The following is a 72,089-nucleotide window of genomic DNA, read 5'->3' on the forward strand; positions in this document are numbered from 1 at the left end:
AGGGAGACCTGCCAGGTGAAGGAAAGGCACAATAGGAGTGACCAGTACAAAGGACAATGACGCTGGTCATAACCTTGTCCCCAGGCTAATGTGCACAGTGCATCTAAGCCTGGGATATGAACGATTCAAAGTTGTCCTTAGTGGGAGTGATCATAACATTCTAGAATAGTGACTTGCGTAAAGTATTTGTCATCATTTAATTTGAGCGAATCACACGACTGCGAGGTTATGGGGAAGTGTTTGTGGGAGATGATTGTTTGGTAGATTAAGCAGATTGAACCAATGCCTATGCACTGTGAGTTTCTCCCTGTCTTTCTGTATTGGCTAACAAAGGCCAAGTTTGACTTGCTGATCCACCAGACTCTGAGCATTTGGGCAGAAGTTTCTGGGAACAAGATCACGTTTGTCAGAGGCAATTTTATTTTCCCCCCAAAGACACCTCTGTCCTTGCTACATGATTCTGAACAAGTCTGATCTACTGAATTTCTTGTGTTCAATACTTGGGACACAGATTCATTTAAAAGTCTGAACCCGCCATGATGTTTCTTTATAGTTGAGAAACTACATCCCATCTTACATATAATTGATATAAACCATCATCCTATGGATCCCAGACATGGTGCTTCTATAAGTGTAGGAGGAATATTTCAGTGTAGGCAACACAAAGTACTGGCAGAAAAGGATCTAGCTGACCACGAGTTGGAAAGTCACAAAACTGACATTTCCACCTTATCACATTCATCATTAGTTGAAAACCATGACTGGATGGGTCATTTAAATAGGTCAATCATTTGATTTTTAGGAAAATATAAATTTCTTTCAACTTTAATGGCACAAAATTAACATAAAATCAGGGCCAATGCATGTGTTCTCGTTTGGTAGGCAATAAAGGAAGCAACAGTACCATTTGAAAATGTTAATTTACATCACAATGCTACGTGTGGCTTGCATTGGAATCACTGGACTTTGTCGTGCCTTATGGAAAAACATGCTGATCATGTGAACAGATCAGTGGCCACCCGGAGGACTGGCAGCAGAAAACATCTAGAGCAGTGGTTCCCAATCTTTTTCGGTTACTGTACCACCAACTGAATTTTGCTCTGCCCAGACAACCCCTGAAGTACCCCCCCATGTGCATTTTACCAGTAGACCTACCTATGGTCTCATGAGTCGTCAAGTACCCCCTGTGGATAGGCTAAGTACCCCTCATTGGGAACCACTAATCTAGATAACAGAACCATTAAGTGAATTGAGAGACAAGAACACAATATAGTGAAAAGATGATACATGAGAAAGCCTTTCAAAATGATAAATATTCCTGGTCTGGTAGTTTGGGAACATCTGACCTTCACAGGTTTTTTTGATCTTGAGAAAGACACCATGGTTGTAAAGACTTGGCAAATGCAAATAAATAACATCTTAAATTGTTTTAAAGCAAAATCCCAATGGAATTGCACTTGCAAAAAAACATTTCTAATTACTTTACAAAATGGACAGTCATTGTTACCTCAGACCATCTTAACGCTTTGCATGGGTCCAAATCTATCTGCAAAAACGTTATTTCCACTTGGTCTTTAGCAAATTGTGCTCGACTACTAGCTTCAATAATGCTCTCAGAGCATATTAAGGCATTATTCCCACACCATGGCCTTTCTAGGGGTAATGTCAAAGGTTTAACTGGAAGTAACCAAAACCATCTAAAACATTGATACAAAACAGACCTCAAATTCACATGATCGTAGAAAATACATTTAAAAAATCTCAGTAATTCCCAGTCACCATCTTGATCTATGCAGTGCTACATCAAAGTTCAGAATTAATGACCCACCCACCACAAGAACCATACTGGTTGTAGTTCCTCAATTCATAGCATAAAACACTTGTTAACTGCTCCATCATCAAGGAAACAATCCTAACTTGAGACATGTGCAAGTAACTCGGACTTCCGTAAATCATGAATTGAGGTCTGCATAACAGTGCAACAATTTGTGGTATGTGCATCGATCTCAAGTTAGGGTTCAGACCTCAGGATATAAATACCATGCATATAGTTTCCATTATCCAAGGTTATCGGACCCATGAGAACTCTGGTGCTTCAGAAACTTCTGCAAGGAAGAAAAAGTCTCTGTACACTCAGTGCATTCATACAGCACCTCTGCTGGACCAATGTTTTCACCATTCCCACCCTTGACATCGTCAATGTCCCCATGACCGACTAAATCCTTTGCATTGTCTTGGTCAGAGTCCAGGTCTGGATTGGAGTCAGCAGTGGGAGATGCCCGTCCTTCCATGGCCGTTTCCCCGCTTGACTGACTTGGGTGAATCTCAAGATGGCGCCCTAGAGCAGAAGAACTCCGGAAGCGACTTGGGCAGCGAGGGCACTTAACCATTTCACTACCCGGTTCCCTTTTGTGGTACCGCAAATGCCGTTGGTACACACACAGCAGCCCAAACTTTTTCCCACATTGGTCACACTTGTAGTTCCTCCGTGCCTTAGGAGCAGCGAACACTTCTCCAGTAGATGTGGTTTGTTGATCGTCACCATTGTCACTGTCCAATTCTGTTACAACACCGTCTAAAGATTTCTTGGGTTTTCCTTCAGATGACGCATTCTGTTCCAACACATCAGAATTCAATTGGGAACCACCATCTGGTTTAGAATGCAATGCCAAGTACTTAAGACTTGGCTTCTTCTCCAATTCAGGTTTGTGATACATGGCTATATGCCTCCGGACATCACAGCGTTGTGGAAAATGTTTCCCACAGAGAACACAAGTGTGAAGAGTCCCCTTGTGGGATCTATTGTGCCGAGAAAGACTACTAGAGTGACTGAATACACGGTGGCAGTGCTTGCATGGATGTAATTTTGTCCCAGAGCCTTTTTTATAAAGTGGGGGCCTTCCTCCCTTCCTTGCAGGTCCTTTTGTTACGATGCACTCAATGCCAGTATACCTTCGCCGCCTTTTTACAACTCTTTGTGACTCTGAATCCTTATTTAACTTGTCAATTTCTTCTTGTGTCTGATGGGTAAGATGATGCTCCTTCAAGTCTGTTAACTGTTGGAAGCGATCTCCACACAAACCACAGCGGTATGGTCTGAAAGAGGATGGTGTTTTGGAATCAGATTTGCCATTGTGGGTCTTCACATCAACAGTTGCGTCACTGCTATACTGTTTGGTCACATCGGTAGTAGGGGTGCCGCTGCTGTACTGTTTAGTCACATCGGTAGGGGTGCCGTCACTGTACTCGATGGTATGTGATAGCTCATCTTTCTGAGACTGTTGCTCGATTTTGGATGAAGAGTTCACAGATAATGGTTTGTCTTTGGAATGACTCAGTAAGTGGCTCTGCAAGTCGGAGAGCCAGAAAAAACACAGATTACACTTCTTACAGGGATATGTTTTCTGTATTATGTTCTCTTGACCATTGTCTGACTTCCCCATTTGTTTGAGCCCCAGCGATCCATGCTGCTCTTTTTGATGAGCATACAGGGTCTCTTGTTTCAGAAAGCGTTTTCCACACAGACCACAGCAGTAAAATATTTCATGGGCATGTTCTTGGAGATGTTCCCTTAGCCTCTCTTTATCTGTGAAGATCTTGCAACACAAGGTGCACTTATAACCTTGCTCTAAATTACGATACTGTTGATGTCGTTGTAAACTCAGCTGGTTGTTAAACAATTTTCCACATGTTTCACATCGGTACTGTTTTAGAGGAGAGACACTGCGGCACTGGGAGTGAGACACTGTGTTGACACGTAGATCAGTTTTTGCTGGCTTAGTTTTGAGTACAATGGTCTTTGAATTCTGATAAGGTGAAAGAGTTGAAGATGGGTTGTTTGATGGTCCAGATCTGTCAACCACTATGAAAGTTCCGTTTTCATGGAGAGCATATTCACGGGGAACTTGAAACCCATTGGGTAAACTGTCAAGGGAAAACAAATCTGTTTGTTCATGAGTCCTGAGTCGTTCATGAACAGTAATGTGTTTAACCAAGTCGAGGTAGCGCCTGAAGCCATCCCCACATTCTGTGCAGATGAAGGCATCAACATCTGGTTCAGCAGAGCTTACGTAATCCATTAGGGTGTGTTCAATGATCAAAGTTAAACATGGTTAGTTCCATTCTTCATGAGCACCTTGTTTTGTAGAACTCTTCCTTTGTCTGGTCAGAACTGTGAAAAAGAGAAAAAATAAGTTACTACTTTACCAAACATATGGCGCAGGTGCTGGTCCTGACTAACTATAACAGTTTAATTACAACACCATGAGTTGGAACAAATGATTGGATTCTACAAATTGCCAAGCCTCTCCTGCGCTGCCAAATCGCTACTATATCGGCTTTCAATTCTGTTAGAAAGGCTGACACTTTTTGAAACAAATGAATTAGGTCTCATTCAAATTAGATGGAGACAATTGACACACCTGTATTGTCCGGATACTAGCTCCTCCTATTATCAAAATGGCCTAAAAAAGAGCAGACAAACAGTAACCTTGATCGAAACCTTAGTTTGCTTCCAATACCCTCAGGTCAACCATTTTGATAAGGTTTCACCACACCTAGTAAGGATTGATGAGTGATCAAGTTTACAGTAACTATTAGAGGTTGACCGATTATGATTTTTCAACGCCAATAACGATACCGATTATTGGAGTACTTAAAAAGCCAATACAGATTAATCTGCCATGTTTTTTTTTATTTTATAATGACAATTACAACAATACTGAATGAACACTTATTTTAACTTAATATAATATATAAAACATTTCAATTTAGCCTCAAATATATAATGAAACATGTTCAATTTGGTTTAAATAATGCAAAAACAGTGTTGGAGAAGAAAGTAAAAGTGCAACATGTGCTATGTAAGAAAGCTAACGTTTAAGTTCCTTGCTCAGAACATGAGAACATATGAAAGCTGGTGGTTCCTTTTAACATGAGTCTTCAATATTCCCAGGAAAGAAGATTTAGGTTGTAGTTATTATAGGACTATTTCCCTCTATACCATTTGTATTTCATTAACCTTTGACTATTGGATGTTCTTATAGGCACTTTAGTATTGCCAGTGTAACAGTATAGCTTCCGTCCCTCTCCTCACTCCTCCCTGGGCTTGAACCAGGAACACAACACAGCAACAGCAACCCTCGAAGCAGCGTTACCCATGCAGAGCAAGGGAAACAACCACAGGCTCAGTGTGACATTTGAAACTCTATTAGCGCGCGCTAACTAGCTAGCAATTTCACTTCGGTTACACCAGCCTCATCTCGGGAGTTGATATGCTTGAAGTCATAAACAGAGCAATGCTTGACGCACAACGAAGAGCTGCTGGCAAAACGCCCGAAAGTGCTGTTTGAATTCATGTTTACGCGCCTGCTTCTGCCTACCACCGCTCAGTCAGATACTTGTATGCTCAGTCAGATTATAGGACACGCTAGATAATATCTAGTAATATCATCATGTGTAGTTAACTAGTGATTATGATTGATTGTTTTTTTATAAGATAAGTTTAATGCTAGCTAGCAACTTACCTTGGCTTACTGCATTCGCGTAACAAGCTAGGCTCCTTGTGGAGTGCAACGAGAGAGAGTCAGGTTGTTATTGCGTTGGACTAGTTAACTGTAAGGTTGGGTCCCCCGAGCTGACAAGGTGAAAATCTGTCGTTCTGCCCCTGAACGAGGCAGTTAACCCACCGTTCCTAGGCCGTCATTGAAAATAAGAATGTGTTCTTTACTGACTTGCCTAGTTAAATAAAGATTAAATAAGTGTAAAAAATCTAACACATTTCAGAGATTGGTAGAAAATGGACATGCTAATGATTAAAATTATGCATGTTTTTTGCTTCTTTTTAACCCAGTTTGACGCAAGTCCACTTTTTGCAGTAAAAAAAAGTTGTCGTTCAACAAGTTTCCCCACAACTAAAGTGAATAGTATGGGCACCCTCAAAATCTTCAAGGCATTTAGACTTGTGCTTTACAGCGCCTTCAAGGCGCAGTGAGGTAAATGGGACACTTATGGCGTACACCGAGTAAAGAAATTCAGCAGGTCCATGACAACATTTGTGTCCCTTGAGTGTGGCAAATGCACACATCCATTTTGGCTGCATGTCACGTTACTTCTATCGTTCACGTCGGGATATTTCCATGGACTTTCTCTCACACTACATAGCTAGCAGCTTGGTGGCTGGCTGTTTTTTACAAAAAACATGTTACATTGTTAAAGTTCCACAAATGACCTAGCTAGACTATTAGAGTGGAGTGCAGCAACATGCTGTTTCCAGACATTAGGCTACGTTAAAATTGTTGGGCTTCATTGCATCATTACAATCATTTAACATCAACCTTAGCTTAGTACCCGCTCTACGAATAATGCAGATGGAAGATGTTAGCAATGACAGATTACCAATGCATATACAGTAGCTACCCTGAGGAAAATGCAGCTTCCCATAGGCCTGTGTGTCTTACGAGACATATCCAAATTAGCTAGCCAACTAAATTTTGTAAAAATCACTTGACAAAAGTGAGGAGAACCATGGAGTACATTTACATGCACACTAATAATTAGGGCTGACACGATAACAATATCGCAATATTTTTTCTATGGCAGAAAAGAAAACAAAGCAGACCAAACTCTTTGGTCCTTTAAAAACCTGATGTATGTGAAATACAATGTGCTATAACTTGGAAAATAAATAAATGTGACTCAATGACAACATAATCATGCTTGTTTGCAACATTAGGGCTGTCTTCCTAAAGAAATTAAATCTGCTTCGTGTTTGTTTCCTTGCCATGATACCAATGAGTATTGCGAAAATGCATCGTCCCGGACCAACTAATAACAACATTAAACTGATTATGGCAATACTCAGAATTTTGCATTAGTGATGTAAACACTTTACTCTGATTATCTAAATCAGCGTAAGATCCTAAGCAAAGTAAGCACAAACCGTTAAAACACCTAGTTCTTCAGCTGTGCCACCAGAGACTCTGGGTTCACGCCCAGACTCTGTCGTAACCTGCCGCGACCGGGAGGTCCGTGGGGCAACGCACAATTGGCATAGCGTCGTCCGAGTTAGGGAGAGCTTGGCCGGTAGGGATATCCTTGTCTCATCGCGCACCAGCGACTCCTGTGGCGGGCCGGGCGCAGTGCGCGCTAACCAAGGTTGCCAGGTGCACGGTGTTTCCTCCGACACATTGGTGCGGCTGGCTTCCGGGTTGGATGCGCGCTGTGGTTGGGTATCGGAGAACGCATGACTTTCAACCTTCGTCTCTCCTGAGCCCGTACGGGAGTTGTAGCGATGAGACAAGATAGTAGCTACTAACAATTGGATACCACGAAATTGGGGAGAAAAAGGGGGTAAAATTCAACAACAAAAAAACTAAACTTAAAAACTAAAAAAAACAGTTCTTCATAAAATTACTTTTTTTGCATTTTATTATTTGTCCTGAAGAGGGAGCTCTTTACACAGGCTCATGGCGAGCGATAACTTGCTTTGGTGAATTACAGCAAGACTGGACAATATCACCCAACACAACTAAACCAGTCAGGGAGGACAGTGAACTACTGTGAACAAACTGTTACTGCGTCTACGGTTGAGTGCTGAATAGATAGAAGCTTGCCAGCTCAGTAAAGTGCCAAAATGCACACCGGCAATATACTGTTACGTGAAGTGCCATGGAAGGGTGTTGGGTGTCGTGACAAACAATGGATGTGAAGCAAATGCCGCTCTGAGAACGTTAAACTCAGTGGTAACCTTACAGCCCTTTAGTTAAGCCCATGAAAATATGTCTGTTATACCTTGCATTCGGAAAGTATTAAGCCCCCTTGACTTTTTCCACATTTTGTTAAGTTACAGCCTTATTCTAAAATGTCTTACATTATTTTCCCCCACTTAATCTACCCACAATACCGCCTAAATACAAAGCAAAAACAAATTTAGAATTGTTTGCAAATGTATTAAACTGAAATATCACATTTACATAAGTATTCAGACCCTTTATTCAGTACTTTGTTGAATCACCTTTGGCTGCGTTTACAGCCTCAAGTCTTCTTGGGTATGATGCCTAAAGCTTGGCCCACCGGTATTTGGGGATTTTTGCCTCAAATCCTGACTAGTCTCCTGCTGCTGAAAAACATCCCCACAGCCTGATGCTGCCACCATCATGCTTAACCATAGGGATGGTGCCAGGTTTCCTCCAGACGTGACACTTGGCATTCAGGGCAAAGAGTTCAATCTTGGTTTCATCAGACCAGAGAATCTTTTATCTCATGGTCAGTCCTTTAAGTTCCTTTTGGCAAACTCCAAGCGGGCTGTCATGTGCCTTTTACTGAGGAGTGGCTCCCGTCTGGCTACTCTACCACAAAGGCCTAATTGATGGAGTGCTGCAGAGATGGTTGTCTTCTGGATGGTTCTCCAATCTCCACAGAGGAACTCTGGAGCTCAGTCAGAGTGACTATCGGGTTCTTGGTCACCTCCCTGACCAAGGCCCTTCTCCCCCGATTTCTCAGTTTGGCCAGGAGGCCAGCTCTAGGAAGAGTCTTGGTGGTTCCAAAATTCTTCCATTTAAGAATGATGGAGGCCACTGTGTTCTTGGGGAAGGTCAATGCTGCTGGGTACCCTTCTCCAAATCTGTGCCTCAACACAATCCTGTCTCGGAGCTCTACATACAATTCCTTCGACCTCATGTCTTTGTTTTTGCTCTGACATGCACTGTCAACTGTGGGACCTTATATAGACGTGTGTGCCTTTAAATCATGTCCAATCAATTAAATTTACCACAGGTGGACTCCAATCAGGTTGTAGAAACATCAAGGATGATCAATGGAAACAGGATGCACCTGAGCTCAATTTCGAGTCTCATAGCAAAAGGTCTGAATACTTGTGTAAATAAGGTTTTCTATATCTCTAGAATATTTTATTATTTTGCTAACATTTCTAAAAACCTGTTTTCACTGTTATTATGGGGTATTGGGTGTAGATTTGTATTTTAATCCATTTAAGAACAAGGCCGTAACGTAAAAAAATATGGAAAAAGGGAAGGGGTCTGAATACTTCGCGAATGCACTGTATTTCATCTTTGCAAAGGGTATTCCTCATGCTCTGTCATCCAAATGTTTTCATAGGCACAAACGATATAGCATGTTACAAAGTAGCGCTTGGTAGCTATATTTTAATGTATGGGTTGTCACTTGTCAGGGACTGGTCCATATTCATGTTTCGCCACCCCCATTTCCCCAACGAGTGCTAGTCAGCTAACTAGCTGTGTCAGAGTACTTGACACCGTTCACTGAGGATTAGTGTTGCCTGGTATCCTTGGGACATCCCTACGCTAAACCCTACCCATAACCCTGACCAAACTCGAAACGTATCTGCTTATCTTAATTGGCGTATGGTCAAAATCAAAGTAAGCATTCACCAATTAAAACATCTGGTTTTCTGAGCAATCTTTCGATTTATTAGGACATGTAAACAAGCTTCAAATCGGCGTTCCAGATGTGTATTTGATCCGAAACAAATAGGCTTTGCAAAAATATCACTGTCACGGTGTTAGAACGTTTCTTTTTATTAGCAATTTTCTGCATTTATTTGAGTCCCATCAGGTAGCCTGATTTCAGTGTCCATGTAAACAGGATTTGAGAAATGTATTGTTTTAAAACAAACTATTATATTACTATGACTAGCCACAATAAATCATATTGTGTGCATGTAACCATGCTCATTTAAGCTTTTCCTTTCAAGTGACAACTATCAGAATTCAGTGTCTACAGCCCTACAATTGATGAAAACATAGCTAAATACCAAAACATAGAAAAATGTGTCCTACGTCCGTTGTTTTCCAACTGGCTAGCATGATGCAGCTGTTTTAAGAGGCACATTTTTACTGGAATCTCTGCAGTTTATCCCCCCCCCCAAAAAAATTGTCTTTCAGGTGCTCCTAAATGTTATTACATTGTTCTGTCCTCACAATTTATGAAATCAGCTTTATGAGTACCTTTGTAGAGCTGTTTTAAGCACAATCCCTACAGAATTTAATTACATGTTTTATTCCAGCTAACGTTATAATAATAGAAATGTTGGCAGATGTATTGGTTATTGTGAACTTTTCCATTCTAAAATCTGATCCAAAAATGCCATATCGGTTGGGTTCTATCAAATAGCTATTTTTACAGCTCATGAGGACTTTTATACAGTTAATAAAAATAAGTAATTAACATTTGAAAACGCTGGAGATGTTAAGAGATTTTTAAAATATGTAGCTACCTAAATCAGTTAGCTAGCTATCCATACACAAAAATACACTCGAAGTGTCCATTTTGAATAAATTGGCTAACTAGCGAGCGTATTATAATCTAAACGGGGTACATTTCACAACCCTGTATGACCAACTATATTTTTGGATATATAAAATAATTTCACTAGATTACCATTATGACAGTCTGGCCAATGGCCATACCATAGTCAGTTAACTCTGGCTCTACACACGCAGAGAATAGCTAAAGCATCGTGACAGCTGTCTTGATACCAACAAAATGTCGGGCTGCTGCTAGCCTCCAACTCTGCAAAAGCTATTTAGCTAGCTAGTTAGAAAGAAAAAAAGTATGTATTTAAATGAAATGCGGACATGTGTGCGTGAAATGCCTTGCAAGGAGACAACCGGCTGACAGCTGCAAGATAGCTAGCTCAATTATTCGCTTTTTTTGCGCAACAATGATGGCACCGCGACTACTACGTTAGCTAGCGTAGATTGCGCGAGGCCTATCGAACCGTTCATAAAGCTAGCTAGCAAGGTTAGGTACCACTTGTATCGGATCGAACTCTGGAATGTACTTACCACATTTCTAAAGTCCGATTAGTATAGACGTTCTCTGCCCATTCGTTATATCGCTCCACTTATGTTACATTGCGAATCGTGTTGTATCCACCGGTTCCCCGCTAGTTCTTCCCATTTTTTCTACATAGTAATTACAAGAATCCGGAGGCGAAAGGGGCGGAGACCATCAGCCATTCTTCTTCTTCTTCGGTATTATGGACGTTCGCAAACAAATATTATAGGTGAATGCCGCCACCTACTCTAATGGCTGTGTATCACCCTACTATTATGTAGGATGAATTTATACACTGGGAAAATTTGCACTACCAACAAACCCATTACAACCTCACCACTACTCCACTACATTGGACCTATCTGATCCTACATGGGGCCCAGCAGCCTGGGAGTAGAGGACATTATCGCTCAAAACATCTCTAATTCTTCTGCAATAAAATCTCGGACATCCAAGTGCTTCTCAGCAGCTGCCACCAGAACATCTATACTCTGTAATTCACGTTCCATTCTTGCAAAAATCAACCTTAACTCTGCATCAACACTCAGTAGTACAGACAGTGTCTTTTTTGTTTCAACGCGTTCTCCAACGGTTCTGCGTAGCACCAAACAAATCTTCAACTTCAGTTGATCCACTTAGTACTTAACGCCACTCCAGTTATCACTCCTTTTAACGGCGCCCTGCTCCAGAGAGGAAAACGTGTCACAGTTCTTGTCCCCAGTCGTGTGGTGCAGAGCGCACGCTCCCTCTGGAAGGCAGGAATGCAAAAGATTTGCACGATTCTACTTCGAGTCACTTTAACTGACCCAACATTCCCCAACCTCTTTACCACCCAACCTGACACCACATATGGATCTGCTAGAAGGCAAGGATCCATTCTCTCCAAAAATCTCACTCCACTGGGCAAGAATCTTCTTTGTCATAATCACGATGATGATCAAACTCTGTGTTCTTCACCGCACCTGCCACCGCGGTTAATTCATCCTCACACTGATCACATTCAATTTCCTTCTGGTAGCTCTTCCAAAAGTTCTGTGTGATCCACCTTTCCATGTTCATTCAAAACATGTTTCACTTTTCTCCTTTTTTTCCTGTCCGCCATATTCTCCTTCATCGATCTTCCAGATGGCTTGTGCTTGTCTCCATTCCAAATTTACTTACAATACACTATATATACAAAAGTCTGTGGACACCCCTTGAAATTAGTAGATTCGGCTATTTCAGCCACACCCGTTGCTAAAAGGTGTATTAAATCGAGCACACAGTCATGCAATCTCAATAGACAAACATTGGCAATAGAATGGCCTTACTGAAGAGCTCAGTGACTTTCAACATGGCACCGTTATAGGATACCACCTTTCCAACAAGTCAGTTTGTCAAATATCTGCCCTGTTAGAACTGTCCCGGTCAACTGTAAGTGCTGTTATTGTGAAGTGGAAACATCTAGGAGCAACAACAGCTTAGCCGCAAAGTGGTAGGCCACACAAGCTCACAGAACGGGACTGCTGAGTGCTTGGCGGATGCCAGGAGAACGCTACCTGCCCAAATACATAGTGCCAACTGTAAAGTTTGGTGGTGGAGAAATAATGGTCTGGGGCTGTTTTTTATGGTTCGGGCTAGGCCCCTTAGTTCCAATGAAGGGAAATCTTAATGCTACAGCATACAAAGACATTTTAGACGATTCTGTGCTTCCAACTTTGTGGCAACAGTTTGGGGAAGGCCCTTTTCTGTTTCAGCATAACAATATCTCAGTGCACAAAGCAAGATCCATACAGAAATGGTTTGTCTAGATCGGTGTGGAAGAACAAAGACTGGCCTGCACAGAACCCTGACCTCAGCCCCTTCGAACACTTTTGGGATGATTTGGAGCGCAGACTGCAAGCCAGGCCTATTCCCCAACATCAGTGCCCGATTTAACTAATGCTCTTGTGGCTGAATGGAAGAAAGTCCCTAAAGCAATGTTTCAACATCTAGTGGAACGCCTTCCCATAAGAGTGGAGGCTGTTTAAGCAGCAAAGGGGGAACCAACTCCATAATAATGCCCATGATTTTGGAATGAGATGTTTGACGAGCAGGTGTCCACATACACTACAAAAGTATGTTCCACTTTTCTCAATGTTTTCCTGTCCCCCATCTTACTCCCACCTCATGACCACTCCATAAGCTATTATTTCACCAGTCTGTCCTGTAGACTCATACACTGTGGCTGGGCTGACCATTATTCTTGTGATACATTGTGGCCAAAATATCAGTTATAGCCTTGACCCTACTGAAGCAGAAATATAGCTAGGTTGACTGAAGTTATAAAAACAGGCTACCTTGAAGGACACCATCATATCTTGCCTGTAGCAAGTTGAACTTCTACAAAATGTGAAAGGATTAAAGAGTTGATCAAGTCAAGTTATATTCAATTAGATTACGTTGTTGATGATGATGGTGGTGGTGATGATGATCATCATCATCATGAAAACATGTATTGTTCTAAAGCTGCAAATGCATGAAGTTCAATTGTAAGAGAAATGGTTGGGGGGAAAAAGGTTAAACTTGTTAATTGCTTCCTCCCTCATTGATCTAATAACATTGGACAGGTCAAAGCAATACAGTATGAATTGATATCCAATCTGTAATTTAAAAAACATGACACTGATAATCTTAAATCGATAGGGATGTATTTTTGACATGAGCCAAAGGTGATTTATTTTCAACATTACATTTCCATTTATTCTGTCTAACTGTGACAGAGCTTTGCTGCCACCATGTGGCAGAGACGGTTATGCGTTCTGGAGATTTCTGGAAAATAGAAATGAATAAGTAGTCGTCTATTCAAGCATTTAATAACATCATACAAACATAAAAAAGTATACAAATGCAAACATATACTTCAAAGTATTAAGGAAAAACAACATTCCTTCAATAAAACAATACACGTTTAAATCACAGAAAATAGTCTCTTTGTTAAATATTAGCCTCATTTTAACAAAAACAAGTATGTACAAAAAGTGGCTTTGAATGAAAAGACAGACAATTTATATCTTCAGCTTGAACAATGACATGTGTGTATCATACAAATTATTCTTATCTTATCCAGTATTCTCTATTATCAGTCTACCCCACTTTCAACATGTGTACATTAGTAACTGTATTGCCCATACAAAAACAGTGCTGAAATGTGTTCACAGACCCCATCATTTCTGAGTCACAAAAGGTTATTGAAATCAAACTTGTTGATTTGAATTCAGTCCTGGAGATGTACCTTGTTAAAACTGAGTACATGCTCAGCATTCAAATTCTGAAATCCTGCCTTAAACTTTCCCTTAAACTAAGTATCGAGCTGTTTGAAAACATTATTGAATTACCTTGATGATAAGGGGCTTCTAATGTTTGTATTTTCTTTGCTTCTAAGGATGTCAATCATGTTATCATAAAGCCAAAGTCAAATTTCCACATTGTGTGGTCAATAAAGTTTTTCTCATTATAATATAAGACCCTATACCTCAGCATCAGAATAGGACTTCTCCTTGCTATGGCTTGTGAGTCCAGAGTTTGTGTAGGTGTGGTTGGACTTTGACACTTCCTCGGTGAAGGCACTCTCCAGAACCGTCAGAATGGACTTGCGCAGCTTCTCCTTGAAGTCCTGGCCCATGAACACGTACAGCAGGGGGTTCAGACAGCTGTTGAGGAAGGCCAGGCTGGTGGCTATGGGGACCCCGATGGTGGTGACGTGGTCTAACGTGTGGCTGAACTCAGCGGCCGCGATGTTCACCATCTCGATCAGGGCCATGATGTGGTAGGGGGCCCAGCACAGGAAGAAAGCTGTGATGACGGCGACGATGATCTTGAATGGCCGCCCGGAGTGGCTGGCCAGGTTGCGGTTCCTCTTGAGCCGGTGGATGATGACGGCGTAGCAAGTGACGATGATGGCGAAGGGCACAACGAAGCCCAGCAGGAAGCGGGTGACGATCATGGCCTGATGGCGGAACACTCGCAGCTCTGCCACCTCCGTTGTGTCATAGTCATCCGAGAAAGCAAAGTTGTTGAAGCAGTTGATGATTTCTTTGTTCTTGTAGGACGCCCCGATGTCCCGGAAGACAAAGTAGGGGGAGCTGAGGACCAGGGCCCACAGCCAGACACCCAGACTGATATAGGATGCCTTGCGTATGTTCCGATGGTTCTGGGCCCAGACAGGGCACACCACGGACACACACCTGTCCATGCTGATGACCACCAGGATGTAGACGCTAGCGAACATGTTGAAGAAGCTGATCGTGGAGTTGAGCTTGCACATGAACTTGCCGAAAGGCCAGTGAAAGTCCATGGCTGTGTAGGTCACGCTTAGAGGCAGGAACACTGTGAAAAGGAAGTCGGCCACAGCCAGGTTGAGGAACCACACCGTGTTGACCGTCTTCTTCATCTTAAATCCCGTCACCCAGATGACAAGTCCATTTCCCAGAACCCCCAGCACAAAGGCCAGGCAGTAAACGATGAGGGACATGATGTTGAGGGACTGCCGGAGCTCTGCGTGCTCGTCAGGGTAGTCCTCATGGTCATCTGTCGAGTTTCCTGGCGATGAGTCGTTGTGAGACAGCTTTGTCCAGATCTCAGGATACAAAGGAGTTGTGGTTAAGGCCATCATTGTGTTTGAGAACCTGAGAGGGTAAATACATTTTTTTTGTTTATTTTCAGGGAAGATGACAGTTTGATAATATGCAGTAAATTAAGTATGTGCAAAGTTGTCTAATCTGCATAAACCATTTAATATTTTAATATTTAGTATGTTGTTCTATTGTTTGGATAAATGATCTTCACCACTCTTCAGGCATGCTGCCTTACACTTGATTCCCCCCACTACTTGCTGTTCTTATTTACATCCCCTAGAGTTCACTGACACACTTTAAATGTGCCGATAATGCATGAATTTAGCAAAAAAAAATATTGTGCAATAATGTGAAATTTTACTCAACATTAAAATATTGAGAGAATGTTGGAGGAGTTGATCTGATCAAAAATACCTATTATGTGCAAAGCTGGTTGCCCAATCCCCATATATACCGGTAAGTGAGATATGTATTTCACAGTGTAGCCTGTCCGCCTTTGTAGTGCAATCCATCACAGAACGAAGTACTTGTAGAATGAATGCAAGTTGTGCAACACTGGGGATTCTGACAAGTAGCCCAATGTGACGAAGCAGACAGACAGTCATAATTAAAGTATTTCTCTTTAACTTACCCTCACAAGCCACAAAGGTAGATTTTTTTGGAAACCCCAAGATCATTATAAAAGTCAAGAACGTGCACTCTATAATTCGTTTTTTTGGTGAGTAATTAAGGAGAGCAATTTGTTCAGAGTTTCACAGCCTATCTTCTATACTATGGAATAGAACTGTGGAATGAGGTAGGAATGTTTTTCATATAGAATGAAAAATAAAATGTAATTCAGTTGATATTTCTCATCTAGTTGGATAATGCGTAATATGCCTATTAAATGCACTGTTTAAGTTACCTATTTATCCTGTAAGAGTAATTTATTGATTTAGTATTGTTTATTCAAATTTGTTAGAAGGAATTATGGATTAATTCAGTATTTTTTTTTAATCACAGTTCATACTGTTATTATAGCATTTCTTTCCAATTATTTGTTATTAATAAGTTAATGTTACCCTCAACTGGTATATCATGATCATAAGACAAGCTACACATACAAATTATATGAATGTAACTTTTGCTCGTGTAGTCTTTAAAAGTTTTTAAAAGGGATGGTACAGAATTTCTATTGTTCTATTCGTTCATCAACTATTGACGTAGAAGCCTACAAATACCAATGTAATCTGATTACTCCAATGAATGGTGAAAATTTGTATAGACATACCTTGAATAACGTGTATATTCAAATCAGTACAGGCGAACGGCTTGAAGGACTTGAAGGACGCTGTCTGGCACGAAACGGCTTCGACTACACTGCTGTAGTCAGGAGGGCGCAGACTGTGAAGTATCTTGAAGTGTGTGACGTCAGTTCTTAATTTGTTCCGCTGGAAAACAAAGTTGTAAGATCCACTTCACATTAAATGATTTTCGAATGAAAATATCGACATTCTGTGCAAGAAACACATAATTCAACACGTAACAAATATACATTGCTGGCTTACCCACAATTACAAAATTAATTGAAATGTTGACACAGGCATCAAGCTATATATGCCGCGTTCACATGCTATTCGGAACCAGGGAACTGATTCGTTGAACACTGCACGTGTATAACTACAACTATATAGCAAGTCGTACGTTTAAAAGTGTCCTAGTTCCGACTATCACGTTAACGCAGCACAAAACCAAGGAACGCTTGCTTTTCCTTGCCGTGGAGGAGAAATAGGGAAATGTGGTTTGGAATCTGTAACCAAATAAAATGGGTGTTCCTATGGGTACATTCAAACTTGAATAGCCTATTGGAGTATCTATAGATTTGTTGGTGATTTTCAGCATAGTTTGTTGAGATGTTTTAGGTTGCAATTAGTCCTATCAACAATATACACAGAGTATAGAGGAGTGGGATGCCCCGGTGCACAACTGAGCAAGAGGACAAGTACATTAGAATGTCTAGTTTGAGAAACAGACACCTCACAAGTCCTCAACTGGCAGCGTCATTAAATAGTATCCGCAAAACACCAGTCTCAACGTCAACAGTGAAGAGGTGACTGGGATGTTAGCCTTTTAGGCACAGTTCCTCTGTCCAGTGTCTGTTATTTTGCCCATGTTATTTTTTCTTCTTTTTAATGGCCAGTCTGAGATATGGCTTTTTCTTTGCAACTCTGCCTAGAAGGCCATTATCCCGGAGTCGCCTCTTCACTGTTGACGTTGAGACCGGTATTTTGGGGGTACTATTTAACGAAGCTGCCAATTGAGGACTTGTGAGGTGTCTGTTTCTCAAACTAGACACTCAAATACAATAGTCATTTACAACATTAACAATTTCTACACTGTATTTCTGATACATTTTATGTTATTTTAATGGCCAAAAAATGTGCTTTTCTTTCAAAAACAAGCACATTTCTAAGTGAGCCCAAACTTTTGAACGGTAGTGTTTTTTATATTCCTCTCTGCACTGCCGAGCATGTGACAAGCAACTCACAGCGTCTGCCAGTCATTTGGTGCGGCCACCACAGCTCTCTCAAATGGCAGGTTACTCCCTCCATTGCTGTGTCCACTAAAGTCCTGAACAGGACATTATGGGCATAATGTTGCCTCTGCATTTTAGAAATGAAACCAGAAGCTCTGGTGACACAGACTAAGCCTGTTGTCTGGATCCAGCACAACATGGCCATACTTTATGTAGTCTTTGTTTTTAATGTGTATATTTGCTAAATATATAGTGCTACATTCAGGCACAATTACCAAGAAACTCCAGTATCAAGTTGACCCCAGTCTCAGCATTTACTCAGTAACTGTCAAGGGCCTGTTTTACTGTCAAGGGCCTGTTTTACTGTTTTACATTCTTCTAAAGAATCTATTGTGTCACATACAATAATACGGATGTGTGATATAAAATATAATGGGACTAAGAGTTTATGCAAACAGCAAAGGTCACTTTCTTATAAGCAACTTCCTCTTTTATAATTCCTTTGATTTTGAACACCCAGACCTACGTCATACACAGGTTATTTTATCTCCGATGTTTGGTGAGATGAGTGAATTACACAAGTGCACTAAAAGCTAAATGTTACTATCAAGTTACAATAGAAAAGCATATATTTTATCACCTTGTCTGCTCTGTGTGATTAAAATCTTAATATTTAGGCCAGCTGAAAATGTGTCATTTTGTCATTCACCTTTTCCTGATTAGTGTGGACTTTGTGGTGTTTATTAACGTTTGCAGAATATTGCTTCCGCTGACCTTTTGACACTTTCTTTAGTAGTTTTGCATATTGGATGTCTGCCCTTAAACACGTTGTAAAAGAATGTCCAAAATTGACCTACCAGCAGTCATTCATTGACAGGAACCTTCATGAACTACTACTTCTATGGTCAAATTTCATGTTTTCATTGACAATCACAGCATATTACACTCACTTACATCTTAAAGAAAGATGGTGCAGTATTGGATGGCCACTGTTTTACAAGCTCTGACCCAACTTAGCTATTTTGTGATTATTTTGTTGTTTTGAACATCAGATCGGCAGCGTAGCCTAGTGGTTAGAGTGTTGGACTAGTAACGAAAGGTTGCAAGTTCAAATCCCCAAGCTGACAAGGTACAAAGCCGTCGTTCTGCCCTTGAACAAGGCAGTTAACCCACTGTTCCTAGGCCGTCATTGAAAATAAGAATTTGTCTGACTTGCCTAGTTAAATAAAGGTAAAAAAAAAAAACTTATCCCAATTTTAGCTGTAACATCGATTCATCTCCCCTGGGCTCTCTCTGTAATTCCGACTCAATTTTCGGGCTACCCAAGAGGAAACGTCGGAGTTACAGAGGTGGGCGGGGGGTTAGGTCGAGGGGAAGGCGAAGGGAAAACCAGCAACCTCTTCCCTCCATTCTACTGGCCAACCTCTTCCCTCCATTCTACTGGCCAACCTCTTCCCTCCATTCTACTGGCCAAAGTACAGTCACTGGACAATAGGATAGATGACCTCCAATCGCCGATATGCTACCAACGGGACTCTCTAAACTACAACATTCTTTGCTTTTCCGAAACATGGCTCTCGGACAAGATACCCTCCATGGCTATCCAACTCGATGGATTCACCATTCACCGGGCGGACAAGACAGTGGAGTCGGGTAAATCAAATCAAATCGTATTGGTCACATACACATGGTTAGCAGATGTTAATGCGAGTGTAGTGAAATGCTTGTGTTCTAGTGCTGACAGTGCAGTAATATCCAACAAGAAAACCTACAAACAGAGGCTGCTTTTCTGGTTACTGGTGATTTTATTTCCACGTCACTAAAACACGTGATGCCCACTTCCATCAACACATCATCTTCAACTCCACGAGGGGTGATAATGACCACTGCTATTCTACCCACAAGCAAGCATACAGGGCCCTCCCTCGTCCGCCATTCGCCAAATCAGACGAGTCCATACAGACAAGTCCATACTCCTGCTTCCTGTTTACAAGCAGAAACTCAAACAGGAAGTACCCGTGACTTGCTCTGTTGAGAAATGTTCACCAGAATCAAAGATTATGCTATGGGACTGCTTTGCTATCGCTGACTGTAATATGTTTCAAGACTCCACCGATAACATTGACGAGCTAACCACCTCAAAAGCACTGGATTAACACGAAGTTGGCACTAAACTAAACACAGAGATGTTGTAGACAACCCTGAGTCTACGGCCAAAGACAGGAATAAGTACAAGAAGTCCCGCAGAGTCATAAAACGAGAACAACGACAACATAGGAATAATGTGAAATAATTTTGCACAGTCTCCAACGACGACATGTGGCAGCGGCTACAGTTCATTACGGATTATAAAGGAAGACCCAACCGTGATCTGCCCAATGATTCCTCTCTACCAGACGAACTCAATGTATTTTATGCACGCTTTGACAACAACATCGTGCCGGGCGTCACCAACCCAGAGGATTGAGTGATCTCGCTCAGCGAAGCCGACGCGAGAAAGGTTTTTAATCAGGTCAACACCTTCAAGGCCGCTAGGCCCAACGGTATTCCAGGGCGCATTCTCAGAGCATGCGCATAACAGCTGGCAAGCATATTCACAGTCATTTTCATCCTCACCTTGTCCCAGTCTGTAATCTCCACATGTTTTAAGATGACCACCCTCATTCCTGTCCCCAAGAACTCTAAGGCTTCATGTCACAATGATTACCGCCCTGTAGCACTCACTTCTGTAATCAAGTGCTTTGAGAGGCTGGCACACATTAACTCCACCATCCCAGACACTCTAGACCCACTCCAATTTGCATACCGCCCCAACAGATCCATAGGTGACGCGATCTCAATTGCTCTCCACACTGCCCTCACCCACCTAGATAAGAGGAATACCTATGTGAGAATGCTGTTCACTGACTACAGTTCAGTGTTTAACATCATTGTCCCCTCCAAGCTTGTCACCAAGCTTAGGACTCTGGGTTTGAACACCTCCCTCTGCAACTGGATCCTGGACTTCCTGATGGGCCAACCCCAGGTGGTGAGGGTAGGCAACATCACCTCCGCTACACTGACCCTCAACACAGAGGTGTGTACTTAGTCCCCTCCTGTACTCCCTGTTCTCCCATGACTGTGTGGCCACGCACGACTCCATCACCATCATCAAGTTTGCTGATGACACGACGGTGGTAGGCCTGATCACCCGGGTTAATGAGTCAGCCTACAGGGAGGAGGTCAGTGACCTGGCAGTGTGGTGCCAGAGCAACAACCTCTCTCTCAATGTCAGTAAAAAAATCCTCATCAATCTACATACAATAGCCCATAATGACAAAGCGAAAACAGGTTTTTTAAGAAATGTTTGCAAATGTATAAAAAAAAACAGGAGGTGGAGGTGACCAATAACCAAGTGGTCACTCTGACAGAGCTCCAAAGTTCCTCTGTGGAGATGGGAGAACCTTCCAGAAGGACAACCATCTCTGCAGCACTCCATAAATTAGGCCTTTATGGTAGAGTGGCCAGACGGAACCCACTCCTCGGTAAAAGGCACATGACAGCCCGATGGAGTTTGCCAAAAGGCACCTAAAGGACTCTCAGACCATGAGAAACAAGATTATCTGGTCTGATGAAACCAAGATTGAAGTCTTTAGTCTGAAAGCCAAGTGTCAAGTCTGGAAGAAACCTGGCACAATCCTATTGGTGAAGCATGGTGATAGCAGAATCATGCTGTGGGGATGTTTTTCAGAGGCAGGGACTGAAAGATTAGTCAGGATCGAGGGAAAGATGAATGGAGCAAAGTACAGAGAGATCCTTGATGAAAACCTGCTCCAGAGCTCTCCGGACCTCAGACTGGGGCAAAAGTTCACCTTTCAACAGGACAACATCCCTAAGCACACACCCAAGACCAGACAGGAGTGACTTTGGGACAAATCTCTGAATGTCCTTGAGTGGCCCAACCAGAGCCCGGACTTGAACCTGATTTAACATCTCTGGAGAGACCGGAAAATAGCTTTGCAGCGAATTTCCCCATCCGACCTGACAGAGCTTGAGAGGATCTGCAGAGAAGAATGGGAGAAACTCTCCAAATACAGGCGTAGCAAGCTGGTAGCGTCATACCCAAGAAGACTCGAGGCTGTGATCGCTGCCAAAGGTACTGAGTAAAGGGTCTGAATGCTTATGTAAATGTGATATTTCAGTTTTAAATTTGTAATAAATTTGCAAACATTTCTAAAAACCTGTTTTTGCTTTGTCATTATGGGGAATTGTGATGTGGATTGATGAGGGGGAAAAAACTGTTTAATCCATTTTAAAATAAGGCTGTAACGTAACGAATGTGGAAAAAGTCAAGGGATTTGAATACTTTCCGAGTGCACTGTACATGTCTACTGACTCTACACACGCACACCCACTCACATACAAGCTGCTGCTACTCTGTTTATCTTATATCCTGTTACCTCGTCTCCTTACCCATATACATACCTCCATCACTCCAGTGTCTCTGCACAAACATGGTATTGGAACTGACCCTGTATATAGTATGCGTATTTAGTTACTTATTGTGTTCTTCATATTTCATATTATTTCTAGTGTGTTTTTTCTAGTATTCAATTGTTATTGATTATTGCATTGTTGGGTATCGAATTTGCAAGAAAGGCATTTCACTGTAAAACAAACCCAGTGAAACTTGATTCATGTTAATGTTTGAGCCTTTACAACTGACTCGACATTTTTAGGTTTGAACATTACAGTGCAGAACAGCACAACATGAATTCTCATTGAGAATTAAGGCTAACCTTGACATGAACCCTAACTATTTGCATGCATATTATTTCTGAGGAAAGACGCAATTCTTTGACATAAAGTATGCTGACGTACTGTAGATAACATTATATAAAATAATAAATACTTTATTAATCCCAGAGGGGAAATTGAGACATGCCCACTGTGTTTATCCAATCTGTATGGATTGCTTGTGTAAATATATATATTTGTGCTGGTCAAGTGAGGGTGAAATTCAGCTGGTCACTCTCTAAATATTATGATCTCTCTCTTTCACAACCGCTTAGAATGATGAGACAGAAACCTCATGTTTTTCCCTTAAAACAACAGAAATGGGGTAAATCACACTTAAGATTTATCAGTGCACACATCCATAGACCCACCCACCCACACATAATCCAGACCAGGCCAGGGAGGAGAGATCAGCCCTGAAGTACTGTGTGTAGCTTACATGTGTCCTCTTCCGCTCAATAAACCACCTGAAATAAACCGTAGGGGAGAGGAACATGGGAATATCATAATCAGTCCAGGCTGTAGACAGGGAGGAGGGTGAGTGCTGACTGCTGAGATTACAGATTCCGCCTCCGTCGCTTCTTCCCAAGGAACTGTGAGCTGAGCCCTGCCACAAACACACACAGTCCAAAGGAGAGGAAGTACAGAACTTTGGATCAACATTCAATTCGTCTCATTTCCTCCCACTGTCCCCCCCCCCCCCCCCCCCCCCGTTCATTTTACACCCACACCACGCAGACAAGCATACATCTGTGGGGGAGGGCGGTTGTGAATTTTGGCCGATGCTTTGTGGACCTTTCTCCATCTCCACTGAAAGTTGTCCAAAGTGTTTAAACAAGTGCTGGCAGACAGTATGATGTTGGACTTGGATCATGACCTAGAGTTTGGGAACCAGAAGGAGTTTATGCTAATCCTTTAAGGGGGCTGAACTTCGGTTTCAATTCTCCTCATTAGGAAATGAGACTTGGGTCTTGGAGGTGTGCTTTGATGTGGGTGTCTCTTGTGTGTGTGTTTGAACGTGGGAAGAGTTTGGACTTTCACACTGCCAAAACAGTACACAGTTACAGTCTAACCAGGTTCTTGGACATTTTTCCATGGCACACACACACACTCTGACTCGGCACAAAACTGCTGGGTGTGTTTGAGAATTTCCAGTCATCTGATGATTCTCAGTACCTGTACTGTTCTTTTCGAAGTAGAAATAATAAGTTTAAATATTAGACATGTGTAAGCAGAGTGAAGGCTGAAGCCCATGTGAGTGCACAAAGCTGGACCAACATTGAATTGACCATTGGACATGTTGGACATTGGACATAAAAAACAGAACGTAAGCAGAATCTGTGTAGATGAGGTAGACTAAGAAGATGTGTCTGGTCTGGGCCATATCTGATCTTGTGAAGTCTACTGGACACGCACATCTTCATACATAAGACAAAGTCAGTCTGAACTTGTGAAAACCTTTGGACAGGAACATTAGCTAAGGGGTATGCATGTCATGCCACCAATAGAATCTATGCCCCAATGTCTGAGCTAATAAGAGGATGGAAACTAGGTAAGACAAGATTCTGAAAATGTGGTGATGACGTTATGTAAGGGTAAGACTGTATAAAAACCCAGCACTAAGAATGAAGATTCAGTTGTTTCATGAACTAACTCGGCTTTGTTGCTCTCTGTGATAAAGTCTAATTGAATTCACAAGCTCTGGTTTCTGATAAGTATTTAAGTCAATATTTTTCCACAACAGGTGCTTGTCGTCATTGACTATCCAAAGCATTTGCATTCCAGACACTTGTCTGCACATTGCTTGAACGCAATCAAACCCAAAAGCTAGCGTTTACCCAACCCAAACTGTATGCCCAGCCAGTGAACATATCACGCAGGAACTCTGCACACTACCAAAGAGCAGATGTGAAGGGGAAGATAATGAAGGCCCATTGTGTGTGTGTGTGTGTGTGTGTGTGTGTGTGTGTGTGTGTGTGTGTGTACGCGCGCATGTGCTGGTGTGGCTGTGTGCGTGTGTGCTGGTGTGGCTGTGTGCGTGTGTGCACGTGTGTGTCAACCTCTGCTTTGAGCCAGAGCAACATCCTCATTTGTGTGTGTGGGAGAACTCATGTTTCTTGTATCACTGTCTTTTTTCACTCATGCATAAGTATTCAGCGTCTGCACCTTTTGCCACAGGAGAGATTTCTGACACTGGGACATAAACAATTATTTCCGCCTTGCTGGGGACAGTTCAAAGCAATAAAGGAAATTATTCTCTGTTGATTTATCCTCAAGGAATGCACTGTTACATATGTGCCTATCTAATCTTGAGGTGGTCCATATGTTACACTTCTGGTAGATTTCTTTGTACTGATGTCCGGACCAGATGAAATACTGTATTTAAGTCATATATTTTGCCTTTAAAATAACAACTTATCTCTCTGGTTATTATTGTTGGAAGTGTTATTCTAATTGATTGCTATCTAGTCATTCTGTGCAGCTCTGTAGCAAGCGGTTCAAAACGACAGCGTCTGGAGTGGCTATTAATAGCTATACCTAAGCTATAGTTTGAGGGAAGCTTTCGCAGACCATGTTTCGCCATACTTCTTGATTCACCAACCAAACTTGTAATTAGGCCGGGCTGCACAAATACCAATTTGGGCGTGTAAAACAACCAGTGGGAGTTTGAGGGGAACTCAGAAATTGAGGAGAACTCAATTTTTTGGGGTGGAGGTTGGGGGAGGGTGGTGAAATGTGGGGGAGGGAGGTGGGACTGGGGTTGGGGTTTTTATTATTCACAACAGCTGTATTGAGAGGGTGTGGCATCAACAAGAGACAGCCAAGCTAAATTCACGGTGTTATTGCCTAGCCCAAGGGTAGTGAAAAACTAATGACATAGCTCACAGCCATGTTGTGATTCACCCTGTGTGTTCATAGCTGTCAAAAGGACGGAAATGTGAGCTCATTGCTTTTCTACATCTCCCAAATCTGTTTGTTGAGGGAGTGAAAGCCTTACGATGTCGCAGAGAGCTGCTGGAGCTCCCATAACATTCCAGTTGTCTTGAAGACATAAAGCCAACACACAATGTGAATATTCTGTCCTATAACCGCCAACGTTTGTTGATCTATTTGCGGTGCTGACTGGAAATCAGGCTGTAGTGTCGTATAAAGAGGTCAGGAATTTTGTTTTAGAGTCAAAATTACTACCAAACTTCCCCTCACCGCACAAACCCGTTACTTTTCTTCAAAACATTTCACCACACAAATGAAAGAGCTGATCGTCACTACCTCAAACCACTTCCTTATATACAGTGTGGCAAAAAAGTATTTAGTCAGCCACCAATTGTGCAAGTTCTCCCACTTAAAAAGATGAGAGAGGCCTGTAATTAAAATGAGAAAAAAAAATCCAGAAAATCACATTGTAGGATTTTTAATGAATTTATTTGCAAATTATGGTGGAAAATAAGTATTTGGTCACGAACAAAAGTTTATCTCAATACTTTGTTATATACCCTTTGTTGGCAATGACAGAGGTCAAACATTTTCTGTAAGTCTTCACAAGGTTCCTCCATGCAGATCTCCTCTAGAGCAGTGATGTTTTGGGGCTGTTGCTGGAAAACACGGACTTTCAACTCCCTCCAAAGATTTTCTATGGGGTTGAGATCTGGAGACTGGCTAGGCCACTCCAGCACCTTGAAATGCTTCTTATGAAGCCAATCCTTCGTTGCCCGGGTGGTGTGTTTGGGATCATTGTTATGCTGAAAGACCCAGCCATGTTTCATCTTCAATGCCCTTGCTGATGGAAGGAGGTTTTCACTCAAAATCTCACGATACATGGCCCCATTCATTCTCTCCTTTACACGGATCAGTCGTCCTGGTCCCTTTGCAGAAAAACAGCCCCGAAGCATGCCCCTCTCTCATCTTTTTAATTAAGTGGGAGAACTTGCACAATTGGTGGCTGACTAAATACTTTTTTGCCCCACTGTACAGTATGTCCCTACTTCCGACCACAATGCCAGCCCCCCTAGGCAGACTTAAGAGACACAGAATGATCAAACATGGCAGAGATTGACATCATACAAGATGACGGGGACGTGTGCCATACAGATCTGTGGCAGAGGACCATCTGACTGTCTGTGTCCCAGCAAATCTGGGAGAAAGGGGGAGGGAGGGTTGGATGGGTAGGGAGGGATGGATGGGTAGGGAGGGTTGGGAGGGTGAAACAGGATGAGGAGGAGCTAGCCCCAAATGGTGAAGATGATGAGGAGAATAAGGGTTGTTGTCCCTCGTCGGACTAAAAGGGCTGTGGAAAAAATGTGAGCAGCGGCGCTGGCCCACTGTCAAGGTCAATAGCCTCCTCAGGCCGCATAAGAGAGGACTGTGACATATTTCTTGCTGCTTTTCCCCTGCCTGTTGACCACATCCAGTGAGCTCTGTTTTGCGGAGCCTCAAGAAAGTGGGCATCTGGGTGACACATTGTACAGTGTGTACACCACTGTGTGCACTCCCATGTCGGGTGACTAAATAAGACTTTTTACACACATTTTGACCTTTGCTATCAGAAGAGGAAAGCACTACTTCCTGCTTATTGCAAAATTGTGTAATTTTGCAGGTGCTGCAGTTGTTGCTGGTTGATTCTGGTGAAAGGTGATCCACCCAACCCAACTGTTGACAGAACCATGTTGTAATCTAAAGGCTGATAGAGCTATTTGACTGGCCCGAACAATATGCAGCTGTAGTTTTTCAGCTGTAGTTCTATTTTTTAATTTTTTATTCTGTATCGAAAATAATCCAGTTGAGAAACCATCCATCAATGTCAACATAGTCAAGGAGGAGAGGTCACAAAATACATTTCAATATACACAAAGTTTGAATGAGGCATTATTCTCCAAAACATAAGATGTGCGACAAACAGCAAATGAAGAGAACAACTTGCCTGTGCTGGATGGGAGTGTGTTATATTTAAGCCATAAGTGCATATAATCACAGGGTTTGGCTAAATGCACCCTGTTAAGTGCTGGTAAACACCTTGGCACACACTGCGGTATAAGTTTTGTCTACCTCTTACTTTCCTGAAGTAATTGACTCAGGAAAGATATTTTAAATATGTTAATAATACTATTTCAGAGGCATGTACAGTGAGCTGGACTATATTCATGCAGGCTATTTTCTGTATCATCTCCAGCAAGCTTTAAAAATGTACATCTAAGGTTCGTTTGTTTGTTGTATTTTCTTCTATAATCTGTGATCATGAACCATCAACAAATAATGTGATTACATGTCAATAACATGTAATTGAATGTTCATTTGTGTTTGATTGCTGAAACGTTCAGGAGACAACCTTGTGAAATCACATTGTGTCATGAAAGGAACAAACTGTCCCTCCAAAAGAAGAACTTGTGTTTGTTTCTGTACCTCAACATGACACTTACAGTGGGTCAAAAAAGTATTTAGTCAGCCACCAATTGTGCAAGTTCTCCCACTTAAAAAGATGAGAGAGGCCCGTAATTTTCATTATAGGTACACTTCAACTATGACAGACAAAAAGAGAAAAAAATCCAGAAAATCACATTGTAGGATTTTTAATGAATTTATTTGCAAATTATGGTGGAAAATAAGTATTTGGTCAATAACAAAAGTGAATGCTTTGGCAAGCCACTGTATCTCACTGGCCAATAAAAATAAAAGATTAAGATGGGCAAAAGAACACAGACACTGGACCAAGGAACTCCGCCTAGAGGGCCAGCATCCTCCTCACTGTTGACGTTGAGACTGATGTTTTGCAGGTACTATTTAATGAAGCTGCCAGTTGAGGACTTGTGAGGTGTCTGTTTCTCAAACTAGACATTCTAATGTACTTGTCCTCTTGCTCAGTTGTGCACCAGGGCTCCCATTCCTCTTTCTATTCTGGTTAGAGACAGTTTGCGCTGTTCTGTGAAGGGAGTAGTACACAGCGTTGTACGAAATCTTCAGTTTCTTGGCCTTCATTTCAGAAGGAAGAGTTTCAGAAGAAAGCCTCCAGCAACGGTTCCCAGTCCGAAGCTTCCAGTGATGATCCATGGCTCGGAGCCTCCAGTGATGATCCATGGCCTGGAGCCTCCAGAGACGATCCAAGGTCCAGAGTCTCCAGTGATGGTCTGCAGTCCAGAGCCTCCAGCGACAGTCTGCGTTCCAGTGATGATCCATGGCTCGGAGCCTCCAGTGATGATCCATGGCTCGGAGCCTCCAGTGATGATCCATGGCCTGGAGCCTCCAGAGACGATCCAAGGTCCAGAGTCTCCAGTGATGGTCTGCAGTCCAGAGCCTCCAGCGACAGTCTGCGTTCCAGTGATGATCTATGGCTCGGAGCCTCCAGTGATGATCCATGGCTCGGAGCCTCCAGTGATGATCCATGGCCTGGAGCCTCCAGAGACGATCCAAGGTCCAGAGTCTCCAGTGATGGTCTGCAGTCCAGAGCCTCCAGCGACAGTGGATCTGCGTCCCGCACCGGAGCCGCCACCGAGGGTAGATGCCCACCCAGACCCTCCCCTATAGGTTCAGGTTTGGAGGGGGGGGGGGGGGGGGGGGGACCTTAGAGATCCTTTTAATTCTCTATTTGGTTAGGTCAGGGTGTGACTAGGGTGAGCAATCTATGTTTTCTATTTCTTTGTTGGCCTGGTATGGTCCCCAATCAGAGGCAGCTGTCTATCGTTGTCTCTGATTGGGGATCATATTTAGGCAGCCTTTTCCCACCTGTTGTTTGTGGGATCTTGTTTTTGTGTAGTGCCTGTTAACACTGCAATTAGTTTACGGTTCGTTTGTTTTCTGTATTTGTTTTGGTGAGTTTCTTTGATTAAAACATGTGGAACTCTACGCATGCTGCACCTTGGTCCAATCATTCTAACAACTGTGACAATTTATTTTTAATTTGAGGACAACTTCCATTCCGGTTGTAGCCTAAACATTATTTGAAATGTTTTTGCTATCTAGAATGTAAAAGGGTTTTTCGGCTGTCCCCATAGGAGAACCCTTTGAATAACCCTTTAGTTATTTTCCCTTATTTGTGGAAAATAATCCCCCCACCCCCCTCAGTGGGAGTCACTGATAATAACATAGACAAGTCATGCCTGCATATAATCATATATAGCTGTAACTACCTTACTGATGCATGTGTAATAGTTAGACTCTAACTATTACACATGCATCAGTAAGGTAGTTACAGCAAGATATGATTAGATGCAGGCATGACTTGTCTATGTTATTATCAGTGACTCCAACTGAGGGGGGTGGCGGGGAGTTATTTTCCCCAAGAGTGTCATTGGTACAAGTTGAGCTCCAAATTGAGATAAAAAAGTCCTTGAAACAGGTGCGATAAGAGGAGTGAAACGAAAAAAAGAGAGAGGGGAGACACACTGATCCTGTCAGCAAAACAGACTGAAACAAGAACATGAAACTTCTCATTCTTCTGGTACTGTAATACATAACATAAGAAAGAATACATAACAGAATACGTAGCATAAGAAATTGCTGGTTGATGTTAACAGTGGATTCTGATGAAAAACCTAAGACGTCATTAATCTCAATCAGACTTTTGTTTTATTTTTAATTTCCCTTTGAATTTTAGCTGCTCTTGAGGAGGACGACACGGTTGTAGGAGGGTATGAGAGCAGGAAGAACTCTGTTCCCTACCAGGTGTCTCTGTACACAGGGTACAACCTCTGTGGAAGGATCCTCCTCTCTAGTGAATGGGTGCTCTCTGCTGCCCACTGCTACAAATCGTAAGTGCAGACTTCAGACTTCAGAGTTACTATGTGCTAGAGTATTTCAAAAATAATTAAATGTTTTTTTTACACTTTATTTTATTTTATGAACATTCTGGTGGTGTAGGCCTTAAAATCCCAATTTAATCTAGAATGGTATGCTTTGCTCTTTGTAATATCATGTTTAACGGTTGAGTCCATTCGGATTTTAGACCACAACTGTTGTAGAACTGTTCCGATGAAATAGGTAAACCTTAACATACAGAAAATCCAACAAATCCAATGGCGCCGCAGAAGGGGCAGATGGAGAGGCCTCCTGGTCAGGCTCTATAGATGTGCACATCGCCCACCGCTCCCGAGTATACTACTCACCAATGTCCAGTCTCTTGACAACAAGGTATATGAAATTCGAGCAAGGGTTGCCTTCCAGAGAGACATCAGAGATTGTAACCTTCTCTGTTTCACAGAAACATGGCTCTCTCGGGATATGTTGTCGGAATCGGTTCAGCCACCGGGCTTCTCCATACATCGTGCCGGCAGAGATAAACACCTCTCTGGGAAGTGTAAGGGCGGGGGTGTATGCTTCATGATTAACGATTCCTAGAATTCCTTACAATCAAATGCTGGCCAAATTACCTCCCAAGAAAATTCTCGACAGTTATCGTCACAGCTGTGTTCATTCCCCCTCAAGCAGACACCAAGACGGCCCTCAAGGAACTTCACTGGACTCTTTGTAAACTGGAAACCACAAAATCCTGAGGCTGCATTTATTGTAGCTGGGGATTTTAAGACAGTAAATTTGAGAACAAGGCTACCTAAATTCTATCACCATATTGATTGCACTACGCGCGGGGGTAATACACTCGATCACTACTACTCTAACTTCCGCTATGCATACAAAGCCCTCCCCAGCCCTCCCTTCGGCAAATCTGACCATGACGCCATCTTGCTCCTTCCGTCTTATAGGTAGAAACTCAAACAGGATGTACTAGTGACTAGAACCATTCAACGCTGGTCTGACCAATTGGAATTTACGCTTCAAGATTGTTTTGATCATGTGGACTGGGATATGTTCAGGTCAGCCTCAGATAACAACATTGATTTGTACGCTGACTCTGTGAGTGAGTTTATTAAGAAATGCATTGGAGATGTTGTACCCACTGTGACTATTAAAACCTACCCTAACCAAAAACCGTGGATGGATGGGAGCATTTGCACAAAACTGAAAGCGCGAACCACCGTATTTAACCATGGAAAGAGGTCTGGGAATATGGCTGAATATAAACAGTGCAGTTATTCCCTCCGCAAGGAGCGAAATGCTGGTACAGGGACAAAGTGGAGTCGCAATTCAATGGATCAGACATGAGACGTATGTGGCAAGGTCTGTGGCAAAATCACGGACTACAAAAAAAAAACAGCCACGTCACAGACACCGACGTCACACTTCCAGACAAACTTAACACATTCTTTGCCCGCTTTGAGGATAATACAGTGCCACCTTCATGGCCCGCTAACAAGGACTGCTCCCCATTTTTCCTGTACCCAAGAAGGCAAAGGTAATTGAACTCACTTATGCCATCATGAAGTGCTTTGAGAGACTAGTCAAAGATCACCCTAGACCCACTTCAGTTTGCATACCACCCCAACAGGTCCACAGACGATGCAGTCGCCATCATGTTGCACACTGCCCTATCCCATCTGGACAAGAGGAATACCTATGTAAGTATGCTGTTCATTGACTATAGCTCAGCATTCAACACCATAGTACCCTCCAAGCTCATCAAGCTTGAGGCCCTGGGTCTCAACCCCGCCCTGTGCAATTGGGTCCTGGACTTTCTGACGGGCCCACCCGAGGTGGTGAAGGTAGGAAACAACATCTCCACTTCGCTGACCCTCAACACTGGGGCCCCACAAGGGTGCGTGCTCAGCCCCATCCCATACTCCTTGTTCCCCTACGACTGCGTGACCATGAACGCCTCCAACTCAATCATCAAGTTTGCAGACGACACAACAGTAATGGGCTTGATTACCAACCACGACGAGAAAGCGTACAGGGAGGAGATGAGGGCACTAGGAGTGTGGTGTCAGGAAAACAATCTCTCAATCAATGTCAACAAAACAAAGGAGATGATAGTGGACTTCAGGAAATAGCAGAGGGAGCACACCCCATCCACATTGAAGGGACAGCAGTGGAGAAGGTGGAAAGTTTTAAGGTCCTCGGCGTACACATCACAGAAACTGAAATGGTCCACCCACACGGACAGCGTGGTGAAGAAGACGCAGCAGCGCCTCTTCAACTTCAGGAGGCTGAAGAAATTTGGCTTGTCACCCAAAATCTTGACAAACTTTTACAGGCGCACAATCGAAAGCATCCTGTCGGGCTGTATCATCGCCTGGTACGGCAACTGCATCACCCTCAGCCGCAAGGCTCTCCAGAGGGTAGTGAGGTCTGCACAACGCATCACCGGGGGCAAACTACCTGCCCTCCAGGACACCTACACCACCCGATGTCACAGGAGGGCCATAAAGATCATCAAGGACAACAACCACCCGAGCCACTGCCTGTTCACCCCGCTATCATCCAGAAGGCGAGGTCAGTACAGGTGCATCAAAACAGGGAACGAGAGACTGAAAAACAGCTTCTATCTCAAGGCCATCAGACTGTTAAACAGCCACCACTAACATTGAGTGGCTGCTGCCAACATACTGACCCAATTCCAGCCACTTTAATAATGGAAAAATGGATGTAAAAAATGTATCACTAGCCACTTTAAACAATGCCACTTAATATAATGTTTACAATGTGGATGGGGGGTGCTCCTTCTGCTGTTTCCTGAAGTCCACTATCATCTCCTTTGTTTTGTTGACATTGATTGAGAGATTGTTTTCCTGACACCACACTCCTAGTGCCCTCATCTCCTCCCTGTACGCTTTCTCGTCGTGGCCCATTACATACCCTACATTACTCATCTCATATGTATATACTGTACTCTATATCATCTACAGCATCTTGCCATCTTTATGTAATACATGTATCACTAGCCACTTTAAACTATGACACTTTATGTTTACATACCCTACATTACTCATCTCATATGTATATACTGTACTCGATCCCATCTACTGTATCTTGCCTATGCCGTTCTGTACCATCACTCATTCATATATCTTCATGTACATATTCTTTATCCCTTTACACTTGTGTGTATAAGGTAGTAGTTGTGGAATTGTTAGGTTAGATTACTCGTTGGTTATTACTGCATGGTCGGAACTAGAAGCACAAGCATTTCGCTACACGCGCATTAACATCTGCAAACCATGTCTATGTGACAAATAACATTTGATTTGATTTGATTTACCTTGGTTATAAACAGTTAACAGCTGAGGACAACAGAGTGTCTTTTAAGAATTCTCAAGTTTTCCACTTCTGATTTTCTTCAAATGGAAAGTTTTAATGCCTTGTTACATGTCAATCAAATTCAATCAAACGTATTAATAAAGCCGTTTTGTACTTCAGCCGATGTCACAAAGTGCCATACAGAAACCCAGCCTGAAACCCCAAACAGCAAGCAGTGCAGATGTAGAAGCATATGTCTGCGTCTTTTCTTGTTCCAGTGAGGTACCCTGATACACTGCAGTGTGTGGAGGTCTCCCTCCTGACTCCTGACTGGTAACACCTGCCTGGAAGCCTATTTCTTCCAGATGACTGAGAACATGATCTGTGTTGGCTTCATGGAGGGAGGCAAGGACTCCTGCCAGGTAACTGACAGAATAGGTCTGTACTGTACTTCTTCATATTTCACCTTCTTGTTTTCACAGTTTTTACCATGATGCAATCACACTGATCTCTGGTTATATATTTTCTTGTCTCTCTTCATCTTGCTCTGTCACTGAATCTCGCTATCTTGTCCTGTCACTCCGGCTTGTTGCGCCCTCTCTTTATCTCTCGCATCACCTCCCCCATCTTCCTCTCTGTCACTTTCTTTCTTACTCTCTACCCCCTCACCTCTCAGGGTGACTCTGGTGCTCCTCTGGTGTGTGATAGGGAGCTCCATGGTGTTGTGTCCTGGGGTCATGGCTGTGCTCTCAGGAAGAAGCCTGGTGTCTACACCAAAGTCTGCAACTACGTGTCATTGCATCTGGCTAAGTAGCAAAGGCTGGTCCTGATGTCATGCAATTAACCATTTGAACTGATATCAAATAAAGTGTGTCTGTTTAGTGAATGGTTTATCGTGTGGTCTGTGTTGAGTGACATCATAGGGTTGACTTTTTGAGCTATCGTGAAGGTGCTAACTTGAGGGTACAAGAGGTAAAAACTGAACACTTGGCTCCATCTGCTGGCTATACCCTGATCAATCTTAAGCGATAATCAAAAAACATGACCAAATCATGTCTAGCAAAGAGAAGCAAAGGATACATATTCTATTTATACTATGGTCTTAGTCAGTCTTCCAGTGTGGGAATAGTCTCACAATACGGTAGAATACCCAGATTTGCCAAGTCCACCCACCATCCAAAATACCCCACGTACCACACCCTTCACCATGACATCATAGTGACCAGGCCAAGGGCTCTGTTGGCCCTGTGGCCTGAGGCATCCTATTTGGGTCTGACCTGAGGCGTGTGGATTCGTCACAACAGTGCCGGTGGCTATGGGTGTGGGTCTTCAACGATCTCGTCATCAGATTTCTATGTCCCTAAAGATGTAGTCAGGGTAAATAAAGTAGAATGGACAGCTAGGCAGTGGTGTAAAGTACTTAAGTAAAAATACTTTAAAGTATTACTTAAGTCATTTTTTTGGATATCTGTACTTTACATTACTATTTATATTTTTCAACTATTCAACTTTGACTTTTGTTTCACTACATTCCTAAAGAAAATAAGTGACTTTATCCTCCATACATTTTCCCTGACATCCAAAAGTACTTGTTACATTTTGAATGCTTAGCAGGACAGGAACATAGTCCATTTCAAGCACTTATCAAGAGAACATCCCTGGTCATCCCTACTGTCTCTGATCTGGCGAACTGACTGAACACAAATGCTTCGTTTGTAAATTATGTCTGAGTGTTGTAGTGTGCCCCTGGCTATCCGTAAGTAGAATAAAATCATGCCGGCTTGTTGGCTTAATATGAGGAATTTGAAATTATTTTTTACTTTTGATACTTCAGTATATTTAGAACCAAATACTTTTAGACTTTTACTCAAGTAGTATTTTACCGGGTGACTTTCACTTTTATTTGAGTATTTTCTATTAAGGTACTATATCTTTACTTTGAGTCAAGTATGACAATTAAGTACTTTATAAACCACTGCAGCTAGGTCTTTCGAGGTCATCGAAATTAAACCTGCCAAAATACATATGGTAGTGGTTCCCAAGTTATTTGCTCTCTGAGGCTGTTGGCGTTTCCTTGTGACCCTTGCAAAACCACAAATAAAACCAATATATTTGGGGTCTGCAACCCAAGCAGAGTTAGCGGTGATTAACCATTGGGTCCCGAGTTCCAAACCACCATTTTGGAAACAAGGCAATATCAAATACTCCCATGGTTTTACTGTAGTATGTTCAGCCTCTTTACCAAGGAATATGTATGACTGAGGCAGTATTACAGTATGTCATGTTTCACTGTCACTGAACCAAAACAAAGACCCTCAGGTTGATCCATGAGATAATATATGGTCATATGGTCTTAAACACTGCTTGATGTGCCCATCTCTATGCAACAGTCATGTGTGGTGGTGGATATACATTTGTTAGCCTTGTGGCTGGCATTGCCTGACAATGTTCAGTACCAGAGAAAGGATGCAGGGTTATTATAGTGCCACCAGAGGGCATCATTCAACTTCTTGACAGATCAGGGCAGTGACTGGTCAGGGACAAGGTAGTTGTGATGCAATATTCCTCAATGGAAATGTATGGTGGAGATGAGAGTAGTGATATTTCCCAAACTTTTGGTTGATCTTGTATAAGTGGTTTGTGCCAAATGTAAATTGTGTTGTTATGTATTTATTGTCGAATCCAAATGCCACAAGTTCCCTATGGGAAAAATGAAGTAGGATAATCTATTTTATTCTACTCTATTCTATTCAATAGTTAAGTGAATAATATCTAAATGCCTGTATTCAAAAACAATAACTGTAAATAAGTAGCCTACAATTGATCAAGATCAATCTTTTTTTGGTCGACAACACAAACAGAAAGCCTAATAGTTTCATTTTCAGGATTACTGTGGTCATTATGGAGGTTTACCCTGTATTAGATACATTTGACAAAAGGCATATATTTGACAGTGCGACGTATTTGAGTCAAACTTGTAATGATTAGAAATTTACTAAATGGTGCATTCCTGAAGGAAATCCAACATACGGATTTTCCTATAAAATGGACGCACATAACTACTTTTACTGGAGCAAATCTAATCCCTGTTGATTTACATTCGGCGAATTCACTATGGACCTATTTTCTACTTTGACGCAGCACGTGCTGACTCACAAGCCCAGTATTAAGGGCGTTATACCTATGATGGTTTGCTCTGGGCCACTGTATGTGCGCTCACATCTGGCAGCATCTGGAGCATCTCAAGTTTATAAAGTAATCGAACTTCACGCAAATTGCCAGAGTAGAGAGTAGGAGACAGAGAGGAAGGGGCATTTCAAGAGTGGAGTAATTTGGCACCAAAGGCAGGTAAGGCTATACATTTTTAATCGAAATGTTTTTTTGTTGTTGTTTTTTTACCATTAGAAATACATTTTCGTTTTGCGGTACATTGCCTACGTCACAAAGAAACAAGGTAACTTCTTGATGACATCTTTGGAAGATTGATGGGTCAAATAAAAACAAATATATATATGTTTTCATGATAACGCTTTTGTGGTAGGATGTCTTTGGTATTTATAGTTATCTGGAACTTACTTGACATAATGAGGCCCATATTTTTTTATATCTTATAATAAGCAATCCTAAAGGTTAAAATCAAAATCAAATACATTTTATGGACCCCGTATTGTTGCCATAATAATACTTGAAATAATGATTAGCCTTTTTCAATCAATTCACTTAATACAATAAATGAAATCTAATCTTTAATTTAGCCTATTTGTTCCTGTTTCAATATATTTATCTTCAATGTTCATCTTCATTGATTGACAACAGGTATCTAAAGGGGGGAAAATGGAACTGAAACCGTTACTAAGGCAGGTGGGCTCGATAGTCCGTGCCATCCTGACATTCCTCTTTGCCCTGGTGGTGCTGGGGGTGATGGTGTGGGCCTATGTTCAGGGCTTCCAGCTGACCACCTCCCCATACGGCATCATCTCCTTTGGGTTCTATGGCCTCCTGCTGGGGCTCCACGTCCTGGTCCAGAGCTTTTTCGCCTTCGTGGAGCACCGCCGCATGAGGGCCCGAAGCAAGGCCTGCACATTCACCAAGACCATCGGTTTCACTATCTCAGCCTACCAGGAGGACCCAGAATACCTGCGTGAGTGCCTCAACTCCATTCGGGCCCTCAAATACCCTCCAGAGCTGCTGCGGGTCATCATGGTGGTGGATGGGAACTCAGAGGACGACCTCTACATGCTGGAGATGTTCAGGGAGGTGTTTGCAGATCAGGACCCTGGCTGTTACGTGTGGAGGAATAACTACCACACATGGGACCCCACCCAGACCCAGGAGGGGGGCATCCCCGGAGTGATAGGCCCTGCCGGGGATGCTAGTTATGGGCTGGGAGAGGACCCCCAGAGGAGGGAGGTGGAAGATCTGATCAACAGCAGGAGGTGTGTGTGCATCATGCAGAAGTGGGGTGGAAAGAGGGAGGTGATGTACACAGCGTTCAAGGCACTGGGACTCTCGGTGGACTACATACAGGTGAGGAGTTTACTTACATCTCTTTGTTTGGCTCTTGAGATTAGGGAAATACTGTATTTAATATCTCTCTCTCTCTCTCTCTCTCTCTCTCTCTCTCTCTCTCTCTCTCTCTCTCTCTCTCTCTCTCTCTCTCTCTCTCTCTCTCTCTCTCTCTCTCTCTCTCTCTCTCTCTCTCTCTCTCTCTCTCTCTCTCTCTCTCTCTCTCTCTCTCTCTCTCTCTCTCTCTCTCTCTCTCTCTCTCTCTCTCTCTCTCTCTCTTCCAGGTGTGTGACTCTGACACCAAGCTAGACCCCCTGGCTACGGTGGAGCTGTGTAAGGTTCTGGAGAGCAACCAGAAGTACGGGGCGGTGGGAGGAGACGTGATGATCCTCAACCTCAAGGAGTCCTACATCAGCTTCATGAGCAGCCTGCGCTACTGGATGGCGTTCAACATCGAGAGGTCCTGCCAGTCCTTCTTCAACTGTGTCTCCTGCATCAGCGGTCCCCTGGGTAAGGAAATTACACTTTCCTGTGACCGCGATAAACATGAGTCATAACCTTGTTTCTCTTCTTTATGTTACTGGTAGTCATGTAATATTACTATGTTATTTGTATTCATTAACATAACATTTGAATGTACATGCATGTAAACTGCAGTACGATAACATAGATTTGGTTTCATCCTCAGGTTTGTACAGGAATGACCTCCTCCAGCAGTTCTTAGAGTCCTGGTACAACCAGAAGTTCCTGGGGACTCACTGCACATTTGGGGATGACAGACATCTCACCAATCGCATGCTCAGCATGGGCTATGCCACCAAGTGAGTATACATTTCTTCACACATAATCCTCATACACAAATAAACTGAATCACAACACTTTACTGGAGATAAGATGATAATAGACTCATTCATCATCATCCATCCTCTGCTCTCAGATACACGGCCCGCTCCAAGTGTTACACGGAGACGCCAGCCCAGTTCCTCAGGTGGCTCAACCAGCAGACGCGCTGGACCAAGTCTTACTTCCGCGAGTGGCTCTACAACGCCATGTGGTGGCACAAGCACCACCTGTGGATGACCTACGAGTCCATCGTCTCTGGTGTCTTCCCCTTCTTCGTCACGGCCACCATCATCCAGCTGTTCTGGACAGGCACCCTGTGGGACATCCTCTGGGTCCTCTGCTGCATCCAGCTCATCGGCCTGATCAAGGCAGCCTATGCCTGCATCCTGCGCCGTGACCTGGTCATGGTGTTCATGTCTCTCTACTCTGCCCTCTACATGACCAGCCTGCTGCCCGCCAAGTACTTTGCCATCATCACCATGAACAAGAGCAGCTGGGGCACGTCAGGCCGCCGCAAGATGGTTGGGAACTACATCCCCCTGCTGCCTCTGTCGGTGTGGGCGGCCATCTTGCTGGGTGGGTCCTGCTACACCATCTACAAGGAGAGCCAGAAGGGCTGGTTCACGCCGGCTAAGGTCCTAGAGACCAGGTTTCTGATCTACGGCTGTGTGGCGTACGTCTGCTACTGGTTCCTCATGATCTTCCTCTACTGGGTGTGGTTCCGCAGGCTGTGTAGGAAACGCTCCCAAAGTTATGACGTAAGCGTATAGGGACAGTTTTCTGTACAAGGAAAAAAATACTGGATATTTAGTATTTATTTAGTGTTTTGTACATCAAAGATATTTACATTTTTTATGTCATCTTCTGCTACAGTTGCTGTTTGCGAACAGATAACTTTTATACAGCTGCTAAATCAACTGAACCATATCATATATAAATGTATATAATGTACTGTATATGAGAACACTTACCTAGACTCTGGGAAGCTTCATCAAGAATAGTGTCAAAGATGAGAATACATTGGTGATAACTACAGTTTACCGTGCTACTGAAGATGGAGAAAGGAGTTGTTAGTTGTTAAGAGAGTGAATATTTGACATTCAGTTGTCTTTACACATACTTTATAACAGAAACTGTATATGGAAGCAATATAGTATACCTCTCAGGAGTCCTCTCAGCAGTTGATGATAAGACTAATAATCTGTTCTAGATGGCCCTTGATTTGCTGTTGCTTATTTCTACTGACTTCCTAACGAACAAAGTGTTACATTTATTTAATATAAGGATTTGTAATCTCTCTTGAGCACAACATGATTGAACTGTTATTAGATCACGCTGTATATGACTTGATATGTGCCTTACACAACAAAATACCATATCAGACATTGTAGCTTTTCTTTTTTAAAAAAATATCCTTCTCTCAATAATGCACTGGAAATTGGACTGGGATTTATTTTTATTTTTTTAAACATTACCTTGGAAGAAAACTAGCAAAATGTCTTGTGGTTCTAAGTGAAAATATTTATTTCAGTGTAAATAATAGTGACAGACTCCGTAGGAAGACAATTAGACAATCATACATGTGATGTCCACTCCCAGGGATGCGTTGTGAAGCCCTGTGAGATAGACGGACAATGGTTCTGCTGTCATGTTGAGTATAGACATGAGAGATGCACCTGGCTTGGTTTGAACTGAACTGACTGAGCACATCTGTATAAATTCTTCATGCACATTTTTCATTGTATGTGATGATTTCCTTTGTCATATTATTTTGCAAATGTGAATGAATGTATGTATGTTTTGGGAATTTGATAAAAAGGAGAAAATAAAAATTAAGTATTTTATGAAAAGAATGAAGTACAGTAGCCTACTGTTGATTTACTGAGGAGGGATTGTGTTGGCTACCACACCCATCTCTCAATGATCCTATCAATCTAGGATTTTGAAATCAGTGTCTTAATGGTTGCTTCATCTGACTCCACTATCAATGCTAACTATACCCCTGATTTCCCTGACAGTTGATAGGCAAGGTAACCATTGTGGTCAGAAGGGAAGGAAAATACAGTCCTTCCAATGATTTCTACAACCCATAATCTACCATCCTTTATTGTAGCCCCTAATACTGGCCCCTAGTTTACAATGGAACGTCTGCATGATGTACTATCCACTAATGGTTCTGTTGACTGTAGGAAAGACGTGCCATTTCCATTGTGCAACACATGATAATCTGAGAAATGAGAGGTTCTGTTAGAGACATCTATCATCAGGAGGGTCATCGTTGCTCATCAAGAGGTATAATTACTGATGTAGAGTCAACATTTCTGACCTCTCAGGGCAGTTAGAGGGCCAGTTGCTTTGCATTGGTTTCATTTGACTGTTGGAGGGAGGAGAGACCTTTTTTGCTGTTTTTGTACCATACAAACTTTTGATGACAGGTCTGGGTGGGTGGAAGTTCTAAAAGAGTCTGGAAACTGTAATATACAGTTCATTATTCTATAAACTCTATATGAATTGTGTAAGTGACACCCAATTGTTTTTAACACTTATGTAACACTAACAGAGTGTTAAAGAGTCTTGCAGAGAAAATATTAGCTGTGTGAACCACCATTCTGGGGGCAGTAGCCTTAGTAGGTAGTGTTGGGCCAGTAACCGAAAGGTCGCTGGTTTGAATCCCCGAGCCGGCAAGGTTGAAACATCTGGTGTTCTGCCCTTGAGCAAGGCAGTTAACCCCCAACAGCAATTGGTGACGTGGATGTCAATTAAGGAAGTCCCAAGCATCTCTCTGATTTAAAGGGTTTGGGTTGAATGTGGAAGACAATATATAACAGATATATTTCTCTGACAATGATGAATGTTCTTGACTGATTAGAGGTCTTCCATTTATAGATGTGCAACAGCCCGAAATGAACACTACAACAGCTTTATCAACTGGTTAAATAAAAACGACAACAGCTTTATCAACTGGTTAAATAAAAACGACAACAGCTTTATCAACTGGTTAAATAAAAACGACAACAGCTTTATCAACTGGTTAAACAAACACGACAACAGCATTATCAACTGGTTAAACGAACACGACAACAGCATTATCAACTGGTTAAATAAAAATGACAACAGCATTATCAACTGGTTAAACAAACACGACAACAGTGTTATCAACTGGTTAATTAAACACACACGACAACAGCATTATCAACTGGTTAAATGAACATGACAACAGCATTATCAACTGGTTAAATTAGCACGATAACAGTGTTATCAAGTGGTTAAATGAACAGTACAACAGCATTATCAACTGGTTAAATGAACACGGCAACAGCATTATCAACTGGTTAAATTAACACAACAACAGTGCTATCAAGTGGTTAAATGAACACTACAACAGCATTATCAACTGGTTAAATGAACACGACAACAGCATTATCATCTGGTTAAATGAACACGACAGCAGCATTATCAACTGGTTAAATGAACATGACAGCAGCATTATCAACTGGTTAAATGAACACGACAACAGCATTATCAACTGGTTAAATGAACACGACAACAGCATTATCAACTGGTTAAATGAACACGACAACAGCATTATCAACTGGTTAAATGAACACGACAACAGCATTATCAACTGGTTAAATGAACACGACAACAGCATTATCAACTGGTTAAATGAACATGACAACAGCATTATCAACTGGTTAAATGAACACGACAATGTCGTGGAAATATTCATATATTCATATATTCTTAAATACCGGAGCCTGTGAGTTCAAATATACTTTTTTTTACAACATAATAAAAGCAGAGCTGGTTCATGAAATCAACCCCTTTCCAGTCTTGGCACATACTTATACATTTTTCCTCCTTACGTCACACCCATAGTATCTCCTCTTAATGACTCTATTTAGCCATCGTTATCTTATTGCTTTGCACTAATTTTAGTTTTGTTTCACATTAGGGCATGGAAACTGTAGAGCCACAATAGTAGTTCAAAAATACAGACATGTCCTGGCCTTAAGACATGTTCTGTCACTGACCTTAGAGCTTTTTATGTCTCTATTTTGGTTTGTTCAGGGTGTGATTTGGGTGGGCATTCTATGTTCATTTTTCTATGTTTTGTATTTCTTTGTTTTGGCCGGGTATGGTTCTCAATCAGGGACAGCTGTCTATCATGGTCTCTGATTGGGAACCATACTTAGGTAGCCTTTTCCACCTGTGTTTTGTGGGTAGTTATTTTCTGTTTTGTGTTTCTGCACCTGACAGAACGGTTCGTTGTCATTTTGCTCTTTGTTCAAGTGTTTTGAAAATAAATCATGAACACTTACCACGCTGCGCTTTGGTCCACTCCTTCTTCATCAGACAAGTGTTACATGTTCATGCATGTAGGACCATAGCAACAGTCCTTGACACTTTACAGAAATAATCAGACATGTCATCCTGCTAACTACTCTGAAAGGGACACCCATGTTCTGGAAAAGACCCAAGAGGTATAACCATAGCAACAGTACATATTAGGCCATATAACAGTTACAGGAATTCCCAGACAGGTGTATGTCTAATGGTGTCTAATGACCCAGACAGAGCACATACAGAGAGCACTAGTTTTGCTGGCTCCTTCTGAAATAAATAATTGCCACATATGTTCTGGAAAACCCCCAAAAACAGCATGATCAACTTGTCAAATGAACACTACAACAGCATTATCAACCGGCTAAATGAACACAACAGCATTATCAACTTGTCAAATGAACATTACAACAGCATTATCAACCAGTTAAATGAACACGACAACAGCTTTATCAACTGGTTAAATGAACATGACAGCAGCATTATCAACTGGTTAAATGAACACGACAGCAGCATTATCAACTGGTTAAATGAACACTACAGCGGCATTATCAACTGGTTAAATTAAAACAACAGCATTATCAACTGGTTAAATGAAAACAACAGCATTATCAACTGGTTAAACCACTGGTCCAAATCTGTCATATAACGTTTGCTGAGATCAAATCAAATCTGATTTGTTACATATGCCGATTACAACAGTTGTAGACTGTACAGTGAAATGCTTACTTACAAGCCCCTAACCAACGACACAGTTTTAAGAAAATACCCTGCAAAAAAGGATGAGTTAAGAAAAACAAATAATTAAAGAGCAGCAGTAAATAACAATAGCGGGGCTATATACAGGGGGTACCGTTAGAGTCAATGTGCGGGTGCTTCGGTGTCGAGGTAATATGTACATGTAGGTAGAATTATTAAAGTGACTGTGCATAGATACTAACAGAAAGTAGCAGCAGCGTAGAAGGGGGGGGGGGGGGGGGGGGGGCAATGCAAATAGTCTGGGTAGTCATTTGATTAGATGTTCAGGAGTCTTATGGCTTGGGGGTAGAAGCTGTTCAAAAGCCTCTTGGACATAGATAGTAGCGCTAGATGAGGTAGGTAGTTGGATGGGCAATTTACAGACGGGCAGTGTACAGCTGCAGCGAACGGTAAGCTGCTCAGATAGCTGATGCTTAAAGTTAGTGAGGGAGATAGATATAAGTCTCCAATTTCAGCGATTTTTGCAATTCCTTCCTGTCATTGGCAGCAGAGAAATGGAAGGAAAGGTGGCCAAATTAGGTGTTGGATTTGGGGATGACCAGTGAGATATACCTGCTGGAGCGCGTGCTATGTGTGGGTGTTGCTATGGTGACCAGTGAGCTGAGATAAGGCGGAGCTTCTCCTAGCAAGAGCGCTGCAGTACAGCGCCCTTAACCACTGCGCCACCCGGGAGGCAATAAGAGCTAGTTTTCAGTTTTCCCCTCCACATTCAGACCACTCTGACAGTTCTAGCAAAATTATTGCTTGACAAATTGCTCTTTGCTAAGAAGCTATTGTCTGTTTTTGTTCATTTTAATTGAAAACAATCACAGTAAGGTCACAGTAACACGTTGTTGCCCAGAAATGATATTGAGGTAGAAAAACGGCTGCATTGGACCTTTAACGCTTTGATTACAGTGCCTTTATGTTAAAAAGAAAACTGTCTGTTGATCTGTTACACCTGTCTTTGTACTCGTCTCCACCCCACTCCAGGTGTCACCCATCTTCCTCATTATCGCCAGTGTATTTATACCAGTGTTCTCTGTTTGTCTGTTGCCAGTTCGTTTTGTTTCGTCAAGCCTACCAGTGTTTTTTCCCGTGCGCCTTTCTGGCTCTAGTTCCTGTTTTCTAGCTTTCCTGGTTTTTGACCAATCTGCCTGCCCTACCTGTCGTTTTGTCCCCTTGTCACACCACCCTGGATTACTGATCTCTGCCTGCCATTCTGTACCTTTCGGACTCTGCTCTGGACTACTGACCTCTCTGGTCTTGTCGTTTGCCTGCCCCCCTGTTTTTGTAATAAACTTTTGTTACTTTGAAACTGTCTGCATCTGGGTTTTCTCCTGAGCCTTGACAAAAACAACATTTTGGGGAATTTAGTAGACTTTTTAAATAATTGATACTGTGGCGTATCAATATCCCTGTGGTCTGCCATTTTTTTAACCTTTAAATGCGAGTCACATTGAGATTAAAAATCTCTTTTACAAGAGAGCTGTAACGGTTGTCGTGGGTGGAAGAAGGAGAGGACCAAAACGCAGCGTGGTTAGTGTTCATCTTATTTAATAATAATCAAAACTGAACACTGAATAACAAAAACAACAAAGAAACAACCGAAACAGTTCTGTCTGGTGCAGACACACAAAGACTGAAAATAACTACCCACAAAACACAATCGAACACAGGCTACCTAAATATGGTTCTCAATCAGGGACAACGATTGACAGCTGCCTCTGATTGAGAACCATATCAGGCCAAACACAGAAATAGAAAATCATAGAAAAACAAACAGACTGCCCACCCCAACTCACGCCCTGACCATACTAAAACAAAGAATAAAATAACAGAACTATGGTCAGAACGGGACAAGAGCCCTGTATACATTACAATAAAAACAGAATAAAACATAAACATACATGTATAGAACAATATAATTCAGCACACAACAAAATAAAAATAATGAATACAAGCAAGGACGTAAATTAAGAACAAATTGTATAATATTACATTGTATTGTACCCTCCAACAATTTCCCACAGATCCCTTGTCCAAAATGTGCTTAATCTGTCAATTAATTAGAAAATTGTTATTTATCTTAATTTATTTTGGGAAACCCTGTTCTATGGAACAAACTAGGTACTTTGGTTAAGATATGGCAACCTTTTATTGAATATATGGAAAACTTCCCTGGTGATGGATCATGAACCCCTCCTCACCCCAACACTCAAAACATTCTGGTGCAAGGTGTGGGGGCACTAAAATGGCTAATTATATGCATAAATGATGACTTCGGACAGCTTCCCAGTCTTCAGAATCAGAACCGTATCAATCTAACCATAGAGGGAAGAGTGCTCCTTGGTGAGAGCCAGTGCCGGTCAACAATGCCAGGACAACAAGGATGGTGATTAAAATGAGTCAAAACATTATTGTGGTGAGTATATGAGGGTCTGAATGGTACCAGTCTATGTTGTCACCATTACTCATCACCCTCACTAGATTTGGGTTGATATCATGTTATAGACTTCTGACTTCACTAACTTCTCTGCCTAGGAGGGGGCCTATGTGATATACAGTTGGCCAAAAGTTGAGAATGACACAAATATTAATTTCCACAAAGTTTGCTGCTTCAGTGTCTTTAGATATTTTTGTCAGATGTTACTATGGAATACTGAAGTATAATTACAAGCATTTCATAAGTGTCAAAGGCTTATATTAACAATTACATGAAGTTGAGGTAAAGAGTCAATATTTGTAGTGTTGACCCTTCTTTTTCAAGACCTCTGCAATCTGCCCTGGCATACTGTCAATCAACTTCTGGGCCACATCCTGATGGCAGCCCATTCTTGCATAATCAATGCTTGGAGTTTGTCAGAATTTGTGGGTTTTTGTTTGTCCCTCTCAAGCCTCTTGAGGATTGACCACAAGTTCTCAATGGGATTAAGGTCTGGGGAGTTTCCTGGCCATGGACCCAAAATATCGATGTTTTGTTCCCTGAGCCTTATGGCAAAGTGCTCCATCATGCTGGAAAAGGCATTGTTCGTCACCAAACTGTTCCTGGATGATTGGGAGAAGTTGCTCTCGGAGGATGTGTTGGTACCATTCTTTATTCATGGCTGTGTTCTTAGGGAAAATTGTTAGTGAGCCCACTCCCTTGGCTGAGGAGCAACCCCACACATGAATGGTCTCAGGATGCTTTACTGTTGGCATGACACAGGACTGATGGTAGCGCTCACCTTGTCTTCTCCAGACAAGCTTTTTTCCAGATGCCTCAAACAATCGGAAAGGGGATTCATCAGAGAAAATGACTTTGCCCCAGTTCTCAGCAGTGCAATCCCTGTACCGTTTGCAGAATATCAGTCTGTCCCTGATGTTTTTCCTGGAGAGAAGTGGCTTCTTTGCTGCTCTTCTTGACATCAGGCCATCCTCCAAAAGTCTTGGCCTCACTGTGCGTGCAGATGCACTCACACCTGCCTGCTGCCATTCCTGAGCAATCTCTTTACTGGTGTTGCCATGATCCCGCAGCTGAATCAACTTTAGGAGACGGTCCTGGAGCTTGCTGGACTTTCTTGGGCGCCCTGAAGCCTTGTTCACAACAATTGAACCACTCTCCTTGAAGTTCTTGATGATCAGATAAATGGTTGATTTAGGTGCAATCTTACTGGCAGCAATATACTTGCATGTGAAGCCCTTTTTGTGCAAAGCAATGATGACGGCACGTGTTTCCTTGCAGGCAACCATGATAGACAGAGGAAGAACAATAATTCCAAGCACCACCCTCCTTTTGAAGCTTCTAGTCTGTTATTCAAACTCAATCAGCATGACAGAGTGATCTCCAGCCTTGTCCTCGTCAACACTCACACCTGTGCTAACCAGAGAATCACTGACATGATGTCAGCTGGTCCTTTTGTGGCAGGGCTGAAATGCAGTGGAAATGTTTTCTGGGGATTCAGATAATTTGCAAGGCAAAGAGGGACTTTGCAATTCATCTGATCACTCTTCATAACTTTCTGGAGTATATACAAACTTTTGGCCACGACTGTATATACACACACTATCTGATAAGGTGACATACAGTGGGGCAAAAAAGTATTTAGTCAGCCACCAATTGTGCAAGTTCTCCCACTTAAAAAGATGAGAGAGGCCTGTAATTTTCATCATAGGTACACTTCAACTATGACAGAGAAAAAAAAATCCAGAAAATCACATCGTAGGTTTTTTTATGAATTTATTTGCAAATTATGGTGGAAAATAAGTATTTGGTCACCTACAAACAAGCAAGATTTCTGGCTCTCACAGACCTGTAACTTCTTCTTTAAGAGGCTCCTCTGTCCTCCACTCGTTACCTGTATTAATGGCACCTGTTTGAACTTGTTATCAGTATAAAAGACACCTGTCCACAACCTCAGTCACACTCCAAACTCCACTACGGCCAAGACAAAAGAGCTGTCAAAGGACACCAGAAACAAAATTGTAGACCTGCACCAGGCTGGGAAGACTGAATCTGCAATAGGTAAGCAGCTTGGTTTGAAGAAATCAACTGTGGGAGGAATTATTAGGAAATGGAAGACATACAAGACCACTGATAATCTCCCTCGATCTGGGGCTCCACGCAATATCTCACCCCGTGGGGTCAAAATGTTCACAAGAACGGTGACCAAAAATCCCAGAACCACACCTAGTGAATGACCTGTAGAGAGCTGGGACCAAAGTAACAAAGCCTACCATTATTAACACACTACGCCGCCAGGGACTCAAATCCTGCAGTGCCAGACGTGTCCCCCTGCTTAAGCCAGTACATGTCCAGGCCCGTCTGAAGTTTGCTAGAGAGCATTTGGATGATCCAGAAGAAGATTGGGAGAATGTCATATGGTCAGATGAAACCAAAATAGAACTTTTTGGTAAAAACTCAACTCGTCGTGTTTGGAGGACAAAGAATGCTGAGTTGCATCCAAAGAACGCCATACCTACTGTGAAGCATGGGGGTAGAAAAATCATGCTTTGGGGCTGTTTTTCTGCAAAGGGACCAGGATGACTGATCCGTGTAAAGGAAAGAATGAATGGGGCCATGTATCGTGAGATTTTGAGTGAAAACCTCCTTCCATCAGCAAGGGCATTGAAGATGAAACGTGGCTGGGTCTTTCAGCATGACAATGATCCCAAACAGTCCGTGTTGCCCAGCAACAGCCCAAAAACATCACTGCTTTAGATGAGATCTGCATGGAGGAATGGGCCAAAATACCAGCAACAGTGTGTGAAAACCTTATGAAGACTTACAGAAAATGTTTGACCTCTGTCATTGCCAACAAAGGGTATATAACAAAGTATTGAGATAAATAAGTATTTGGTCAATAACAAAAGTTTTCCACCATAATTTGCAAATAAATTCATAAAAAATCCTACATTGTGATTTTCTGGATTTTTTTCTCTCATTTGTCTGTCATAGTTGAAGTGTACCTATGATGAAAATTACAGGCCTCTCTCATCTTTTTAAGTGGGAGAACTTGCACAATTGGTGGCTGACTAAATACTTTTTTGCCCCACTGTATGTGACGTGACTATCCCCAAACACCCTGACCGTCTGAAAGCCCAGACGCAGAGATGTGGATGGAGGATGCTGATACGAGGGGCTGGGTTTATGTTGGGACCCAGGCTAGGGTTCCCAGGCTGTTAGTTGGTCAGACAGGGTCTGAGGAGGTCTCTGTGTGACGAAGCAGGAGATCACTTCCCCTGGCAGCTGGTTCAAATTATCCCTTCCTCCCCCACCCTGTCTAGGCCTCCTTCCCTGCGTCAGGGAGGAATGCTCTCAGCCCAACCAGAGACATGCTGCTCCCATTAAAAGGGGAAGCACAGTAATGTGACTAAACTGAAAGATGTGGTCTGTGTGTGTGTGTTTGTGTGTGTGTATTGCAAGTTTGAGGGTCGGATCTATCTCCTTCCCACCTCCACATCAAGGTTTCAAAGTCATTCCATATCAACAGTCACCCACTTTGATATCAATGGAGCTGATGTTCTCAACTCACTTTGGACAGGATGACAACGCACAGTGAAGTGCTTTGCGGCCTTGTGAGAAGTGCTATGTAAATGCAATCCATATGATCGTGATTCTCATTATCGTCATTATCACCACAATGGCGTCATAATCGCACGAGATGCAGAAAAACCAATAGATGAGGTCTGCGATGCATCGTGTTGTGATGCCTGAAAGAGGAAGACAGCAAGAAGGACAAAAGTGAAATGAGGACAGACAACAAGCATTGTAATGCAACTGAAATGGACTACCCCTAAAACACAACTGCTATGGAAACAATGATACTTTCCCCACCCAGTGAGAGTTAAGATAAAACCTCCACGTTTGCCTCTCAGAGTTGAGAAAAGGACCATAGACAATGGGGGGGATGGAATATCCTGTAAGATTACACCATTTCTCAGAGGTTATTTGTCATACTGTATTTCAACACCTCTAGCTAAGAGAGTTTCCTCAGGCTGGGGAGCCTATGGACTGTCTGGGAGTTCCTCAGGGTTGATTGAGTGTGCAGTTTGTTGCTTACACACTTGGTGGGGTCACAATACCTTACCGGAATCATCGCAAAAACACTTGTCTTGGTTCCAACTACACTGATTCTTTCTATGGGCTGAGATGCTTCTGGACAGGGAAAAATTGGCATGGGATGTCATAATGACGTAGCTTTCCAGTTGTAAATTGTTTTTCTGGTTGAAAAGACGTCAGACAATATTACACCCAAAATACTGTACATATTTGTTCATGATGGCATCGAGACGTCTGGGAAATACTGTACATATTTGTTCACGCCGACATCGAGACGTCTGGGAAATATGACATATTTTGATTGGTATCAGGTCAGAGAAGCAGGTAAAGAAGTGTTTTTCTGGGCGCTAAAAATAAATGTAAAAAACTTATTTTGAAACTACCTGACCATGACGTCTCAAAAGATGTCTCCCTGATGATATAATTGTATTAAAACCATGCTTTGTGCCAGTCAAGTTGAAGGAAGGCCTTCGTTGTTGAGATGAGAAGGGTCAGGCTCCCAGATACCAAGACATAAGTTGGCGTGCAATGCATGTCATTTCCAAAGCACAATCCTTTCCAAAACGATGACAGACACACAAAGGCAGCCAAATAAAGATACCTTGGTTTCAGCTGGACTCCCTTATAAAGGTTAAATAAAATGGAAGGGTCCAGTCCATCATTATCTGTTAGAATAATGCCTATACTGTAGAGTACAGGGAACTTCAAACAAAGCTAAGTTCCAGGTTTACTTGATGTGATTACATAATACTACCTTTTCTCTGGTAAAATGACAGAAGTCAGTGATGTGACCTCTGTCAGAGTGATATATAGCCCCGTGAGGATGAAAGCTACAGGTTTGGTCGAGGCTGGGGCCGGCTCTAACGTAGGGCTGATTTGTGACATATATTCAGCTTTTGCGATATTGGTCACTAAGGTTAATGCTCAATGATAAAAAATTCTGCGATCATATGGTGTACAGGATTGGGGTCAATTTTCATGTCAATTCATGTCAGCTCAATGAATTTGAAATTACTTTTTTTCAATTCTTGAATTGAACGCATTTGATTGAATTAAATCAACAGTATAAGACTGAAGTAAAATGCAATAGAACCCATCCATGATCATGTATAAATAGTATAATGGATTTCACATTTTGACTTTCATCAAATTTGAGATTCTACCTTGGTTCTCCATTAACTCCATAAAAAAAGAAAGTCTGATTACATACTACACTCCAGGGCTCCTGAGTGGCGCAACGGTCTGACACTGCATCTCAGTGCAAGAGGCGTCACTACAGTACCGGTTTCGAATCCAGGCTGTGTCACATCCGGCCGTGATTGAGAGTCCCATAGGGTGGTGCACAACTGGCCCAGCGTCGTCCGGGTTTGGCCTGGGTAGGCCAGTCATTGCAAGTAAACATTTGTTCTTAAAACTGACTTGTCTAGTTAAAAAGGTTAAATAAAATACGTGTTTGGGTTAAGTAGGTGGTCAAAAGCCACAAACCACAATAGCATATCATGAAGTGGAAACTAATTCCAGGTTTGATAAAATTCAGAATACACTTCCAGCTAGGAGGCCCCTTGATGCATCATCCATTGCCCAGGCAACTGAACAACCCATTGGAAAAAAATACACCCTCAGCGCCTGTTAAATGGCGGTTAAACGATGAGTCATGTCTGTATATATATTTAGACACACACTGAGGGTTTATAACGCCAGTAACGCTCCGCCTCTCCTCAGATCATGTTCCCTCCATCATGGTATGGTCAGTCTCACAACCACCTAGCCAGAATACAGTGAACTAATAATACTCATGAGCCACATCAAGTTTAACCAATGAAGGGGTTAATTCAAACAATCATTAACTGTGACAGACAGATGGGTTAACTATCAGTTAACAATGTATGTATCTCATCGAATCTGTCATAACAGTAAGGGTCTTTGAACAAATAAAAATGTGTTGAATCTGTCCCATAAAGCATTCCCTGGTCTCACCATGCGGTGATAATAGGAACCTAATCATTGTCATTATAACAAATAATGTCTTACATCAGGAAAATAAGGCAACCGATCTTAATGACTCCTGTCATAAAGCACTGAAGTTATGGATATTAACATGTGCTTATCGCCCTCTAGTGGTGAAACCAGCTAAAGAACGATTGCTCTGACCAAACCCAGATATTCTTCAATGTCACAGAAGGGAATGGATGAGCGTCATCGGACTGTTTTTATTGCAGTAGATAAGTCTCCCGCACTGGGCACCTTGAATGTGGATCGTCTGGACAGCTTGCTCCACATCACTCTTCTCCTTTATCGACCACCAGCGCAGAACCCTGTAACAACCAGGTACACAGATGAGTTAGTCCAGACCAGAGCTTCTCCGTGATATGTAAGACTATACCCATGTCTAGACTAGGATATCCCCTTGGTAATATCTGTAATATACACATGACATAATGCATAAATAAAAAAAGTTCTGGTATGAGTGCTGAATTGGGTATGATGGCCATCATATGAGACTGGATGTGTGTCATTTTGGAAGGAGAATCAAATATTTTTTTGTCCTATCGGAGCTTTAAGTGGCCATACCTTTTCAGGCTCCAAGAAATGAGATATAGTGTCACAGTTGCTGAGCAAACATGAACCTCATTACTGTTCTGGAAACTAGATATGATAAGATTTGAGACTGCCTGTCCATATTTGAAGGGAGAGCCCTTTCTCTGGTTAAGTCACATTCAGATTCAAACCATCTTTATTGGCAGCACGGCAAAAAAAGCAATCCAATGCTGTTAAAGCAACATGGCTTTAATAAAGCAATAAGGCCTGAAGAGGCACCGGCTAAGGGGTATTAAGGCACTCTCTGCGTTAATAACTGTCTATACTATAGCCTATAGAATATAAATGATAGTATCCCTCCCTCACAGATGGAGACAAACACAGGCAAAGGTATATCTACAGCTCTGTGTATGTGAGCTGGGACACTGACACACAGGTGCTACCTAGAACATTAAAGGGTTCTGCGGCTGTACCCATAGGACAGGGTCATTTTGGGAGTGCACGTTTTGGTTTTTGTCCTAGCATTACACAGCTCATTCAAATAATCAACTAATCATCATTATTTGATCATTTGAGTCAGCAGTGTAGTGTTAGAGCAAAAACCAATTGTACCCAGAGTTTGGGAAACGCTTATTTAGAAAAATATTTTTCCTGGTTAGAACTGTTCTGGTTCCAGGTAGAACCCTTTCCCCGGAGGTTTCTACATGGAACCCAAAATAGTTATTGAGAAGAAAAGGAGAGCCGCACACTCTAGGAACAACAACGTTTCAACAGCCAAGCTGTCCTCATCAGGATTCTACCTGGAACCAAAAAAGAGAGAGATCGAGGGAGAGAGGTCAGAGACTCAGAACACAGAGAGAGACAAAATGGGCACCGTGCTACACATTGATGGTGAATGGGGAGTCCCCACCATACAACACACATAAAGGAATATGGGACTTGAATGAACTTCTCTCTGCAACACTATCATCACCTATGAGGTGGTAGTAGTCTGACTAAGGAGCGCTGGTCAGAGTAGATCTCACACTGGTATGTACCCTGGTTTCACAGACCAGCTGAGGGGATAGAGTAGAGCCGGTCTATCCCTACGGTCACCTCCTCAAACTGATCCCCCTGCTGGGTCCCGATCTGCAAGTCAGGGGACAACATGACTGCACAATCCTCTGATCTTCACTCACTACAAAGGAATCATGTCTAAATGGAAGTTTCAGGAAAAGGGATGGTTTCATAACATGACTTCAATAATTCAGCTCATCTTTTGGGAGAGATTCTCATCTGAAGACATACTTGGGCCCAGATTGTGAGGAATTGCAGTGGGTACTGTATAGTGATGGACATGCTAGGCCATTATCACACACTGAAACACACTAACCTTGTGGTCAAGCTGTTCTCAAGGGGCAGCAGAGTGTCAGTCTGAGCCCTCCTAATGATAATATTTAAATACAGCCTCCAGGGGGGTGCACTGAAAGGGGGTGATGTGCTGAACAGTAATTGTGCAGCACTGGGTGGATATGAATACCATGGTGTGTGGGAGGAGACTGTCACCTTACACAAAGAAGTCAAGAACCTAAAGGGCACCTTAGGGCCTTTCTGTGCAAAAGAAATCCTCTGACTTTACTGCTAAGAACATTTCAAGGATGAGGCACCAAGTGGATGTTTTCACAAGGAGAAAATGCAGTTGTAACAGCCTACACAAGCAGTATTACACAGACAGACCTACACAGACAGTGTTAACGCGGGTTTAGGATGTAGTCTTAACCAGGCATTGGGGAGATGAGGGTATTTGAGTGATGAAACAAATCTGTGTGAATGGTCAATAGATTTGAAGTGGTGTTTTGTTACTCACTTGGACAGTCAAGTGGGAACACACAGGAGTCATACTGACAGGCGATACAGTTGTAGACATAACCAGAAGCCAGAAAACCTGAGGAACCCATGGGAGGAAATGCAACACAGCCTATACGTTTCTAGAACAATGTAGAATATAAAGGAAATATCATTGGAAATTAAATCTATTTAATACTTTGTTAATGTCTTAGTATAACTATTACATTGACAGCAGGTGCACAACTTCTATGAATCAATCTAACACGTTGAGGCAATAGCTAAGCAGAGCTACTAAGAGTTCATGAGGTTCAACAGGAAGGTCATGCCAGGAGGAACAATGGCAGAGGAAACAGTCACTCACCACATGGAGGGAAACAGCCGGAAGCTGGGTAGAGATAATAGGGGGAAAACAAACAAACAAAATGACAAGAAAGAAAGAGGCACACAATTTAAGCAACAAAACATTTTTACTGATGAACATTGACATGACAAGTTGTCTTGATTGACATTGTTCAGTATAGAACCAAGTATATCGTTAGACTGATAAAACTATACAGAGCCAGTGGTGTGAAGTACTTAAGCAAAAAAACTTTAAAAGTACTACTTAAGTAGTTTTTGGGTATCTGTACTTTAGTATTTTTGCCAACTTTTACTTTACTACATTCCTAAAGAAATTCATGTAATTTTTACTCCATACATTTTCCCTGACACCCAAAGGTACTCGTTACATTGACAGGAAAAATTGTCTAATTCACACACTTATCAAGAGAACATACCTGGTCATCCCTACTGCCTCCGATCTGTCGGAATCAAACGCAAATGCTTTGTTTGTAAATCCATTAAAAAAAATTATTGTGCCATCTGGTTTGCTTAATAAGGAATTTGAAATGGTTGATCTTTTATTTGTACTTTTGATACTTAAGTATGTTTAAAACCAAGTACTTTTAGACATAGTATTTTTCTGGGAGCCTTCCACTTGAGTAGTTTTTCTATTAAGGTAACTTTACTTTTACTCAAGTATGACAATTGAATACTTTTTCAGTTGAGTACTTGTACAGAGACCATACTATACAGAGCCTATCACACAGATGACAGGTTGGGAAAAGGTAAGACATTACTACTGATGATACACGCCCCATGGCAAGTAACAGAGGTTTGGATATGAAAGAAATATTTTGAAATATGGTGTGAGGTAGTAGTGAGGAAAAGGAAATACAAGGGAGAGGGGATCATCTCACCTTGAGGCAGTCACAATGAAATTGTCTGCAGCTGTCAGTAACCTCTCGTCATACAGTGTCTGATAGATAGAGGGGAGGAGAGAAAAAAAACTCTCAATTGCTCCCATGAAAGTGTGGATGTGCACGTGCTAGCCCCTGATATTCTCCCAGATTTCCAACTCTGCACCATTTGTCCATTTTTTTTTTACCAGAGCTGAAATTATCTAGTCTGCTGCTATATCCAGTGTAAAACACTGCTCCCAGTGTAAAAACAAGGGAATCAAAATGCATAATGATACACTAGAGGAGCTGCTGTGTGTGTGTTTACAGATGTAGGATCTTAATTTGATCACCCTGTCACAAGGGAAATGTAGAACATGTAGTGTTTGAGGTTAATGCCTCTGAAGTGTGCAATTTACACTGACATTTCAGACTTGTTTTTACCTTAAAGATGTATCAACCACTAAAAAAAAAAAGTCCATTAATTACGATCCAAATAATTCACATTTCCTGTTGATGCAGCATTATTTTCCTGCTGTAACAAAGTGTCTCAAATCCACTACAGATGTGGGATCATCATTTATCTTAAGGTAGCTAGGTAAGACAATTTCAGTCATACTGGTTGTGCACATCAAATAAAATGTCCATTCCATTGTTGAAAGGCAAAGTATTCTTTGATCAAACTTAACACCCATGACTGTTACAGTATGCAGAAAATAAAATTCACTAATAGAATTCTCCAAAACCAATTATTTAACGTCGTCTCCCAACACCATTAGCAGCGAGGAAAGCACAGCGTATTGAGCGATTTGAGGGACTATTTTGTTAGGAGTGATGTAGACAGCAGGACTTGTACCATCATTCATCTTGTCAAATTCCACCGCCATGAGCTCAGCCTTTAGGATCTCCTTCAGCTTCCGATCATAGCATTTCCCTGAGAAACAAAATTCCAAGTTTTTAACTTATAACCCATATTGCTGTGCCTAAATAAAACTGGATAAGTTCTCACCAACTCACCCTGCCTCAATTACTTTCTGGTTGTTATTGAATATATTCTCTAGTTTTTTTTAAGCACGAGTTTAAAGAACACACATGGAGAAAAAGGTGTAGATTCACCCGCAGAGCAATGCAGGTGTTTATTTCGCCTCTGCAGAAGGCATGAATCGTGGTCACAGGCAGGCAATGGTCATACACAGGTAGGTGAATCAACTAGGACTGAAGGCTGTAACTGGTTCTCACAAATGAGCTAGACAAAAGGCTTAGTAGAAGCAAAACAAACAATACTTCACGAAGGCACAAACAGAATGAACTGAACTTAAGGAGCTGTTGAGACCAGGTGAGTAACAGGTGAAATCAATGAACAAAAATGAAAGACAGGGCTATGTTCAAGAACACAACGAAACAGAACACAAGGTTGACTAAGAAAATAAATACAGAACCTTACAACGAGTCTACATTTTGAATGTTGTATTCGGTGAGGACGTGTCACCAACACAGACGTATACTGTCTTCAACCTCCACAAAGCACTGATAGCAGCTAGGAGAGAGGTTGAACAACATGCTGGCATAGAGAACCCACAACCCCCACTTCCACATCTTCAGGATGATGTGCTGTCATATGGGAAAAGTTGGTTGAGGTTCCAAAACTTACTGTATTGTTGAATATGAATGTATGATGTCATAAAGGATGTCACTGAGATACGGATTTTCACATAGAATTCTAATTCAGATTCCATGGATATTCCATTTGCATGACACACTAAATGAAATGCTGTGTCTTTGAGCCCATGGTGATTTGTGCAGAGCAGATGTTCATCTTCACTTGAGGTGTAAGTGTCTTTAAACCACTCCACTTATATCTGACAATGACAGTGTAATACATGTGAAATGCTCTCCTACTTCATGACTAGGTATAGGAGGAGCACCAAAGCCTTCCCTTTGCCTGTGTCGGTTTCCCCACCTTTCTTCTCAATTCCATTGTCTCTGGTCCCCTCTCTCTGCTACCACAATGCACCAGTTTTACTGCAGAGCAGAGGGATGGAGTGAGGGAGGGAGGGAGGGATGGAGTGAGGGAGGGAGGGGGAGGAAGGGAGGGGAAAACTAGATGGGGGGGGGGGGGGGGGGGGGTGAAGAGAGAGTGCAAAATGCTCATGAAAGTGTAACGATATAGAGTGGAAGTTTGTCTGTGAGGGAGCCAAAACAAAAATGAAAGGCAAAAGGCTCACTGGTGGTCTGGAGAGAGAGAGGGAAACAGAAAGGGAAATGAAAACTAAGAGAGATAAACCCTGTGAACTGAAATCATTGAGATAATGAGTGATGGAAAAAAGTGCCAATCCCTAATTAATGAAAGAGAAAGAGAGATATTGAAAAAAAGGTTAGACATGGAGAGAGAGAAAAAGAGAGATCACGAGAAAACAAGAGAGAAAAAGGAGAACAGAGAGAGAGAGAGACTACCAATCAAGCCCACTGCCTCATCACATCCCATATCCCCTCCCCTCCCCTCCCCCACAACCCCCACTCTCCCAATCTCTCTCTCTCTCTGTGTCTCCATGGTAACCAGACAGGGTGCCTAATACACCAAGTTAATATATTTCCAGTGGCATGGTGAGCTGGGTACTAAAGCATTCATCTGTCTCCACACAGACAAGCTAATCAATATTGGCCAAGAGTCTGCTCCAGGACTGCCAGAGTCAGACAACAAGTCAGGCAGCCACCCTGGCTTCCCAGCTGGGGAGGGAGGGCCACAAATACATGTGTGTGCCTGTGTGTGTGTGCCTGTGTGTGTGTGTGTGTGTGTGTGTGTGTGTGTGTGTGTGTGTGTGTGTGTGTGTGTGTGTGTGTGTGTGTGTGTGTGTGTGTGTGTGTGTGTGTGTGTGTGTGTGTATGTGTGTATGAGAGAGCGAGAGAGACAGAGAGAAGGCAAAAGAGAAAGAAGGCAAGTGTGTGTGTGTGAGAGAGTCACACACCTGGAGAGAGAGAGAGAGAGAGAGAGAGAGAGAGAGAGAGAGAGAGAGAGAGTGTGTGTGTGTGTGACCAATTGGGGACATTGTGTTTGTCCCCTCGAGTTCAAATGCTGTTTCTAGGGGGTTTAGGGTTAAGGTTAGAATTAGTGTTAGGGTTAGAATTACGTTCAGGGTTAGGGTTAGGAGCTAGGGTTAGTTTTAGGGTTAGGAGCTAGGGTTACGGTTAAGGTTAGGTTTTGGGGTTAAGTTTAGGGTAAGAGTACGGCTTAGGGTTAGGCTTAAGTTTAGGGGTTAGGGAAAATAGGATTTTGAATGGGACTGAATTGTGTGTCCCCACAAGGTTAGCTGTACAAGACTGTGTGCCTAGTTTTGTGTGTGTAGCCAACAAGGGCACTTTGATGAACAGATACTTCATGCAGTAAAGCTAAATGTTCATTCAGTTCTGTTTATTTACATTTAAGGATTGAAATCCTCTCCATTAATATCTAGTGTGTGACAAGGAGGTCAGCAGGATGATATTTCTGGAGGACTGGATGTTTGTACATTACCAAGATGATAGTCCGGGATATGTTAAATGTTTGCTAATGGCTTTGTAGCTGTAGTTAGTGCTTCAGTGTCAGCAGCCACATTAACATTGTCTTCAATTAGATGATAGCATGTCAAATCAAATCAAATTTTATTAGTCACATGCACCGATTACAACAGGTGAGTGAAATGCTTACTTACAGTAAAATGCTTACTTACAGTAAAATGCTTACTTACAGTAAAATGCTTACTTACGAGCTCCTAACCGACAGTGCAGTTTAAAAAAATATGGATAAGAATAAGAGATTAAAAGTAACAAGTAATTAAAGAGCAGAGGTTTTTTCACCTCTGGAGTCTCTCACGTGTAGATCTGCCAGACATTGCTCATAGCATGCTCCTCTTCACACGTTCACACAGACTGTCACACCGTTTACATTACTGTCTTTATTTACGAATTAAAACATACAATTTATACAGTAAAAAATACACTAACAAAATACAGTAACAGTGTATAAATACTTTATTTCACATGGATCATTAGCTGTCTTCGAAGATGATAACATTGACAGGGTCACCACCCTTGGCTGTCTTCTGATTGGCTCCCATTATGGGTTAGAACACAAAGCCAGCCAATAGGGTGGGCCCCCTGAGGTCACTCCTGCAGTTGGAGAGTACAGACCGACATCCTCTTCTACAGGTATTTGTTGTTAAGAGGGAATCACGCTTCAGACAAGTACATAAGTACCACAACATTCAGTAGAGACCTGCAGAATGGATAGGGCTGTGTGTACCATTATCAGATATAAAGACATGGGACATCCACCCTCTGTGTCAAAATCTGGGATTTTGTTTTGTATTCAGATGTGTGGAAGCAACTCTAACTATGATCACTTTAAAAGGAAACACCAGTTGAAACACTATACATTGCATTCTTTATACTGGAACATTCTATGGGAAATAACAAGGAGTTCATTGACGTATAAAAACAGTAAGTCATCTTCCACAGCGACTCTTCTCTTTTCTTTTTCTCCACAATGATGAACATGAATGCAGCCCTGTTCCCGAGGACCTCGCCTGTGACCTACTATGACCTCACAGGTTAAGGGTCTCAGGGACAGAGGGGCATGCTGGGAAAAGTAGTTCCACTGGGGTTTCACATTAGCAAACATGGTCTGATGGATGATACGCCTTTTTACGAAAGAAAAAAGAACCGCATAGTCGCACCGACGACAAAAAGCTATGACCTCCTCTGACATTTTAATTTCTAAGGCACCCGGCCGGCTCCCGTGTTGGGTCTGCGGCAGAAACGCAGCAAATCTGATATAATGAATATACATTCCAGACATTCTGTATAAGAACTTGTTAATGTCCATTCTCGCCAATCAGAAACAAGTATTCAACAATGCTGTGGTGTAACATACAATATAATACATACCTTCTAGATATATACTGATTGACAGTGTGTGTATTCATACGTAATATATTCTGTTAATATGTAATATACTCTCTTAATAACCTCGGCTCTGAATCATTTCTCTAATAGCTCTTTAGAGACATTTGCCTCTACGGACCTCCTAGGCAGTCCACTGAGCTGTGTCAATCAGAATAAAATAGTCCCAGTCAGTATAATTCCCCTACACTTAATATACCACTATGTAACACTTGACAATCTCCAGCCTGATGGTATGGGTCTGCTCTGCAATTTAACAACACTATGTTGCAGGGGCAACCAGCTACGGGCCAAGAATGGCTACATCTGCTTACGAGGACTTAAAGAGCAATTCTCCCTTTTCTCTCCTCTAACTGCTACTGGTTGAGCCACTGTCTCCCAGTCTTCACTGGCAATTACAGGTAGATGTTGCCTTTGTTAGTCTGACAGTGGTTCAAATGAAGGACATGAGCTGTGCTCTCACTCACAGGGTGAGATGGGGACACAGGACATGATGGTCGTGTAGGGTTAAAGGAGGATGTGGAAGGGTGAAGAGAGAAGCCTTCGGATCCATCTTAGCAAGATGTCGCTGGATACAATTTTCCAAAATGTCCGACTCTACCTGCGGAGGGAGGGAATGAAATTGCGTCATTCTAAGGGACAGTCAAACACTATGAAATAAGAACATGTTACTGTACATACACTTCTCTCAAACAGGTTTATTTGTTTGAATAACTATTTAAGTACATTACGTCCAAAATATCCTACTATAGTGCCAAGAGCAAAAGTTCTGTGAGTGAAAATTTGGCAAAGCAGTGCCACCTATTGGTAGACAGTCTGACTGACACACTGACTTACTCTCTTACACAGGTAAATTCTCTTTGTGACAATACTTTCAAATAATGAGAAAAACACAATCAATAAATCAAGTTAAGGTTGTGTCTGTTTAGCTGTCAGAAGTAAATAGATGTTGATGAATGTGAATCATGTGAAACAGGGTGAGTCTTTACAGAAAGAAAGAAGAGCCATTTGAAGACATTTGTCACAACTTCACACACTAATGAATTATGTATTTATCTGCGGTTCGAGTCCAATACACTTCAGTTGGATCTGTAAATATTGTTTTTACCGCAATACTGCAATCAAAAACTAAATTCTGCTTTAGAACACACATATGGTGTGAACGCAGGTGCAGATATCAGCCATATACTGATAAACCACATCAACATGTCTACCAACTCAAACGAGTTCCAATCCCCTTTCATCATTCTAAATGGAATATCATCAACGTGTGAGAAAGAGCATTTGAAACGCAGAAAAGCAGAGACAGATTGACTAAAGCAATCTGGGAATCTAGAGGAAAAACAAGACGAACACATAGAGTAGCAGCGACACAGACATGTGGACAACATGTCTCCCTCAACATGTGTCCTCTGATGGTGCAGTTGTTGATTAAATGCACACACAGACACAGGCACACACGGACACGCACACACATGCATATACACACACACAGACACAGGCACACACAGACACGCACATACATGCATTTACACACAAATACAGGCACAGTGACACAAAAGGACGGTATCTTCCTCTATCCAAAGTTCCAGTACATCTTGGCGGCAGAGGCACTAAACAAAACACAAAGGTTTAAAAAACACAAAGGAATCAAACTTAGCCTTTTTCAACACTCCATCTTCATTCACCATCATTTGAGGCAAATAAAAAAGAAGGCGGCAATGCCTGCATTTCCCCTCCTTTTCTCTCTCTTTGTCCCCCCCTCTCGTTCTCTGTCTTTGCTCTACGGCGGCTGGGTCTGATGGCTGACTGGCTACTGGGGCCAGACTGAAAGCCCAACGGCAGGTATGTTACAGACAACAGTATTGATTCTATTATCCTGCATGCTCTACTCTCTACCTACCTCCCCCACCGCCACCAGCACAGTCCCCTCAGCCTCTGTCTTCTCCCTCCATCAATCTGTGTCACCGGGAACACAAACACACATATACGCTAAAACACACAGACATATGAACTTATATATGTTTGCATGCATATGCGTACCCCCGCCCCCCCCCCCCGCAAATAAAACCCACACACACTGTCTTACACACACACACACACACACAGTCTGTCTTCTCACTTTCCGCCTCCCTTGTGCTCTCATGATCTCATTCCCCAGTCTCCCCTCTCTGCTCTGAGCATCCCTCCCACTTCTACATGCCTTGTCCCCAATCTCTCTCTCTCTCTCTCTCTCTCTCTCTCTCTCTCTCTCTCTCTCTCTCTCTCTCTCTCTCTCTCTCTCTCTCTCTCTCTCTCTCTCTCTCTCTCTCTCCCTCTCCCTCTCCCTCTCTCTCTCTCTCTCTCTCTCTCTCTCGTTTTTCGAATATCACGTCTCCACTTACCCACCCAGCCCCCTCTTTGCAGTCTGTGGGCTCTGTGCTGGTGTGTGTGTCTGGGAATGAGGAGAAATGTGTGTGTTAGACAGGGGGAGCTTAGAGGGTGTCAGAGAGACTCGGAAGCAGAGGGAATGGAGGGGGAGGGTCAGAATTTCAAACAGGGTGAGAAGGGAAGGTGCACCAAGCCAAAGGAGAGCACATGAACCTGCTATCCTGATATCACCACTGCCTTCCAGGTTTTACACTAATCGTCCAACCATTAATTGCTCTACAGTACAATAAATGGCAGCTTGAATGACAGAGAAAACACCAAATAAACCGCCCAGATAGGAGGACCAAACCAATGGAGTAAAACATGCAGACTACTACAGTATATCCATTATTCCCATAGAAACTAGCATTAACGGCTGGTAATAACCAAAGGCAGATGCCAGGCTCATGGCAGTCGGCTGAGATATCTGTGTTGCTCTCAGGTCCTCAGAGAGAACATCTTGTTACCTCATTTGTACATATGTGTTTATTGTATAACATAATCACAGGGCCCCTGAGGGGAATGTTTGATGTGTAAGCATCATGATTGGTCATAAAGTGCTCTAACCTTGTTACACTGTAAGACTATCACCGATGTGCACAAGTCTTTGAGGGCGCGGGAGCGTGCTTGCTTCCGTATGGGTGTGTGTGTGTGTGTGCACATGTACAGTATGCTTGCTGTGTGTGTATAGTATTGGAGGGAGCGACTCTGAGTGCACTCTCCTTGGGCAAGATTTCTCTTTAGCCTATAAACTATGGTCTAACGATAATAGCTGTTTGTAATCTTAATTTAGCAGCCAGCAGGTGGCGGTTGAGGAGCGGAGGCATATTGACCAGGAAAACAACAGACATCAACAGACAAAGGAGATCCTATCAGACATCAAAGAGTCCTACATGGGGAGATCATTCATCAGACAGATCCTATGTATCATTCAACCAGGCTTTTAATACAGATCTTCACTAGAACCACTAGTCATTCTGATATAACATCAGACCAAGACCTTATTAAGCAGAGAACTCAACAACAGCCAAATAGATTATTCCACAAAACACACCAAAACCAGCACCATCATTACCAACGACAACATCATTACCAACGACGCCATCATTACCAACAACACCATCATTACCAACAACACCATCATTACCAACAACACCATCATTACCAACGACAACATCATTACCAACGACGCCATCATTACCAACGACACCATCATTACCAACGACAACATCATTACCAACGACGCCATCATTACCAACGACGCCATCATTACCAACAACACCATCATTACCAATGACAACATCATTACCAACAACGCCATCATTACCAACAACACCATCATTACCAACGACAACATCATTACCAACGACGCCATCATTACCAACGACACCATCATTACCAACGACAACATCATTACCATCATTACCATGACACCATCATTACCATCAACACCATCATTACCAACCACACCATCATTACCATCAACACCATCATTACCAACCACACCATCATTACCATCAACACCATCATTACCAACCACACCATCTACACCATCATTACCAACGACACCATCATTCCCATCAACACCATCATTACCAACCACACCATCTACACCATCATTACCAACCACACCATCTACACCATCATTACCACGACATCATCATTACCATCAATGCCATCATTACCAACGACACCATCATTACCAACAACGCCATCAACACCATCTACACCATAATTACCATCATTACCAACGACACAATCTTTACCATCTACACCATCATTACCATGACACCATCATTACCATCAACACCATCATTACCAACCATACCATCATTACCATCAACACCATCATTACCAACCACACTATCTGCACCATCATTACCACGACACCATCATTACCATCAACACCATCATTACCAACGACACCATCATTACCAACGACACCATCATTACCAACGACACCCTCATTACTAACGGCACCATCAATACCAGACAGACAAATCCGGTGCAATCTTTTTCTGAAAGTAGGTTAGAATTAATATAAAGGGAGAACATTAATTTATAAGCTCACAGCTGCTCGCCTGACAGAGGGAGTGCCAGCATACCTTCCTGTGTCTGTTTCTGAGCCAGGCTGGAAGCTATCTCTGAGACATTTGCACTTAAAAAAGAAGAGCCACTCATGGTGCTAGGGCTTTGAGACAGAGACACAGACGCACAAAGATATGCTGTCCTAGACAGGTGCATCTGCCGGCGGCTCTGCTCTGCTCTGCACCGCATCACTCCACTGTCAGACAGCACAAAGAGTGTTCCAGAAGATGTGACGTCATTGGTCTGAGTCGGTCCATCCCCCCTTCTCAAGTCTGGGCTGTTCTAACTAGCATGTTGCACTGTATATGTTTGGATCATACAGATCATACAGCCTGTACAGCTGGCTGTGTGTGTGTGTGTGTGTGTGTGTGTGTGTGTGTGTGTGTGTGTGTGTGTGTGTGTGTGTGTGTGTGTGTGTGTGTGTGTGTGTGTGTGCACGTATGTACCCACTGATCCAATCAGTGATATCCAGATCTCTCTTTGCCACAATGATGGAGATACAGAGACAAATAAATAAATGGCAGCTCCCTGTCCTCACTAAAAAAGACAGGGGAGGATACAACATTTACAGAGACAAGAACACAGAAGGAGAAAGAGGGAGAAAACGCAACCTTCTGCGCTCGACACGTCAGGCATTTGACAAAGGTGCATCTGTCTGGGACGGCAGAAGGAGAAAGGCGTTGTGTGTATGATAAAGAACAGCGCCACAACAGCGCCGATTCAGCAGAATTCTGATATATGCCCCCCTTTCGTCCCTTCCAGGAGAGGAGAGGAGCCACAACGCAATGCGGATGCCTGTTGTCTTAGCTACTATCCCAGACACACTGGGGGGACGAGAGGAGGCAGGGTGCAGGGAGGGGGAGGTTGGTTGCGTGAAGGGGGGATGCAGCAGGAGAGGAGGAGGGCTTCTTGGAGGGTAGTGAGGGGTTGGCTGTTTGCAAGCAACTGATATATTTATCTAACTGTGAATGCAAACCTCAGGAAAACGGAACACAAAGAGTACATGTTCTGGAGTGATATGAGAGACAAGAACACAGACGAGAGAGCCATAGACATGGATCATGTTACACAGAATGAATGTGGGTGCATGACACCCAGTTACATAGCTAGAATGATTAGTTATTGGGATGTTATATGATATTGTTACCCTGTATGAAAGTAAAGGAGGGAGAGGAGAGACTAGAATAATGTTACCACTGTGCAGGCTGGCAGGCATTAGTGAATTCTGTATTATTTCAGACGAGCGGGCAAATTCTGGGTATCATCGATCAGAACCACAGAGCCAGAGGACACAGCGCAAAGGCTGCAGAACAAGGACAGTCTAGTAACGACTGAAAATGACCGTTTGTACTAGTTTTGGCCAGTAGAATCCAGTCAAATGGCTGCAGGAAAGAGGGAATGCAGTATTAAGGTGTGTTATCGTGTGGAGTATGATACAGTATGATATTGGATTTGAAGGTTTAGTTAAGGACTTTAAGAGGCACCTATAGAGAGAGAGCTCTGGGACCGTATTTTGGCCTTCAAGGAGAGGTAGTCTACAGTAAGTGCACTGTGCAGTGTACAGTACATAGTACAACTTACTGACCCAGAGTAGTGATATGTAATAACACAGGGCTGTAGTGCCTTGATTCAGAGGGGGTGGGTTAAATGCGGAAGACACATTTCAGTTGAATGCATTCAGTTGTACAACTGACTAGGTATCCCCTTTTCCCTTAACTCCCTGGTGCCTGGACATGGAGTTCACTGATGCTGTACTGTAGGTAGTAGACACATGCTGTTAAAATAGACTGATCTAGGGGCCTCCCGGGTGGCGCAGTGGTTAAGGGCGCTGTACTGCAGCGCCAGCTGTGCCATCAGAGTCCCTGGGTTCGCGCCCAGGCTCTGTCGTAACCGGCCGCGACCGGGAGGTCCGGGTCGGTAGGGATCTCCTTGTCTCATCGCGCACCAGCGACTCCTGTGGTGGGCTGGGCGCAGTGTGCGCTAACCAAGGTAGGCCAAGTGGCCAAGGCCAAGTGCACAGTGTTTCCTCCGACGCATTGGTGCGGCTGGCAGTGGATGCGTGCTGTGTTAAGAAGCAGTGCGGTACGGGACTTGTAGCGATGAGACAAGATTTACTACAACAATTGGATACCATGAAATTGGGGAGAAAAAGGGGTAAAATTAAAAAATAATAATAATAATTATTTAAAAAAATAGACTGATCTGAATGATACTAGTGGAAGCAAAAGAGACCAGAAGGCAGCTCAATTGAATCCAACTCAACTCAACCTTCCGCGACATAAAAAAAGGCTTGTGGATCACATAATGAAAAATGTTTTACATTGTCTGTTCTTCAAATGTTGCAAATGTTGTCCTGTGTGACCTAAACTAGCCTCTGTGTTGTCTTGTTAGTGACCCAAACTAGCTGTGTTGTGTCATGTACTTTCTCTAAAGGTTCTATACTTACCACAGTGTTGGCTTGGTGGTGTGACTCCAGGGGTGCTTACTGTAGGTTGTGGTGACACCGCGGGGAAAGCTAGAAGGTTGTACAGTTATCTCCGGGCTGTTTATTATGTGAAACCATACAACCAACTACCTCACACCGCAGCACACTCTGTAGTAGCACTCCCTCTGCCACGTCTTCACCAGTCTGGTCTGTCTCTCTGTCTGTCTCTCTAGGTCTGTCGGTCTTATCGGGCTGTCTGTCTCTCTCTGTCTCGGTCTGTCTGTCTTATCTGTCTGGTCTGTTTGTCTGTCTGCCTTATCTGTCTGTCTCTCTGTCTTGTCTTGTCTGTCCTGTCTGTCTATCTGTCTCTCTGTCTTGTCTTGTCTGTCCTGTCTGCCTTGTCTGTCTATCTGTCTCTCTGTCTTGTCTGCCTGTCTGATCTGTCTGTCTGTCTATCTGTATCTCTGTATTGTCCTGTCTGTCCTGTCTGTCTTGTCTGTCTGTCTGTCTGGCTGGCTGGCTGGCTGGCTGTCTGTATCTCTGTATTGTCTTGTCTGTCCTGTCTGTCTTGTCTGTCTGTCTGTCTGTCTATCTGTCATTCTTTCTTGTCTTGTCTGTCCTGTCTGTCTGTCTGTCTGTCTGTCTGTCTGTCTGTCTGTCTGTCTATCTGTCTTGTCTGTCTTGTCTGCCTGTCTGATCTGTGGGTCTGTCTGTTTGTCTAAATGGTCAAAACAGAATCTGTCTGTTAATAGACATGTCTGGTGATGATGATAGCATACAATACATACTAGGGGAGTTTAGACATATCATTTGACAGAAAACACCAACACACACACGCACATCGTTATTATAAATGCCAGGAAAACTGTGCACAACTCCTACAACCAACCAGTACTGCAATAATTTCTGGGGCACTGTTGCCCTCTTGTGGCGACTGACCTTGCTTTGTCCCCTCTTTCTCTCCACTCCCTCTCAGCAGCGCTCTAACAAGCATCACGCTAGTCTCATAACACAGTGCTACCTAACCCAGTTCCCTACAGAGTGGCCTGAAATATCTATTCTGACCCCATAATGGTTTTAAATGCATTATCTCTTACTGTCAATATACACAATGTGGCTGCATATCCTCTTCTGATAGTTCTGATATAAACACATTAATGAAATACCACAGTCAAAAACAGCTGCCCTGCATCATTTCTGTGTGCTGCTGTCACAATAGCTTTAGGCAAAATTATAGTTGATCTAGTTATTGAACATTTGATACATTTTAAAGTGCTTACTTCTGCAAATCCAAAATCAGAAATGTCTTTGAGACAATTCTTGTCATTGTTCCTTTGTGTTTATCAGGAGCCTCTCCCCTGAAGGGTTTTAACCAAACGAGTTGACTCATTTAGCTAAATGGATTTCTGCTGTAAAGGTTGATTAGGGAGCACAGTGACCTGCTCTAAAATGAATGGGCCTGCAATGACAAAGTCACACTGTGTTTGTGCCATGATGGCCCGCCTTCCCCCAGTTTGTGAACGGTACTACCTGTGCAATTAATACTGACGCATGTCGTCAGCCTTGTGGATATAGGTTCAAATCCCTCCAGGTACCCAGCTAAAGCCATGAAGTGAAGCTGTGAAATTGTAGCTATGCGACTGTAGCTCTGCAACAGATTGTTTGTGTCTCTCTCTGCCTTTGAAAAGCAGTCTGTCTGTGTTTGTGTGGCATGTGGAGTTTGGGAAGGCTGCTTGCGAGGGTTATCATCCTGCCAGAAGTTGTCAGATGACATTAGCAAGAAGGAAACAAATAAAGATCAGTGACTGTGTTTTGCCCCACCTATCTTTCTGCAGACCTTACCTCAAACTATAGCTAGCTATCCGTGGATGAGGCTGGTGTGTGAACGGAGAGAGCGAGATAGACCCAGACACATCCAGCCTCAGAACACTCCCTCAGCCAATCAGATGATGGCAGGGTTGCCATGGCTATGCCAGCGGAACCATTCAAACGTTGCCAGGTGGAATTTTTCTCTTCTCCCTTCGTCCTCTTCCTCATCACGCCCCTCCCCCCTTTTGGACTGTGCTCAAATTCCTAATCCCCCCTGTCTGCTTCTCTCCCCTTCTCCTTTCCACCATCCCCCTCTCTCGTTCCTCTCTCCTGTCCCAAAGTGCTTGCCCCTCCCTCTCTCCACTCGGCTGACCTTTTTCTCCTCGCCCGCCCTCGTCACTCTTCGTTTCCCACCTCTTATCCTATTTGTCACCCTCTCTCTACGTACCCACCTCCTTCCTCTTCCCCCTCCTCTTCCTCTGCTCTGTTCCCCCCCTGCAATCTTTTTCACAGTCAAATCACGCAGGAATGCAGCGTGGTTGTGCCATTATCGGCTATCCCGCTCTCTCTTTCTCTCGTCATCTCTCTCTCTCTCTCTCTCTCTTGTCGTCTCTCTCTCTCTCTCTTTCCTCAGCAGGTCTGTCTGTGTGTCTAGGGGCCTGAGGCAATTCCCCCAAGAGAGCTGGCCAACTTTAAGTGTCTGTGCTGGGGCAGGTGTGTGCCCCTAGAAGGTTGTCGCAGCCTACATAGTATTCTGCCAGCAATGGACTCCTAAACCCTCACAGACCTATACCACACTATTACGTACAGTACTTTGTCAGTTTCCATCTCCCAATTCAACCCTTCACTTCAAAACTCTCTGATCATCATAGCTACCTTTCAGTGCATCCAGAGGATGTGTGAATGGGAGAGATATATTGTGGTGAATGCAGTAGCGAGCGCAGTCGGATGGAGAGACAGTTGATGAAGTGAAGACAGGCTACTGGGCAGTGTCTGGTCTGGAAATCAATCTCAGCTTGTACTATTTCCTTGACGTTTAATGAATGGATACATTACTGGACGAGGGTTGAAATTCAAACATCCTTGTTAGACTTTATACGGTAAATAATTAATTAATTAAAAGCCACTAATGCCACTCCTTGAGTACTGCGTAAAAGACCATCAGATGGGACTAATTTAGCTATGTCATTTAAAAGCGCCATGGTAATGCCATGCCGTGCCGTGCAGACGGGTAGAGCTCCAATCTGCTGGAATAAGCATTTGATTTTCAAGCTGAGAGCTGCGTTGCTGTAACACACATTCATCTGCCCAACGCCAACCTTGTAAGTACGCCAACCAAAGTGGCAAAATGAGTGTTGCCATGGGAACCTCTTCCCTGGAAACCCCTGGCGGCTTGGCAATGCGCCAAACCAATGGTTGCTAGGGCACAGCTGTCAATCTCTGCCCGGGCCAGGCTGGTGTGCCAGGCGTGCCCCTGGCCCCTCCCAGTCGAGGTGCATTACATTACATGATGTGGAAATTGAATTTCTGACATTTACACAAAGTGTGCTTCAGAGGCTGGAGGTAGAGTAGAGTTTTAGTGGACGAGTGGACAGCCATGGGTTACAGCATTCATACACACTACACTGCACTGTACACTACAGGCTAACATACACACTACACTACACTGTACACTACAGGCTAACATACACACTACACTACAGGCTAGTAACCTTCTCTAGGTTTCTCTACTCAAATGTGGAGTTTGAAATTTCAATCAAATGTTGTAATAGCGTCTTTGATACAAATACATTACATTTAAAAAATATTAGAAGAGGAATCTTTGTTAATTACAGGCAGAGTATTGAGAAGAAAATAGTCATAGCACTAGTCATGGCTTTGTTGTACATGGACTATATACAGCGATGTTAAAACCATAGAATACAGGAGTCTAGTTGTTGTACATGGACTATATACAGCGATGTTAAAACCATAGAATACAGGAGTCTAGTTGTTGTACATGGACTATATACAGCTATGTTAAAACCATAGAATACAGGAGTCTAGTTGTTGTACATGGACTATATACAGCGATGTTAAAACCATAGAATACAGGAGTCTAGTT

The 72,089-nt window shown here is 42.6% G+C and overlaps 3 protein-coding genes across 4 annotated transcripts; 1 reads left to right on the forward strand and 2 right to left on the reverse strand.

Moving 5' to 3' along the window:
- Positions 1–410: 410 nt before the first annotated feature.
- Positions 411–10,988, reverse strand: LOC139422970 (zinc finger protein 271-like). Its single transcript, XM_071174505.1, has 2 exons — positions 10,827–10,988; positions 411–4,171 (listed from the first exon to the last, which is right to left on the reverse strand). Exon 2 carries the CDS (start codon positions 4,077–4,079, stop codon positions 2,058–2,060), a length of 2,022 nt encoding a protein of 673 aa, XP_071030606.1. The 5' UTR covers positions 4,080–4,171; positions 10,827–10,988; the 3' UTR covers positions 411–2,057.
- A 2,489-nt stretch (positions 10,989–13,477) lies between these two features.
- Positions 13,478–16,843, reverse strand: LOC139423044 (chemerin-like receptor 1). 2 transcript variants are annotated; one of them, XM_071174641.1, is made up of 2 exons: positions 16,684–16,777; positions 13,478–15,464 (listed from the first exon to the last, which is right to left on the reverse strand). In XM_071174641.1, the coding sequence occupies exon 2, from the start codon at positions 15,449–15,451 to the stop codon at positions 14,306–14,308; it is 1,146 nt and encodes a 381-aa protein (XP_071030742.1). In that variant the 5' UTR covers positions 15,452–15,464; positions 16,684–16,777; the 3' UTR covers positions 13,478–14,305. The 2 variants fall into 2 exon arrangements, with proteins under 2 accessions (XP_071030742.1, XP_071030752.1); XM_071174651.1 differs by having other exon boundaries at positions 13,496–15,415; positions 16,684–16,843.
- Positions 16,844–37,042: 20,199 nt separating this feature from the next.
- Positions 37,043–40,961, forward strand: LOC139422987 (hyaluronan synthase 1-like). The gene is made up of 5 exons (XM_071174526.1): positions 37,043–37,106; positions 37,579–38,289; positions 38,553–38,778; positions 38,957–39,089; positions 39,206–40,961. Exons 2-5 carry the CDS (start codon positions 37,597–37,599, stop codon positions 39,879–39,881), a joined length of 1,728 nt encoding a protein of 575 aa, XP_071030627.1. The 5' UTR covers positions 37,043–37,106; positions 37,579–37,596; the 3' UTR covers positions 39,882–40,961.
- The last annotated feature ends 31,128 nt before the right edge of the window (positions 40,962–72,089 follow it).

This window comes from Oncorhynchus clarkii, chromosome 2, assembly GCF_045791955.1.
Source record: "Oncorhynchus clarkii lewisi isolate Uvic-CL-2024 chromosome 2, UVic_Ocla_1.0, whole genome shotgun sequence".
Taxonomy (NCBI): Eukaryota; Metazoa; Chordata; class Actinopteri; order Salmoniformes; family Salmonidae; genus Oncorhynchus; species Oncorhynchus clarkii.

Coding starts and splice junctions, on each gene's coding strand:
- LOC139422970 (XM_071174505.1), bottom strand. CDS start 4,079: ATGGATTACGTAAGCTCTGCTGAACCAGATGTTGATGCCTTCATCTGC.
- LOC139423044 (XM_071174641.1), bottom strand. CDS start 15,451: ATGATGGCCTTAACCACAACTCCTTTGTATCCTGAGATCTGGACAAAG.
- LOC139422987 (XM_071174526.1), top strand. CDS start 37,597: ATGGAACTGAAACCGTTACTAAGGCAGGTGGGCTCGATAGTCCGTGCC. Junction 38,290..38,552: donor TCTCGGTGGACTACATACAG/GTGAGGAGTTTA, acceptor TCTCTCTTCCAG/GTGTGTGACTCTGACACCAA. Junction 39,090..39,205: donor AGCATGGGCTATGCCACCAA/GTGAGTATACAT, acceptor CTCTGCTCTCAG/ATACACGGCCCGCTCCAAGT.